Here is a 72,089-nt window from a genome sequence, read left to right as displayed (position 1 = left end):
TATAACATCTATTGTTTTCCATTATTACAAAAGTTGAATAACCACCTCGTTAAAATTTAGAGTTAATTATTAGTAGACTGTTTTTACTTTTTGTTATTACTAGTGAATCATATCATTTCTGATTAATTTAAATTTTTTTTGATATCATTAAAATTCGTTTCATCTTAACAATATTTTTTAAATTTTAAGGAAGTCATCAAAAAAATGTGAAAAAAAACTCAAAAAAAAAAAAAGTTGTGCAATTGTACTGTTCCAATAAAAAGAAGAAGATGTTAAATTCAAAGGAGAATGTTTCTTGTACCTACACTAAATAGTTTATTTGTGTTGTGTGTTTTTAGCTCATCTTATAGTTTGTATTCGCAGTATTTAATAAAAAAAGAAAAAACTGAGTTTCTTCTTTAATTATTTTGCTCGTACAGCTTGTTTGGTTAAGTTCTTATATTCACGTTAGTAATCAAAAACTCAATCCTTAGTATTCAAATTTTTTTTTTTTTCAAATAGAGTTTAAGTATGTAATTTACTCAGTACGTTTTAGTCAATTAATAAACCTAACTCTTCTAAATTTAATGTTTAAATGAAAAACTTTAATGTATATCAGAAAATTATATTGATTATGGTTAATCTTTAAACGTTTAACTTTAAGAAATATATAAAATCTATTTACTAAAAAAAACTAGTTTTTTCAAAGAACGAAGTTGTTTAATATTAATTGAATTGACTACATTTTTCTTTTATATATATATATATTTATTTATTTATTTAAAGCAATATTAAGCATTCTTGACTAAGATTTATCCTCATTTTTAAGTCAAAATTTAGAATGTAAAGCAGGCCCCTGTTGTGATAGCATTGACTGGTTTTCTGCTTTATGTTTCGTTTACAAATCTTAAAAAAAAACTAGAATATACGTAACAAAATGCATTTGAGTTCGGTATTCTTATATAAGAACCTCAATTTCCTAACGGTCACTGAAGCAAAAAATAATAATGTTTCTCAATACACTTAAATATGATTATTTTAGATGGTCAAAGCTTTTCCCGATGCACGTTTTACTAAAATTATCATTATTTGACATGAAATCACTCGAAAAACAAATACATTTGTATACATTATATAAATTTAAGATATTTGGAAAAAAAAAACACCTATATTTGAAATACGGCAAAATCAGAAAATCAAAAAACATATATATATTTTGGTTAAAACATCGGTAAGAGTAAAAATTTCAAAAAAAACGTTTTTTCCTAAGAGGCCCCACTCAAAAATTCAAACCCGAATCTAATGGATTTTTTCTAATTTAAAGCAAAGGATCGTTTTCTAGAATGAAAAAAATTTTATTTTTAAAGATAAGAAAAATAACTTAATCTAAGTTTTGACATTTTATAAAAAATTCAAAAACAGCTAATCGAGCTAAATTAAGGTCCTTTTTTAAAGCTAGTCTAAACCAAAAATAAAGTTAACTGTTATTATGTTTTTTTTAACTTTTAACTAATCTGAGGGCTGTAGAAATCTCCCAAAACAATTTTACTTGAAGTTACTTGTTACCATTTAAAATAACTTATTATGTAGAAAAGATAAATAACTAACTACATACATTCTTTTTGTACACATTGAAAAGCGAAAACATAACGACCAATACTATGTATAACATTTCTCGAAAAAAAGATATAGGTTACTTTTTAATATTAAGCTTTAACTTTGATGTAGTTTTATGACAGAATTCAAAGTATAATTCCTATCATTTTGATTGATTGTTAAAATTAAATTTGTACCTAATTTATTTTATTTTTATTTATACAAAAGTTTATGTAGAGTAATTTTTTAATTTTTAATTAATATACTATTTTAAACTTAGTGGCTAATAAACGAAAACTGTGCTTATACTATCAATTAAAATCGAGCAAAAATAATGCTTTTAAAATTTATTGGTTAATTTTTTTAATTTTTTCGAAGCAAAATCTAATTTGCGAGCATTAATTTACTGTAACAACTCAACTGTAACAAGTATTAATTTACTGCAACATAGTTATCAGTTATATTTTTAATCTATAAAAAACTTATTTTTTTAAATTTTTATAGTTATTATAAATATAATTAAGAAAACATGTTTAAGTAAACTTTAGTCTAAGCAATTTATAATTTGCAAGAGTCAATAAACTTTAATAAAATAACAAAAAAATTACATTTACTTTAAAAACATATTTTAAGAACAGAAACAAAAAAAACTATTTTAAAGTAACCTAGTATCTATTAACTAATAACCTAACAAGTCAGTTAAAAACCACCAACAACACAACCATGAACAAAGAGCACAAAAAACTTATTACCAGTCCCAGTTTTTCCACGCACCCAGGTTCGACTCTTTCATTCGACTTAATTTGTTCCACCTTCTCTCCACCAAAAACGTCCAAACCCTGGTTTTTATCACAAATTTTTTTATGATCCCTCATAGTTTGTTCACTTTCTTCATCCGTGGAATTGACTTCTCCCTTGCCGTTCACTTTATCTTCTTCCGTGATAATTTTTGCCTCCTTGAGTTTCTCATAATATCCTTTCCTTGTGCCTTGTTCACACTCTTCTTCCGCCTTCTTGAAACATTCTTCTACATTAGTCATCTTTCTCCTAAACATTTGGTTTGTCTTCTTTGGATCTTCCTTCCCAATTACTTGGTTACATTCTTCACTTGCCTTGTTTGGAATATCTTCCATTCTAGCTATCTTCATCGTTGTCTTTTGGTTCAATTCCTCTAAATGCTTCAAATCTTGTTTCTCAACATAATCCATCCGTTTATTATAATATTCCTCGTTGTTTTTTCCAACCTCTCCTAAAGTACATACTTTAGCATCAATCATCTCATTATGGGGAAATCGATCCTTCACGGCTCGTTGATTTTCTTCATTTGCCTTTTTATCAAGTTCACCAATGCTAGTCAACACACTCCTGTGCATTTGTTTCATTTTCTTTTGAACTTCATCTTCAATAGCTCGATAACATTCTTCATTTGCTATCTTTAGAATTTCTTCAATGCCAGCCATCTTTATCGCTGCCTCTAGGTTCAATTTCACTAAACGATTTTTTTCATTTGCTTTCTTATCAAGTTCACCTATGCTAGTCATCACACTCCAGAAAATATTTTTCATCTTCCTTTGAACTTCTTTCCCGATGGCTCGACAACATTCTTCATTTGCTTTCTTCAGAATTTTTTCCATGCTAGCCATCTTTATCGTAGTCTTTAGACTAAATTCTTCTAAACATTTCTTGTCTTGTTGATTTTCTTCATTTGCCTTCTTATCAAGTTCACCTATGCTTTTCTTCATAATTTTGTACATTTGTTTCATCTTCTTTTGAACTTCCTCCCTAATGACTCGATAATATTCTTCATCTGTCTTCTTCAAAATTACTTCTATGCTGGCCATCTTTATCACTGTCTTTTGATTTTGTTTATTGTGTTCATTTGCCTTTATATAAAGTTTGTCTATGCTAGTCATTATACTTCTGAACATACGTTTCATATTTTTTGAAATTTCTTTATCAATGGCTCGATAACATTCTTTATTTGCTTTCTTCAGAATTTCTACCATGCTAGACATCTTTGTCGTAGTCTTTCGATTCGTACTCTATTTGCAAAAAGTGTCAATATTTTTTACATATTTACTACTTCAAGAACTTTTACATAAATTTCAAGTACTAGGGTTTTAAATGTAAAAGTAGGGTTACCTAAGGTTTCTTAAAATTTACTCATTCGTCGTATTAACTGGAGTGCTAAAATAAATAAAAAAAAAACTAAGATTATTACGAGGTTGCCAGTGGTTTTTGGCAGATGCTTTCCAGGTTTTCAAAATTTCCTTCACGTTTTTAACATTATGAGTTTTTGGTTTATTTTATAGTTTGAAATAAAATTTTAAGTAAAAAACTGTGTTAAATAGTTTAACAACATTAAAATAATACTGTAAACCTACTTTAATTTAAACGAGTTTTAAAAATAAATTATTTTGAAAATGATGATAAAAATTACCTACATGACAGATTTTTCTGTAAAATTGAAATTTTATTACTTAATATGTAAAAACGGTTTAAAATTATAGATTTTTCGAAAGTTTCTCCATTTCCAGGTTTTTAATGTTAATTTAAAATTCCAGATGTTTCCAGAGTTCCAGGTTTTTTTTGCAACCTTGTTATAAGCAAACTAAAAACAGTTGTAAATAAATAAAACACTGAAAACTTTATTTGTTTAATTAGATTGCAGTATATAAAAATGTAAGTCTGATGAAAACAAAGGACTATAATGATAAAATACTCAAAAAATTTGGCCAAAAATTTTGGAGAAAATATAATTATAACGAGTTTCACATAAAATTTATTCAAGCCTGAGTATTTTAATTAAACTAAAAACTTTAAAATAGAATGTGTTGGCATCAGTATTTTTTAGTTTTTAACTAGTTAGAATTTTTTGCAACCCACATTTAATTATCATCAGCTTTTGCAATGCATTATACAGGGTTGTCAATTTTTCTCCAGGTTTTCAAAACTTCTTCCAGGGTTTGAAAATTGCACATATAAGGGTCTATTTTTAGTTTATAATAAAGTTTATAGTAAAAATCTGTGTTAAATAGTATAACGACGTTGAAAAGAAATCTTAAAGCTTCTTTAAATGTGAAATGACTTAAAATATTAAAATGACTAAAAAAAAAATTCTTTACAATAGTTTTTTTGTGTCAAATCAAAATTTTACTACTTGACATGTAAATGTTTTTTGAAATTTAGGTTTTTTGGTGATTTTTGATCAAAATTCCAGGTTATTTTCAAAATTTCTCAAGTTCAAAGTCTTTCCAGCAAAAAAATGTCAAATTCCAGGTTTTTCCAGGATTTCAGGTTTTTGGCGACCTAATAATTTATCATAATTCATATACAAACTATTATAGAATACAAACTTGTTGTTTTTGAGGTCTCTGTTGCGGTAGTTGCAGCTGGTTGGAGCCGAGGTTGAAGGGAATCTGGTTGTTGTTCAACTCGATCAGGTGTCCCAATGTCACGTGGTGCACGTTCGCGCCAATTTCAATCCTGAGCTCCAGGTCGTTCATGAAGTAGCCCGACGAGTACCACTCCAACATCTGGTCCGATGAAAATTCTCCTGTGTAAATAAGTTGTTTCGTAATTTTCTCCTGTGAAAGTAAGTCGTTGTTTAATTAAAGTATTGTGAGGAAATAACATCAGAACAAATTGTTTGTAAAAAGTATCCTGTAATAAAATATGTTCAGATGAAGTTCTGCTTGTGAAAAAAGGAAAATAGTTAGTAATTAAACAAGTAAGTTAGTAGCAAAAAAAAGTAATTGATAAGTTAGGGTTTAATTAGATACTGTTGGTTAGTATCCTGTGAAAACAAGTTGTTATTTAACAAGATTTTTCTGTAAAAAATAACATACATGTAAATTTAAATAATGAATAATATAGGTCAAAACTGTTTGTTAATTATCTCCTTTGAAAACAAGTTGTTGCTTATTAAATTTTTCCTGTAAAAATATAAAATACATGTAAATAAAGTTTATAAATAACTTAGGTAATATAGTAGTAAGAATTCTTCTGTGAAACCAAGTCATTGTATGTGAAAAATACAGAGTGTAAATAATATAGTTTATGATAACAAGTCGTTTGTAAAAAGTCAGATATGAAAACAGTATGAAATTGTTTTAATTCTACGTACAACCTTTCAAAGCTTAGCTAAAAAATTCCAACTTAAACTGTCCTGTTTAGTTTATTTGCATTTATCGCAAAAATCGTATGCTGACGTTTACTTAACCTCCTTCATTTATACTTACGTGTTAAGTTTATAAATATGCTTTACCTTGAACCTGTCCTTGTGGATCCCTGTAGAACCACTTGACTTTCTGAGGAGGTTGCTGTTGCTGGGACATTTGTTGTTGGTTCAATGCTTCTAAAAAGTATGTATCTGGTTTTAGCAGGTTTTTTATTGATTTTGTTCAATTTAATAAGAGTAACAAAATCACTAAAAGCTAAATTAAAACATGTTAAAATTATATTTCTGTTAAAAACTTACTATTTCTGTTATAATTGTTCTCGTAGATTTTAACTGGATACTTAAACATGTTGTATATTACTTCTGTAACAACAAAGTTTACGAATAAAATTTTACTTGCTAAAAAAGATTACTTAATATTATATTATAACTAGTGTGTGTACATTAAAAGTATAGCACTTACGATACAATGAAGTATGAATACATTAAAATTTGAAGTATACTAACTCCTTAATTAAGTGTATTTTATAATATTTTTAAACTATGTTTAGAATATTTTTTATCTTATAAATGTTTGATGTAAATTTACGAAAACACAATACAAAAAATACTTATTTTGAAACAACTGTTGCATTGTAATATTCAAGTCAGCATAAAATTAAATCAGTCATCCTTAGTTTTAACGTAATTGTAAAACAGTTCTGTTTTCAGTTCTCCTTTTTTGGGCGGAATCGCAGGGATTGTCAGATCGGGTCTGTAATATTGGTGCACAACTTGAGCTCCAGTGAATGTAGCTAAGATGTAGGAGCATACAACTTTAACATACTTGCTTCTTGACAACCCAAACGGCATATTTGTTCAAAATTGATTTGTCTGAGCAAACTTAAAACTTCGTTGTTACAAGTCTTTGATTTTCACTGCTCCTCGAATATCAACTTGAGCTTTTTTGGAACTTTACTGAATTTCAACTGGAACTTCTGATGAAACTTTTACAACTTCTTTGATCAATTTCCTTTATAATAACCCACTACTTTAACTTAAAACTGTTTTATATTCCTAACAAAAATCATTTAATAAGTACAAAACTACTATAACAAACTGTTGAAAAATTAACCTTTTAAAATAGATTTTTTTTTCAATCATATTTTTCCCTAAATTAACAAAGTTTACTTTTTTGTCGGAAAGTGTTTATTAATGTTTTATTGAAACTTTAACATTAAAAAAAAATTCGATTGTACAGTCAAGTGGATTGACTTGCAGAATATTATAATATTTTTCAAACCATTAAAAATTGGTCTAGCCAACTTTTTAGTAGAAAAACATACTATGTCAATAATTATTTATTATCATAAACTCAACCTACAGCTGACTTTATATTATCTAAATTTTACTTATTTGACATGTAATCAAGGATTCATGTATTTAGTTTAATTTATTTAGTATTTTATGGTTACATGTGTTTTCAAAATTTTTTTCTAGGTTTTTAAAATTTCCTCCAGGTTTTAAAAATTTTCCATATGTTTTCAAAAGTACACATTTTTGGGTTTATTTTTAGTTTTAAGTTAAGTTTAAGGTAAAAAATTTTCATAAATACTACAAAAATATTGAAAGATACTGTCATGTTACTTCAAATGTGTTTTTTACTAAAAAAATTGATGACACAAAAGATTTTTTGTGTCAAATGAAAAATTTTCTACATAACATGTAGAAATTGTTTGAAATTCCAGATTTTTTTTCGCCTAAAATGTCAAATTCCAGGTTTCCAGGTAAAGTGGAAACCCTGTATTTTAGTCACAAAAATTTGATTGGTCAAGTTGCAAAAACAACTGTGATTGATTTACAAAACCTAATATTTTTTTTATTTTGCAAAACTGTGTGGTAAATGTAGCTTTACTTAGTTGGGAAAACTATTTCCTCTTTTGTAGATTACTAGTTTTTATTAAATTGAAATTACATGAAGCGAAGTCATACACTTTTTTTTTTATTACCTCCCTTTTACAAAACTTTTATTGTCATACCCTTAATCAAACAAAAACATCAGTTAAATAATAAAACCAAAATTACTTTACCTTGAAGGTGGGATAAATATAAAGTTAAATTATTTTTTTTATATTTTGAAATTAAGATAATTTAAGGACAATATATTCATTGTAATATTTATGTAACTTAAATCAATAGATAATTAATTTTAAAACCCTTTTAAGTTGTATTGTGGTAGATCAAATCAAAACCCAATGGTCAACACATTTACAAAAAAAAACTGATGATTTATGATTGAGAAATTTATTCAAGGCAGTAACAGGTCATTGTAATAAATAGTAAACTATCATTTCTACTAAACAATAATGAAACATACTTAAAATTTCTATATATTCATACTGAACAATATAACTATGATTTGTTATTTTCATTTTACAGTTGATGTTTAGACATATAAGAGTTAACCATACAGTTAATTCATTGTATCTACTTTGACAAAAGTTTTTTAAAGTTATTTTGTTAAAAATCCATGATAAGTTAAAAATTAAATTTTTATTCAAATAAAACAAAATCTTTGACACTTTTTGAAGTAGTATCTACTTACTTTACCAAGTAAATTATTATAAGAACTTATGTTTTGAAATTTTAAATGAGCTCATTATAGGGTTGCCACTGGTTTTTAAAAAAATTCTTCAAGGTTTCTTTGTAAATGTACACATTTTTGGGTTTGTTTTTAGTTTAAAATTAGTATTAAGGATAAAAACTGTATTAAATATTATGACAATATTAAAAACATATTGTAAAGCTTCCTTATTTTTTTATTTATTTGATGATGCCTAAATTATTTAATATGTATTATATATTTTTAGTGTCAAATAAAATTTTTAATTAATATGTATGGTATGCCACTCATTTTTTCAAATTATTTCCAGTTTTTTCAAACTTCTTCCAGGTTTTTAAAAGTACACATGTTTGGGTCTATTTTTAGTTTTAAGTTAAGTTTAAGGTAAGAAATTGTGTTAAATAGTTTAAAAAGATTGAAAAGATAGTGTAAAGCTACTTGAAATTTGTTTTTTGATAAAAAAAAATTGGGTTGATGACAAATTTTTTATCTATATGATAAATGTTTTGAGTCAAACCGAAATTTTACTACTGAAAATGTTAAAATTCTTAAAAATTCCAGTTTTTTGTTCAAAATTACAGGTTTTTCCAGGATTCTAGGTAAAATGTCAACCCTGTACTTAATATAATAATAATATATTAGTACTAATATAATACGTAAATATTGTTTAAAATTCCAGTTTTTTAGAGATTTTTGTTAAAATCTAGTTTTTTGTTTAATCCAGGTTTATTGGCCATCCTGTAATAGTACTAAGTTAACAATTAATTTAAAATCATTAAAAATAGTGAAACAACTTAACCTAAAAACTCAATAAGAGATGTAAGAATGATAAGAAAATATTGAATTTGTTGTAATTCTAGTAAATTTTGATTTATATATTTCAAACTTAACATACCAATTCAGTTTTGATAAAAATTTAAAACTAAATTAAGCAAAGTAAGATATTTAAAGTTTTTAAACCATTCTGATAAGATAAGTTGCACTAGTAAGTTAACATCTTAAGTATATTCTATTAAAACTTTATATTTGTAACTTTCCAAATATTTACTCAAAAAGTTCAAATACTAAGTAAAAAAATGTTTTCAACTTAGTTAACTTAACTATTTTTTATCAAGTTTACATCTAAACCAGACTTTTAAAGACTTTTTAAATATTTTGGTACAACTTTGAACTGAAAAAAAATCTTATCCTTACTTATTATTTCTACAGCTTTTAATACTGCAAAACAAATTTAAATACAATTTTACTATATTTTTACTCTAAAAAAGCCATTTTGTTTTGCAAATATATAAGCTGTATTGTAGCTCAACCAGAAAGTAAATTTTTACTTTTTTACCACGGACAAAAACTTAGTTTAGTTAGGACTAGATAAGTTCTTAAACGCAAAAAATAACACAGCAAATGGGATAATCAGAGTTATAATAACTAACAATAACATATAATGATGTTTTAAAAATATGTTATAGATTTTTACTCGATTTGGTATAAATTTTCTATATGTGCCATTATTTGCCATATTTGCCATGTTTTCCAAATAATAATATCGACAAAATTTATTGAAACAAGAAACAATTGTCATACCATCTAAATTTCGAGTCTTTTCCCTAACAATATATTTAAATATTACTTAATCAAATACTCAAAGTATTTTTTGAGAACTTTAAATAGCACCTTAATTGAACGTAGTTATTACTGGAAAATACTAGTCTTAACGTCCTCAACTTTGCAAATGACACAATGTTATACAAAACATTCACAAAAGACACATACCTAAATGACAGTAAAAAGTTTTAACATAAAACTAAAAAAGGAATAAGGTTGGCTTATGGGAAACAAACTTAAACTAAACTTTAATAAAACCAAAAGCAAGAATCTTCATCAATCGGAAACATTTTTTAGAAAAATATAGATTTTTAAGTAAAAATAGGTAAAACAGTTATAACAAACACAAATAGCTATAAATATTTGGGAATAATTATAGACATAAATCTAAAATGGTCAGAACACATAGAATATATAAAAACAAAGTTGCAAAAAACATTGGGTTTAATATATAAAACCAGACACTTCTTAAAAGAAAATTGATTTGATCTTTAATTCTTCATTTATGAGCAATGCTAGATATGGCTTGTTGTGCTTGGGATGAGCAAATACAGTATGTATAAATGATGTCAATGTTCTCATAAACAGAGCGCTTAGATGCATATATTATAAGAAATATGATGACAGTGTGAGAGAATTAAAAACTTATAAAAAAATATTAGATATTGAAAGTCTGTATCTATATAAAATTGATCTGTTTATGTTTAAGTTTAACAATAGTTGGTTACCAGATAACTTTAGTATTTACAATAAAAGTGAAAATAAACTCCATAATTATCATAGGAGGTCTTCACAATAAAACTTTTTTCTACCTAAATTCAACAGCAAAATAGGCCATAAATTGCTATCCTACAAAGGATGTAAGTTATGGATTAAGCTACCATTATGTTTAAAAAATCAAAGTAATTTTGGAAAGTTTCAGAACAAACTTAAAAGTTATCTATTAGACAGTGATTATTAAGGCCATTAGTGATCATTGGTACTCGTCTATTTACTTTTGTAAGTTCTGTAAATTTAAGAGCTGTAAAGGATTCAAAGTTTTTATTGTTGTTGATTTTATCATACGGGTAAGAAATGTATGCTGAAACATTTGACTCGCGACTTAATGTCATAAAAAAATAATTTGATTAGAAAATATAGATTTAAGCATTTTATGTAATAACTACTTTGAAAATTGGTTCAATTTGAATTTCAGTACAAATTAGTGCTTGTTAAATTATTCGTTGCTTGTATATATATTTAAAGATTATTTATTAATAATCGTACAACATTTTAAAAAGTTTAAAAATTTTATTAAATGCTGTTCAGAAAATAGTAAAATTTTTTTAAAAACATATAAATCAAGTTCAACCAATTGTCATCTTAATTTCGTTAATTACATTTGTAACGGTCTAACTAAGTTATATAAAAACGTAAAATTAAGTTAAACTGTTGTTTTTAACAAAGTTTAAAATATCAATACATATATTGTTATAAAATTGACTCAAACAGTTATACTTTAATTTTTAACTTTTTGTTTTAGCTTTTATTCGAATTGAGCAATCATTTTATCACAAAAAAAGTTAAACAAGCTGTACACTTTTGAAATTTAAACACACAATGTATCATTGTAAATATACTTTTTATAACGTTCGTTAAGTTTTCTAATTCAGCATTCGAATGTCTATAAATATGGAATGTTGGCAAACCTTTACCCTCTTGTCAAATAATTCTAGTAAAATAAATACAGTTAAATTAGTTTTGTTGCTTTTGAAACAGAATGTTTTTGTTTATTATGGCTTTTTAACAAAATGGTTTTCAAAAACTTATGTTCAAGTTGTCACAATGAATTGTACTGCATTGTTTAACTCTTTTAGGTCTAATCATCTAACTGAAATGGAAGAACAACATTTGATAGTAATTAATTCTATTTTGTATGTTAGAAACTTTAAATATATTCTACTATTGCGCAGTAGAAATAATAGTTTAGTATTCATAGCTTTGAAAGGTAACATAGCCTTGATTTAATTTCATCAAACCATCTTATTAAATTGTTATTTTTTTGTGTATGTGTTGACCATTGGGTTTTGATCTTGTACTGTTCAACTCCAAGAGTTTTAAAAGCTCTTATTCATTGAGTTCAATTTCATTATTATAGTAATGGCTATACTCTCCTTAAAATTCATTAAATTAAAAAGTATAGAATTTTTTTAAAATTTATGTACAACCCATCTTTAAGTAAAATTTATTGGATTATTTTGGATTAAAGGTATGATGGTAAAACTTTGTAAAAGGCAGGTAATTTAAAAATGTAAGTTACTAGGCTTAATGTATTTTTTAATGTAGTAGAAACTCAAAATCAATTAAAAGGATATAGTTTTTTAAAGTTAGTAAGGGCAGAATTGTTACAAAGTAAGAAAAATCAGAAAAAAAAGGGAGTTTTCAAAAAAATGTCTGGAAATGTCAGGAAATTTGATATAAATAAACTTAATAAGAAAATTTGGTTGAAAAAGTCTAAAACTTCTGCCTTTGCAATTCATGTTTTTCAAAGTGTATTTTAGTTTAGTCAAAGTGTAAATTTATAAAGATCTTTTATTATATGATTTAATTTTGAATTCTTTGATTATGTATTTTGAATTGATGTTAATTAAGAAATTGGTTGTAAAAAATCAGGATTTTTTTTTCAGCTCATCTGTGGCAACCCTGTAAGGGAATCAAGGTTGTTTTCTACACCATCTTTTAAGGGCATAGGGGGGTGGTAAAACACTTTTTTCACAATTTGATCTTAATTAATAGGTTTTACTAAGCTACAATATGCTTTTTACAGATTTTAAAAATTTGAAGTAATTCATGAGATATAGCTGGTTTAAAAAACATTAAAAAATAAAAATTATATATTAAAAAAAAATATAAAATAGAACAGTTTATATTTTGTTTTTTTGATATAAAATTTTTATTTTTTAATTTTGTAAAAATTTTTTCCAACAGAATTTTCTAAATGTTGCAAGGAACATTTCCTGTAAATTTGAGGTAGTTAACTCAAAAAATGTTGGAGATAGATTTTTTTAATTTCTTGTTATTTGCAGTTTTAGTTTGCCTCTCCCATAAGGAACCTATTGTTGTCTCCAACTTTGACCTGCTATATCTCAAAAACTATTTTGAATTTTTTATAAATAATTTTAAGTTAGCTGTTATGATTACTACAAATATTGACACAAATTTTTTTTTATGAAAAAGTTAAGATTTGACCTTACAACTTTTAATTATGAATATATATGCAAGACAAGCAACTTCACTGTATCCATGAATGTATTGTAAATGTACAAGTTTAAAATTACAAAAAACATTTGAGAAAAAGAGTAATTTTGTGATATAAGGTAGAAAACATAGAAAACTAAAATTATGGTTAATTAAAAATTGATTTTCCCAGAATTTTAAAACTTAGGGTTTCTTACTAAGTTTTGTTTTCTTCTAGGAATATTAATAAAATTTATGTTAAAGGATTGGTTTATAAAAAAATAAACAAAATGTAAGTTTCTATAACACATTGCAAAATATATGGGAAAGCAGATGATGGTTAAATCTGGGTTGCCAAAAACTCTAAATAGTTAAACATTATAGAAAAACTGAGACCAACTTGAGTTTTTTTTAAGTTATTTGGAAACTTAGGCTTAAATAAATTTATTTTATTTTATTGATGTATTTTATGTAAAACTCAGAACTTAAATTTTATTTACTCCAAAATTTTGGTTTTATGACTTGTGATTCATATTCATCCTTTTAATAATATTATAACCTTTACATAAATTTAAGCCCAATTAACAAAAAATTTTTCAGTTTTTTACACATAACACTTTATTTTTTTTCAATTTTTCTCTAACCTTAGGCTAATTTTTTTGCTGAAAATACCAGCAACCATGGTTGAAAAGAAAAATGAATTTACAGTTGAAGGTTGTAACTTTTAAAACATACTCATTTTATCAAATTACGTTTAGTTATATTACTTTCTTAATGGAATACTTTTTGAGTTTAACAAAGCAAGATCAAAACTCAGTAGTTCCCACATCAATAAAAAAGTTTAAGCAAAATTATAAGCTATTTACATTGATTAAGGCTAAATAACCATGCTGCAGGCAGCATGTCATTTAGCCTAGAAAATTTGATGTTTTAAAATTTAGGTAAAATTTTTAGAATTGATTATCCCCTTAGTGAGAAAATTCTTTTGAATTCCTTGAGCAAAACCAGAAAACTTAAAAGACCAAAAAAGCACACAAGTAATTATAAAGTTCAAAGGTCAACATAATAAAGGTCAACCTAATTAGTATAAGAACAAGCTTACAGTTTTCAGATTCAATTATCAGCACACAATCATTCAAGCAAAGAATTTAAATAAAAATAAGTAAACATTTTTTCAGTATTCAGAAACTCTTTTTCAGTATTCAAAAACTCTTTTTTTTTTAAATTGTAGGCAACTTTGCTTGGTAGTGTCACATAATTTTAGTGTAATTGTTCTAATAAAACATTTTGAAAACCTGGAAAAAACTTCAAAATCCTAAAAAATCTATTGGAAACCCTGTACTAAATATTTCAAGTATCCATATTGTAGTAAAAATAACATAAGCTTTGTAAAGTCAAGTTTGTATCTAATTTGTATGACATAAAATTTAGGTTTATTGGTTTTAATTTTAAAAATTATTCAAAATGGTTTTAAAAATACAATGAGTTAAAATCAAAATGATCTTGAAAATGTTAATTTTTATTCTTTAACTTTCTCAGGGTTGCCAAAAATCTGGTATCCTGGATAAAACTGGAATTTGAGAAATTAAAAAAAAACTTGGAATTTTGAAGAAAATTAGCTTAAAATCTGGAATTTTAAACAAATTTTACATGGTAAGTATAAGTGGCTTCAGATTTCCACTACTTTTTTTTGAATAGCTTGAAAATCATGCAAATAGCAAAAAAGCAAATCATATTCTGTCTCAGTCTCAGGGTTGCCACTTTACCTGTAAACCTGGAAAGACCTTGAAAAACCTGGAATTTGACAATTTAGGCAAAAATAACCTGGAAAAACCTGGAATATTTAATAATTTTAACATTTTCAGTACTAAAATTTCAATTTGACACAAAATTCTATCGTTTAAATAAGATTTTTTTTGTCATCATCAAAAAATTTGTTTATAAAAAAACACATTTAAAGTAACTTTACAACATCTTTTAAATGTTTTTTGTACTATTTAACACAGTTTTTTATTTGAATACTATTATTATCTTTTATAGAAATTAACTTAAAACTAAAAATAGACCCAAAAATGTTTACTTTTAAAAACCTGGAAGAAATTTGGAAAACATGGAAAAATTTTAGAAAAAACGCGTGGCAACCCTGGTCTGCAAAAAAAAGCTATTTTGTTTAATGATATTCTTAATTTAAATTATAAAAATAAATTTTTGTGTATTTATTTAAGTTAGTATAAGGTGGATTAGGTTAAAGGATATAGATAAATAAAAAAGCTTTTATTTTTTTTGATGACTCAGCAAATATGCATATTATTTTCAAGCTACTCAAAAACAGTAATGGAAATCTGAAGCTACATTACTAAATATAAGTTTACAGTTTAGTGCAGGGTTTCCCTAATTTTTTTCAAATGGCCCTTTTAAAAAGAAATTGTAAAGTCATGGCCCCTTCAACAAAACAACTAACCTTTTTTTTTGCTCTTCATCAACAACATCCAGAATATCTAGTGTAAGTTTCAAATTATGACCAATATGGCTCTTTTACTGCTCATGGACACCAAGGGGCCACTTGGCCCACTTTGACAAACCCTGGTTTAGAGTTAAGTTGTGCTAGAACACTTTCATATACAAATTTACTTTGATTTAATCTTTATCTCTGAATACTGGTTTTGCTTATTTGAGCTGGTATTTTTCTATAACCTTACCATTAGCTTTCTCATGCTGAAAATTATTGCATGTGTTTGCTACATGTTTCATGTATTATCAATTGGGTTCCTTTAAATTTGTTCTTATTTTCTTTATTATTTAAGAAATTTTAAGTCAGTTTAACTTAAGTTGTTAATTAAGAAATTCAGGTAATGTTTTGATATTGAACTGTGTTAAGGTAAACAACAGTAAAAAATTATAAATAAAGATTTATGCTTTTTTGACAAATTATTCAATCAGAATACTTTCAAAACTCCATATATTGTGAATTGTATTTAAAAAAGTTTTTTGCCTGTATATTTTAGAGAATTTTACAATGACCCTATGTTTGAAATAAAAAAAATTAAAAAGTTTAACCACCAATTTTGTTTTTAATATCTTTTAAAAATTAAAACAATTGCCACATAGTAAGTAAATTTTTTATCATTAAAAATAAAAGTTTAAGTCAGTTTTTAGGTGGTTGTGCTTTTCTCATAAAAATTGTTTTAACAATAATTTTCATGTTTAGCTTACATATCAGCATTTTTCTCACTCATTAGTTGATTGATATTTTTCAAATGTTTTATTTTTTTAAAGTTTATCGTGAAGTAAATTAATTTTATGTTCTCTTTTAAGATGTGTTTTCTAAATATTCAACTGATATAAGTTGCATGATGTTTTTAACTACATAAAATCATTAACAATCAAATATATGAGAAAACAGTTTTATTAGTTGTTTTGACCAGGTGATTAAGATATGTAAATGCCTTATAAATAACACTAAGCTACATATTTTTGACTTGTAATGTAATTTTTTCAAATTAATTTAACTAAAACTTGTAAAAGTTCTCAAGTATTGTGTTTTTTAAACATGTTTATTGGATTAGCTAAATTTTTACATATACTTTTTGTACAGATAATGTTAACTACTTTTAAACAGTTTTTATCTCAATCAAAATAAGCATAAATTTTCATTATACTATTTAACACAGATTTTTACTATAAACTTTATTATAAACTAAAAATAGACCCTTATATGTGTAATTTTCAAACCCTGGAAGAAGTTTTGAAAACCTGGAGAAAAATTGACAACCCTGTATAATGCATTGCAAAAGCTGATGATAATTAAATGTGGGTTGCAAAAAATTCTAACTAGTTAAAAATTAAAAAATGCTGATGCCAACACATTCTATTTTAAAGTTTTTAGTTTAATTAAAATACTCAGGCTTGAATAAATTTTATGTGAAACTCGTTATAATTATATTTTCTCCAAAATTTTTTGCCAAATTTTTTGAGTATTGTATCATTATAGTCCTTTGTTTACATTAGACTTACATTTTTATATACTGCAGTCTAATTAAACAAATAAAGTTTTCAGTATTTTATTTATTTACAACTGTTTTTAGTTTGCTTATAACAAGGTTGCAAAAAAAACCTGGAACTCTGGAAACATCTGGAATTTTAAAATTAACATTAAAAAACCTGGAAATGGAGAAACTTTCGAAAAAACCTAGAGTTTTAAACCGTTTTTACATATTAAGTATAAAAATTTCAATTTTACAGAAAAATCTGTCATATAGGTAATTTTTATTATCATTTTCAAAATAATTTATTTTTAAAACTCGTTTAAATTAAAGTAGGTTTACAGTATTATTTTAATGTTGTTAAACTATTTAACACAGTTTTTTATTTAAAATTCTATTTCAAACTATAAAAAAAACCAAAAACTCACAATGTTAAAAACGTGAAGGAAATTTTTAAATTTAACTATATTTTGATTAATTAGTACAAAGTAAAACTAATACTTTAAAAAATGTTTTGTTCTTTTCTAAAAATAGTTGGTTAAGATAAACTTATTACAAAAATTTGCATTTTGTTTATATTACAGCTTTTTTCTAAGTTAAGTAATAGACATATTATTCTGTTAAACATTGTGTCTTTTATATACAATATTTCTAATATATATTCATGTGTATTTTACACATGTTAAAATCACCTCACATCAGTAGCATGTATGTTTTTATATATTAGAATTCTTTTATTTATTTAATTCAAGGTGCTTCACAAGATCACCTAACACTATTAACATACATACTTCTATGTATAGCAGTCAAACTATTTGTTTATAAAAAAATCAGGTAATATATAAAGTCACCTAGCCCCAATAAATGTATATTTCCATTTAAAGTAGTCAAAATTGTTTATAGTGTTTCATCCCAGGTGGTACATAAAATAACCATAAAATCATACATATTTTAAAGTACTAAATGGTTTAGTTTATTTCCTGCTGACATTAATAATTATATAATTTAATCACCTAGTAACATTTATATTTAAATGTGACCAAATTATTATATAATTATATATTTTTCAGGTAATATAATAAATCACCTAGCTCTTCTGTCACTATGGATTCTTCTAGCGCATCTAATCACTTTGAACCTAAATGGTTAGTTTTATTTTATAAAATATACCTTTTTTGAATTTAATTAAAACATTTGACCATACTGATTATATTTTATAATATAATTCTTTGAAACATGTTAGTCAAAAGAAAATAAACAATGTATTTTATTTCAAATAACCAAGAATATTTTGAATGATGTTTTTTAAAAATGCAGAAATCTTCGTTCTTAGTTGGTTTGATAAAACAGCTAATTAAAGTTTTTTTTAACACAAAACTTAAACTAGAAATACGGAGTAGAACGAATATTGCATATTGTTTTTATTGTAATATGTTATTTAAAAATACTGAATGTCAAAAACACACCAGGTAATTTTAAAAGTTAAATTAAGAGAAACTAAACCAGTTGGTATAATTGTGTTTTTATGGAAAACCCATCTATAATGTGTAATAAACATATATATATTTCATTATATATATATATATATATGTTTTGTAATATATACCATTTAGTTTGTAAAATAAATTCCTGAAGTAATAAATTCATATATACATATTTCACTTATATAAAATACTAGTTAAAACAACCAATATTAAACCCTATACTTTTGTACACTTAGTGATCCAAACAGGATTCAAAATCTGCCCCAGGGCACACAACAACCAACCAAGGCCAAACCGCCAGCCAATCAGGCGGCTTCTCAGCCGGGCAACAACCAATCAGGTCCGCCCAGGCAGTTCAAGCTGGCCAGACACAGGTTTGTTCATAAAATGATCTAACTCTAAAAAATGTGGTTTGTATATAAATTTAATTATAAATCAACAAACTGTAATAGTTGGCTGGTGTAAAACAAAAGTTTACTAACTAACATTTTGTATCTGTATTTTTAAAGTTGATCAGTTGTTAAATAGTTAATAAATTGACTTTCTGACCATTATGTTTTAAAATGTGTATATAATCTGCCTTAAAACAGTTTATTAGTATGATGGTAAAAAAAAAACTCAATTAAAATTGATAAAGAATATTTAAAAAAAATTGAGAGCTGTTTTTAACTTGAAAATTCATTTAACCTATAGTTTGCACTAGTGGTTTAGTTATGCTTCAGACTATTTTAACTTGATTCATATCATAATTGAATGCCAAGGGTGTAACAAAAAAGCTAAAATGTTTAAAACTATCAATTTACAAGTTAATTTATTACAACACTTTATTTTGTTTAGTTTATGACAAGATTGTAACACAAAAACTTAAAAACTGCTTTAAGTTGAATTCAAGTAGTTATATATTACAACATAGTTTGCACTTGTGAGTTAGTTATGTGTAAACTATTGATCAAATTTCAATTTTACTTATGAATGTATGTCATGAGTGTAACAAAAAACATGAGTTGTTTAAAACTATCAATTAATCAGTTTAATTAATTTATTTGACTCATGGTTCGCTCCAATAGAGTGAGTTATGTGTAAGGTGTATTTAACAACATTTTAATACTATTTTTATTCTAAAGTACCAAACTTGTAACAAAAAAAGTAAAAGTTGATTTTTTAGTATAAATTCAACTGTTTACTTATTTTCAACTTTTTTCTTAATTTATTGTTGCAATACGGAATATAAAAATTTATTCATATATATTTTTATTTATTCACATATCATAATTGTATGCCAAGGTTATAAGAAAAAAACTGAAAAGTTTTAAAACTATTATCTTATCACTTAATTTCAACAGATACGGAAAAGAGGAAATGTTGGAACTTTACACTGCAAACACTCTCACAGAACTGCCACAAACCCTTCTCAACGCGCCTTCGTTCGTCAGCAAGGAAATATTGAAGCCAATCAACTTGCTGCTGAAGGTCAATTACATATATCACTTGTTGAATAAATTTATATTACGTGTTTGTTTTTATGTTTTGTACCCTTGATTTAAGAGAATGTTAAGGGCATAGGGGGGTCCACCTTGTTTTTTACAAGTTGATCTTATTTTATAGAGTTTTATCCGAGCTATCAGACATTTTTAACCGTTTGAAAAAATTCAAAGTATTTTTTGAGATATGAGCAGTCAAAGTCGATGACCTCAATAGGTTCCTAATGGAAGGCCAAAACTAAAAATGCAAAAAAAAGATGTTTCACTAAAAATCTATCTCCTCCTTCATTTTTAAAGCAATCTTCTTCAAATTTTCACAGAAAGTGTATTATTAAATTTTAAAAAGATTGAATGCAGGAATTTTTTTCAATTTTGAAAAATAAAATTTTTATAAAAGAAAAACCACCTATTTTTTGTTTTTTTTTACCTAAAATTTTTATTTTGTACTATTTTTAAAATTCCAACATTCAAAGTCTTTTAAACTATAAAAGGAACGTTTCCTGAAAATTTAAGGTCTCTATCATAAGAAATGAAGGAGAAGATAGGTTTTTAGTGATTTTTTAAATTTCCAAGAAAGTTGACACCAAAAAACTTGCGGTCCATACGTATGTATCGGAAACTTTTTATAAAAATTAAAATATCTCAAAAGTTAAATAATATTTTTTTATTCTATAAAATCTGGCTTTTAGTTTGTACTTTTTGCTTTCATATAAGATCCAATGTTATTTTTAGTAAAAATAAATGTCGGACCCCTTTATGCCCTTAAGTTGTTCCTATGCTTTTATTGAATAACATAACAAGAATTTAAGGTACCATTGAAATTTAAGTTATAAAAGCAGGCTGACAAATAACTGCTATGCTAGTCAATTTGGCTATTTTGAAAATAGTATTTTGTGTATCTCTTTTAGGTCATACGTTTTTTTCATCTCTATAAACAAGAAAATTTTTTCCAAATTAAGTGTTCTTAAAATAAGAAGTAGAACTTTAGTTTAGGCACAGTAACCATAAAATACCCAAGCAGAGGTAGTTAAAAACTTAAAATTGTTTTTTTTAGTTCACACAAGAAGATAACCACTCCATTAAATACTTGTGTCTTTCGTTTCTTTAAAAACTAATCTTGCTTGGTAAACTTTAATTTTATAAGGATTAAGCATCCTTTTATGCTATACAACTTCACCCAGTAAATTTTATTGGGACTATCATTGTAAGGTTTTTATACTTATATTTTATGTTAATTTATTTTTTCTAGAACTCCAATTTTAAGAATTGTAAGTTGTTAAATAGTTTTGTCATTGAAGTAAGAATTTAATCTAAAAAAAACACTCTTAAAATTTAACCTCTCTCTTAAACAGGACAGTAGCTATGGTAACAGTTACGGCGGCGGGACCCGCGGAGGGGCGTACCGACCCCCTTCGATGTCGAGGCCGCCCGTGCAGCGGTCATATTCGACCGCGCAGGGCGGGGAGGACTTCAGAAACAAGTACAACAGGGGCAACGCGTGGAACAGCAAGGAACAGAGAGGTGTGAAGTTGATTATTTGATTTATGATTTTTAATAAAGCAAAAGAAAAGTTTGATTGAGTCAATTTTTAAAATAAAAATTTTTTGATAATAAGTTTGTAAATAAAGGAAAACATAGATTGTTATATGTTTGAAAATTTGAAAGAAAAATTAAAATAAGTAGAATAACTAAGAGGTATGTGTTTGAAATCGATTGCTTGGAAATAACGTTAATTAACTTGTAAATAAAAAATTTAGAAAACTGTTATTTAATTGAAAACATGAATTTAAACGAGTCAATTAATTTGTATTTTTTTGTACTTTTGTTGGTTGATTCAGATGGATACGACAACTTGGCGCAGAGACTGAGAGGTTCGATTAAAGCTAATGTTATTTGTATGCTGAGAAGTTAAGTTGCTCCTACGTAGTCAGATTGGATTTAATTAAAATGCATCTAGCTTAATTATATATATTTAAATAAAGAATTTAGTGAGTTTTTTATAAATAAAAAAGTTAAAAAAATGGATTCCAGCTACAACTATATGTTTATTTTTACTTTTAATATAAATATATAATCAAGTTTTTCAACCGATAACCAATGACATACTCAACAGGATGTATAAATGTAATCAAAAATAGACTTTTCTTCATACAATACCTTATTTCTTAGTATATCAAAAATACGTTAACAATAAATATTTTATTAAATTTTGTTCTCACCGATCATTACAATATATTATAATAATTGTTATGTAATGAAAAATTATATTTAAATAAATTTTGTTTAAACTGACGAACTCCTATAATTTGATATCAAGTGAAACATTGTATTGATTGTAATAAACTGTGAGAACGAAATTTAATTTTTCTCCTTAAAAATATCGAAATTGATAACTTTCTATTTTATTTTAAAGTAGATTACATTATCAACATAATTTTCTCAACAGACGCCAGGTACAACCAAGACGTGAAGTTCGCTCGTGGCAAGGGAAATGTGTCGCGCGCGGATCAGCAGAGCTGGAGGAGAGGCGGCGGTGACAAACCAACCGCGTTCGGCGACAAATCTTCGTACGGAGGCGACCCGAAGGCCACAGGTGACGCTGCTGAATGGAAAGGTCACTGTCATGCTATGTTATGTGTTTTAAATTGGGCCCTTTAATGTTTTACATTCTTCTTACTTAGGGGTGTTTTATATTTTATGTACTAAATTGCTGGAGTATGACTGAAAGTTTACAGCAAGCTTAGCCCTTAGTAGGGGTAATAGATGCCTACGTAGGGTATTTTATATGTTTATTTTGAAACAGGGTGGTTGAAAAAGAAGGATTTTGTAGGGTCCAACGTTATAGTGTATGTATTGTACAGGGTAGTTGGTATTTAAGATTGTCTCATACAAATATTCGGCCACTGAATGGAAAGGTCACTGTCTTGCTGTGTTATATGTATTTTTCAACAAGGGGGTTTTTGTTCTTAAGTGTTGAAGGATTTTTGTAGAATCTAATGTTGTTGTGCATACACACGTAATAGGGTTATGTGACAAAAAATTATGTATGTGCATAAAGGCTTGTACTAATTGTGGGGCTAATGAAAAAAAATACTTGAGCTTCATGCTGTTAAATTTGTGTTGTATGTATTTATAAGGTTATGTCTAGGTTATTTTTGATGGTCATACTTTTTATGGAGACCATTGTTTTTGAAAGATATTATTGGACCTTACATGCAATTCAAGAGGTTTTTAGGAACTTTTGTTTGATGTCAATATGTTACAGAGTAAGAGTTATAATAATTAACACTAAGTTTAATGTACAAGCCAAACAAAACAGGAAGTGCTTTTCCAAGTTCAAAGTTTTGTTTTGTTTCTTTTTGTGTGTTAACCATATATGCATGAAATCAATAGATACTAGTATACAAGGCAAATCATGGATAATACTATAAACACATTATTTTATTACATAAATAATGAGCTAACTAATAATCCTAAATAGGCTATTAATTTGGTAATGGGAGCTTTCTAATCCATAGCTTTTACAATGATTTTCACATTTTGTCCATAAGTTTCAACATTCTTCTTTTATTAAAAATTCTTACCACCAATGAATTAAACAGGGTTGCCATTTTACCTGGAATCCTGGAAAAACCTGGAATATGAAAATTTAAGCAAAAAAAAAAACTAGAAAAACCTGGAATTTGGGAAACTTGGAAAACACCTAAAAAAACCTATAATTTTAACAATTTTCACATTTCAGTAGTAAAATTTCGATTTAACTCAAAAAATATATCATATAATTAAAAAATTTTTGTCATCATCAAATATTTTTTTATTTAAAAACATACTTAAAGTAGCTTTTCAGTATCTTTTCAATGTTTTTATGCTATTTAACACAGTTTCTTACCTTAAGCTTAACTTGAAACTAAAAATAGACTGTTAAATGTGTATATTTGAAAACCTGAAAAAATTTTGAAAAAACAAGTGGCAACGCTGATTAAAATGGAGTTGATTGGTTTCTAAAAATTTTAACAATAGCTCTTAATAGGGGTTTACTTGATTTACTCAGTGAAGGTGAAATTATGAGTATTAGTTTATTATTCATGCTAAAAATTTCCTTGTTTTTTTGGGGAATAGAATGTTTCAAACACGTTAAAACTTGGATTTTTCTCTTGTTATGTTAAAAGTTATCAAGAGACGTGTTGTATATTTGTTAACTGATCTAAAAATGGTTAATTTAGTGTATCTTACTTTTAAAAACTATCCAACTAACAAGAGTGAATGATATAGTAGTGTATCAAAATTATTTAGTTACTCCAGATTCTTTTTTTTTTGATTTTAATGGCTAAGTTTTTCATTTAAAATAAAAAAAAAATTAGGGATTTAAATTTATACCGACTATAATGTAAATATTGAAGCTACATTACATAAATTATTAGTAAAGTCTAATGTTTGAGTTAAGCGTTAACTTTGCTGCAGTTATAACATTTATTCTACATTATTTTGTTTATAAATTATAAAGAATGTAATACTTAAAAAGCCAATTGAGTTCAAACTTAGTAGTTAACTAGTTTCTATTTTTAATTAAAACTCTCATTTCTATTACTATAAAATAAGGTCAAAGGTGTGTTCATTTCTAAGGTCGGCTAGTTGTTTACGTCAAGAAGCTTAAAAGTGAAGATCTGTTAGAAACTTTACATAAAATTTTAAACTGTACACAGGTAGGGAATAGCTAAACTTGAGGTGCATTTTACTGTATACTGAGTTGATTTCAAAAAGTTAAATCAGTAAAACTTAAATCAAGTTGAAAGCTATATTGAGCATTATTTGCCACGTATTAAGATTACGTGTCACGTTTAAAAAAGGTTGTTTTAGTTCAGAAGTTATAATTATTACTAAAATTGCATTGAATTTAATGGTGTAAGAATAAAGTTTTAAAGTTGTATTAAAGTAACAAAAGAGAAATTATGGTTAAACAATTTTAAATTGTTAATGTTCTTTTTAATGCTAAGTTTTACTTGGGCAAGAATAATAATAGCTGATGCTAAGAAAGTAGAACACTGTAGAGACAGAGTCAAAAGAGTTTAAAAACTTGAATAGCAGATTTAAGATTTTTGTAATTTTTACCACGTGTCGTTTAAAAGTACCGCGTATTTTTAAATAAGTTTTTTATTATGGTAATCAAAATTCATAACTTTAAAAGGATAGGCAAACTGTACAGTAAGGGTAGCTAGCAGTAGTTACAAATAAGTTTTCTTCGCATCAAAAACATTTCGGGTCTATTTGGTTAATTCTGAACCTGATTCAATGTTGTTAATAACAAAATGTATACAGTTACAATAAAGTGTAAGTAACACAAGAAAATATAGATTGAGTTGTCAGTTATTAAGTAGCAAAATTACTGACAAGAAAACTTGATTGGTCAGATTGAAGCAGCCAGTCAGACTATAAACAATGACTAGTGGGTAAATGTGAACTAGATTGTTATGCACAACAAAGTAAAGAGTTGTCGGTAGTAGCCAGTCAGTCTGTAAGTAAAGTTGTAAGTTTATAGCAGCCTTGCAGTCTATTAGTTGTTTATACAGATATGAAAGGTTTGATTAGGAAGAGCAGTGGCTAGTCAGTCTAATAATAGCATGTGTACTAGCATGATATGAGTCATACCTTTTCATTGTATCTGATTTTTGTTAGCTTAAGATATCTATACTAGTTTATTTAAATATTTATTTTTTGTTAGTATCCCTGTTTGCATGTTTTTCGTTTAAATATTCAAAACAAATAAGATGAATAAAAAAAGCTTTATCACAATAAGTAACTAAGACTAACATGTGTTTCAACACTATATTAATTTAAACACTTGTTTTTTTAAGCTTAACAATTATAGCTCCTTAAAGTACCCTGAATACTTATTCCTACTTAATAGATAATAATGTAATGATAGTAATGTATAATAACAAAAATGTGTTTTTCTTAAGTTATTCTAATTATATTGTGGCATCACAAAATAACATATTATGACGTCACCCAACAGACGTGGACAACCGGCGCAAGAAGCGCAACTTCAGCGTGCAGGACGACGCGCCGGAATTGGACGAAGCGGAGGAGAAGTTGCGAGCGGAGAAGGCGAGGAACCTGGTGATGCACAAGCTGCCCGAGAGCAAGCACGCGTTCCCCAGGGAGAGGGAAAAGGACGACTGGGAACAGGTTACAATTTGTTGTTTTTATTAATTTCTATATGTACATGAAGTAGGGGTGAGGTTTTTGTATGCCTGGTTTGTTATCGTGGCTGGGTTAACTATATCCTTTAATGCACAAACTGCCCGAGAGCAAATTTCCCAGGGAAAGGGGACGATGGTTAAAAAACAATGAAAACAATATTTTGAAAAGGCCTTACCTGAATATTTACAAATAATTTATTAAATTTTTCATTAAACTTAGTGAATTTATCTTTTAATTACCATTAGAAGTTAACGAGCCAAGTGTTTTTATGTAGAGATATAACAGCTTACACTTAAACAAAAATTAATCAACCAATCAAAAACAGGTGATGCGCATCATCGACCCGCACTGCAACCACGGCGACAACTCGGTGGTGTCCATGCACCGGCTGGGAGTGAAGCAGGAGCAGGCGCGGCCCATGCTGATCAAGTTCCGGGACATGGAGACGAGGGACAAGGTGTTCAAGATGCGCTACCTCAAATACGTGTCCAGGGTTGGTTGCTTTTGTAATAGATTATTTAATTTAGTTACTTCAGAGATATAAAGGAAATAATGCGTAAACAGGTTAGTTATTTTATTTAAAATTAGTCATAAAATTAGATTTATTTAAACAAACTGGATTTTTATTGGCCTTTGAAACAAATTTATGAGCAATTTTATATTTTATTCTTTAATCACTTTATTTTTATAATTAATCTTAGTATTAGATTTAAATATACCATATCTTAACTCCTGAAAGTTTAATTGTGATTATTTATAAAATATTTGTATTTCTACACGACGGTTTACTTGAACTAATAATGTCTGAATGCAAAAATAAGACTTTCCAACTTTTGATGTAAACATTTTTAGATAAATTTAATAAAAATGTTATTTGAATTGCTTGAGTTTCTAATAATTTTCAATGTCCTTTTTATTCAAACAATACTAAAACTTGAATTGACTCATCGCATTTACTTTTCACACAACAAATGCTGTGCATATACATTGTTACAAAGTTAATTGTTATCACAGGACGGTTCGGTGGAGCAACCTGTGTTTTTGGAGCCGGAAAGAACCAAAATGCAGATAAACGAAAGGAAGCAGCAAATGCAGGAGAGAAACGAAAACAAACGGAAAGGTTTTTAATTTATATTAATTTTATTATTAACTTTTTACATAGCTTCGAAAAGTTTGAGACGGAAAAAAAAAGAAAAAGTTCAACACATGTAAAATTATTATTTAGTTCAGTAGTTATTAGCAAAAGGGAGGCGAATGAATGAACTTTTGAATAGAACATATTTATTCAAATTGCCGTAAGCGATAGTTTAAGACTTATCAAAATAAACTAATTATAAATCGTACAAGTATCGGATTTTTTAAGTGATAATCATTAGTCCAAAGCTCTTAAAAGTTTTTAAAATGATAAATGCTTATCTAAAATATTTAAATTTATTTAATATGAGCAAAGCTATAATAGCTAATTTAAAAGTGATAATTACTAGAATTTTTTAAATGTAAAATTTCCATAAGTACTTCAGAAGAATTTTTGTGTTGAAGTTATCTTTAAAATTTTTATATATAAACAGCAGAGGCGAACAAACGGTGGAACAATTGGAACGACAACAACCAGGAATCATCAGGAGGGTTCGGTCGCCATGGCAACAAGCCCATGATGAGGAGGAGCCAGTCCACATCTCACCATAGCAACCAGCAGGGCGGCAGGGATCCCTTCGCACCCGATTGGGCGGTTGCTAACGACAACGACGCCAAGGACCCAGGAGTTTTCGACGACGGAGTGTTCCAGCCTGTTAGTTATTATTTAGTTTAACATTCTTTTTTTGGTAAACCCTTAATAACTTGAAATAATAATTTTAAAATTAAAGTTACAGTTTTAATAAACTATATTAGAAAAAAAATGCTAAAGTATTGATTCATATCATTTGGTTATATTACATATCTTATTACTATGGAAGTTGCATGTAAAAAACAGATATTAAAAAAAAAGATTTGAACAAACTTTAATAGTCAAATTTATCCTATTTAAAGTTCATCTATGCTTTCTATTTCTCATCAATTTAATAATTCACCAGAAAACGCCAACGAAAGCTGCTGCGAAGCCACAACCGAAGAAACCTCAACCGCAAGAAAAGAAGGAAGAAAAAATTGTGAAAAATGTTGAAGAAAAACAAAACGAAGTTAAGAAAGATGTAAAGGAGGCTAATGACGACGTCGACGTTAAACGATTAGGTTGGCGATTATATATAAAAAGTTCAAAATAAAAACAATTGAAACAGTTCTACATAAGCTGTAAATTAAAACAATTTGAGTTGAAGCGAAAGTTTACGGAACATATACCAACAAAAGCAAAAGAAAACTATTATTTAATTAAACTGGCAATCATAATTATTAGATATACACTTATAATATATCAAACAAGGTTCATTGAGTTTTATTATCAATAAACAGTATGGTTGCTCTCATCACTTTTTTCATATAAACACATGACAAAGTTTTAGTCACTCAATTTACTTCAAACAGCTGACGACTTCCAGCAATCGGTAGTGACGACCGAAGCTTCGACTCCGGTGAAACCTGCAAAGAGTGAAAACTTGCCAACCGAAGATCAACTCAATTCGAGTGGCAATTTGACTGCCGAACAGTTGAGCGTCATCGCCATGAACACCAATATCCCTCAACAGGTTTGTAGTATAACAATACTATAAAGTACAAGTATTTATTAATATAATGAAATATGAAATTTGTCTGTAAAGCTAAATAAACCGGCACAGCTAAAATGTATACAGGCTTGCCAAAAAACCTGGAAACCTGGAAAAATAATTCAAATCAGTTTGAGAAATTTTGAATAAGAACCTGGAATTTTTGACAATTTTAACATGTTAAGTAGTAAAATTTCGATTTCTCACAAAAAACCTTTCATATAGATAACAATTTTGTAATCATCATAAAAAAAAGAGCTTTACAGTATCTTTTTAATGTTTTTATGCTATTTAAACAGATTTTTACCTTAGACTTAAGTTAAAACAAATGATAGACCTTAAAATGTTTACTTTTAAAACCGTGAGGTAAATTTTGAAAACCTGGAGAAAATTTGCCAAAAACATTAAAAAACCTGTTTATGATAGTTTTATTCACTTTTATAAATGTTTTAAACTTTTATCTTGTTCTAGTAAATCTTCAACATTTTCTAAAAGCTGCTATGCAGATACTGTTTGCTAAACTTAACCGGTTGATCCTGAAACTAATGCCATTTGTTTATACAGTTTATCAAACAGATAATGAACACCAACGGCGACCAATCCCAACTCCTCAAGCAGCTCGTGATCAACCACGCTGCTAACTTCAACAACCAGCAAACCAACGTTTCAACGACTACCAACACCATGAACAACCAAGGTGTACCCAACATGACCCAGCAAGGCATCCCCACCACCATAAACGCCGCCCAGCAAGGCGTACCAAGTCCTGTGTTGCCCGCGACGTCTTCTAATAGTATGTACGACCTCAGCCAGTCTTTGAACAATTCTCAGATGAACAGTTCTCAGCTTGGCAACTCCCAGCTACTTAACAATTCTCAAAACCTCAACAATTCCATTCCTAACACTTTCCAAAGTCCAGGTTGGTGTTTGAACCAACTTTCAAACTTGATGATAATAGAAAATTTTTGACATGCTATTTCACTGAAAACCTTAACAGAAATAAATAAATCAGAATTTACTTTTTTGAATAAATTAAATACATTATGTTTTTTACACAAAAATATCATAAAAGAAACTTTATTACATATTATTTAGAATAAAAAAAATTACCACAAGTTCTAAACTTATCTATATAGTTTGAAGATTGATAAATAAATTATAAAAGGAAATAGATAACAAACAACATAGTGTATTACTTAAAACATTTATGTTTTTACAGCACAAGTTCCAACGAGCGCACGCCAGCAATCAAGTCCTCAAAATCTTCATGACTTCAACAATGTTGTGAGCGTGAGTTGTTATTTTATTTCACAAATTAAATAGTCTTTAAATTTTTGTTCTTTTTGTATTTCAGCAAAATTGAAATGTTACACAAGTTTTACAGTTTTAAATTTAAAGTTTTTATAATATATCTTAGACAATTTTAAGTTTTTTAATCATTATTAAGTCTGTTAAAACGCTTCTAGACTTAAATAATGTTCTTAATATGAGTTTTTTGGAACTTGTAAATGATGTACAACATTATGTAAAGAATAAATTCTCCGGTAAAAAGGCTGCCACAGTTAGTAGGTGTAATATTCACATTACATTTTGCTAATGTTTAGTAGATGTACGCCACTTTGAAAAGTACGCATTTTGCTATTCTAAATAGTAGATGTGTGCCACTATTAAAGCATGCATTTTGCTGACAGTCTCTGCTGAACGACTCCGATGAATCGCAAGACGCGTTGCAGCAGCAAATGCAGCAGCAGGAGCAGATGAAGTTGAACAGGCTGCAGCAGCAGGAAATGATGATGCTGCAGAACCAGCAAGCCGTCAACAGCCTGATGCAAAACTCCCAGGAGAACGCTTCCAGGTATGAGTTCAATTATTTGTTATGAATCGTCTTAGACATGACAGCCTCGCTGATTTTTTTTTGTTTTAAGATGAAAATTAATTTAGTTTTAAGATAAATCAGTTGTAATTTTCGATTTTAAAGTTTGAATCTAATGTCTTAGATAACAGAAAAAAATTGATAAAAATTTTCATCTAAAAAATGTTCAGTCAATGTTTGTTCAAAAAGTTAAGCTGTACTGTTATTGACAAAGTGTTTAATATCATACAGGTTGGAAGCACTGAGTCAGCAGCAAATGTTCCAACAACAACAGCAGCAGCAACCTCCTCAGAAAGTCAAGTGGTTCTACAGGGATCCACAAGGACAAATTCAAGGTAAATATTGCTATTTTTTGAATTTTATAGACTCAGTTAATAAAGAAATTAATATTATTTAAATGACCAACATACAACTGGACTGCTGGTAAAATAAGGTTTTAGAGTGTTTTGTGCAAAAGAAACTTATACATAGCTGAAACAACCAACTTTCGTAAGTTGTAATCACTAAACTAAAAAAAGTGTTTTACCAGAGGCAAATAATTATATGCATAATTTTTTACATAATTTCCAGAGTGTTTTTTACAATCAACGTATTCTCCCAGGACAATTTTAACAAACAATATACAATTTTCACAGGAGAATTTTCATCGGACCAGATGTTGGAGTGGTACTCGTCGGGCTACTTCATGAACGACCTGGAGCTCAGGATCGAAATTGGTGCGAACGTGCACCACGTGACATTGGGACACTTGATCGAATTGAACAACAACCAGATTCCCTTCAACCTCGGCTCCAACCAGCTGCAACTACCTCAACAGAGACCTCAACAGCAACAAGTTTGTTTTTTTGTTTAATAATATGAAACTAATAATTATTAAATTCTTGACTTATGTAAAAAGATGATGAATTTTCATTAATACAGACCTCAAGAGCAACAATTCTGTATTTGATTAAACATTTTTAACAATATTTTTAATAAGATTTTAAGGGCAAGGGGGTAAAACACTTTATAATGATAATATTAAGCCATGACAGCCTGTGGAAACACTGATATCTTATTTTACTTAACCATTATAACGTTTTCACCATCAACAGCCCGTGGCGAACGGACATTTGCCGGAACAAAAAATTCAACAGTTCAAAGTTTTGATGGCGCAGAAGTTGCAGGGAATGAAGAATGAAAGGGACGTCTATCGCAAGTTAGTATTTGTTTTATTCACTTTAATACTTTAACAAACTTAAAACTTTATTAATGTAAATGATAGCAATTGGACTCAATGCATTCCGATAGTAGTTAAGTAGTCCCACGGTAGTCAATTCAAAATAAACATTTATATAATTTTAGTGTCATATTTGTCTTATTTACTGTTATGCTTATTATCATACTTACTAAATGTTCTGTATTATAACTTGAATAAATAGTTTTTTTGGTAGCTTGTTTTTGTTCTAATTTTATAGACAATTTTGTTGTGTGTGATTTCGTTTTTCATTTAAAAATAATCATTATATACATTCCTAATAACGTTTATACTACTGCATCAACAGCAACTTTGCAAAACAATAAATTAAAAGAATTTTAGCAGAAGTATAATATTAATTATAAAATATACTAATTTTCAGCAATCTTGCGAGAACGCAAGACGTCAAGCTGGATGATTTCAAGCAGAGGCTGCTGGCTTCGGTGCAAACTGATGAAAAATTCAGGGGTAGGAGCAGCCAGGAAATAAGTGCATATTTTCAGGTACATGTTTTTTTCATTTTAATTTATTATCCAAGCTATAATCATTATTTATTGGTAGAATTTTGCTACCAAATTTCGTAATATTTTTGAGCTTTAATATATTATTTATATTACAAATGAAGCTGTTCTTTAAAAAAACACAAATCTCATAAGTAAGCGGATATTTTCAGGTACAAATTAAAATATTATCCAACTTATTAATTTCAAATGAACTAATGTTCATTTTAACATGTTACATTCATACACAAATTCAAATTTTTACTCTAAATCATTTGTGATTCTTTTATTTATTTAAGTTTGCAGGTACGAATAAACCAAATTTTTATTATATTTTTAATTTTTAGGTGCAAATAAACCAATACGTCGCGCAGCTTAAAATGGAACTTGAGGCCGTCACCCAACGACTAGACACTGCGTAAGTTTTAATATAAATAAATAATAAAATAAAAAAGAATTCTCAGCAACTAGCTAGACTGATGCTGCGTAATTCTAACAAATATATAAAAAAAATCCCAACAACTAGACACTGTGCTAGTTGTATTAGAAAACTGTAAATGTCAAAATTATACATGTCAAAATAAACAGTTGATTAAATTTTGAGCAACATTTTTAGTTTATTTATTGATTTAAACTTTGAAAATTTAAAATGCAAATAAACATGAACATTTGCCAGGTTTTGATATAAGAATTAATCAAAACTTGCTTAGCAGTGCTTCAAACTTAATAAGCCAGCTTTTTTACTTTTATTATTAGAAAGCTAAAAAGGTAAACTGAAAAATCTTGAGAACGTTTTCGTAAATACGATGCTATAGGAGCTGGTAGTAGTTGTAGATTTGCCAGGTTTTGATATAAAAATTAATAAAAACTTGCTTTGGCAGTGCTTTCAACCTGATTACCTAGGTTTTTCTACTGTTAATTTTTTGATAGAAAGCTTTAAAAGGTATCTTGAAAGAAAACAGATGAGAACGTTTTCGTAAATACGATGCTATAGGAGTTGATAGTAGTTGTAGATCATAAATCATAAATAATAAATGCCTCGGTGATTGGCTTTAAATTTATTTTTCCTTTCAACTTACTAATGGAACTACGATCATTATATAAGTTCAAAATGTTACTACGGGTGAAATTTTTTTACTAGAAAATTGCATTTTTCTAACGTATTTTTAAGCTATTAGATGTAAAACATAGAAAACTATATTTACAAAGCTTTAAGTTTCTGAAATAGTTTATAGAAAAAATCGTTTAGTTGTTTTATTAACTATAAAGACAGAGTTTTATTTAATGTCATCAACTATGATATGTTTTACAGTGTTTCAAATGATTTAATTTAAACCGATTTCAAAGACATATAATGAAATAATCAATAATAAAAAATTAAAGACTAATGCGACTGAACTAAATTACTGAATTTCGTTAAATCAACTTGTGCAGTTTTTACCATAAAATGTACTCGAATAACTTACAATAAAATTCAACCATAGTTTAATGCTTTAATTTTTAAACCTAACTTCATTTATACAGCATAATTTTTAAAATATGTTAAACCTACTTTATTCAACATTATCCAAATATAAATCAATTCTAACACTATTATTTGGCACCAATTATAAAAAGTTTCATTTTTTTCACAGCATTGTTTTTATAACATGTCAAACCCACTTTATTCAACATTATCCAACTGATAGATAATCGGTGTAAAGAACAAAATGTTGCAGAGCAATTGCTTGAAGTTTATTTATTTTTATGTACCCTAGGTTTCTAAAAAAATTATTTTTTCACAGCATTATTCACGAGCAGAAGATGGCTTAAATGTGTAATGTAAATGTTGTAATAAACAAAATGTCGTAGAGCAATTGTTTTAAGTTAATCATTATGTTAAATATAAACCAATTTAATAAATATTTTTTTTACAGCATTATTCACGAGCAGAAGATGGCTCAGATTAAACTGAGCCAGTTTCAGGCTCAGCATCAAATTCCAGTTACAAGTCAGCAACAACTTAACAATTCTCAACAATTGAACAATTCTCAACAACTGAACAATTCTGCTCAGCAGGAATTGCAAAATAACCAGGTTCGTTTTACTTGATTACATCTAAACACGTTTACAAAAAGTCTTAGAAAAAAATTTGGTGTGTTTTAGTTAATTGGTTGAAGCATAAGACATGGGACACTAAGTAAGAATTAAGAAAATGAAGCTAATTGTTTCCGAAGTATTTTTGAGCACATTTTTCTGAATGTTATTAATATACAACTTTTTGAAAGAATTGTAAAACACTTAGGATTGATAAATTTGAAAACCCAAAAGATAATTTATATATAACTGTTATACTATACTCAATATTCCATTAAGTTGAGTGTTATTTGTTTGTATAAGTCCCTACTCAACGCAGACTGGAGAGCTTTTTCTGATAATTAAACTATACAAAAAACAAACTTTAACTAAAAAAACATGTTTTATTGGTTTCATTATTATTGTCTTATACCCCAAAGGTTATTACCAAATCCTCTAAATAAATATTGTTTAGTGGGTTGTATATCAGTTAAGAAAAATAAAAATATTTATTATATAGAAACAAAAGTTTTATTTTAATTTTCTAAAAACAAGCAGTAGTTTCCCCGTCACTTTAAATTTTTTTGTACTATTGATTGTTTGCGAAAAAAAAAATCATTCAAGTAAGAATTAAGTCGCTGTTGATTCAATTAGGTGTTAAATTTAGATTTTTAGAATATTAATAAATATCTAAAAAATTTCAGACGAATTTAACATCCGGATGTTAGTAATTAAGTTAAGTTAGTATATATATATATCTTAAGCTGTCTGCACCAATTATGTATATCAGTATTACGACTATATCTAAAAATGAGAGTAAGATTATAAAGAGATTATAAGATTAGTCTAACAACATTTTTCTTTTGGTATTTTCAAAACAGTTTTGTCTGTCAAATTAAATTTAAACTCAAAATGTACATTTAAAATCATTGAACAATCAATTAAATTGTACATCAATTTAATTAAACAAGAAAGTCAGGAAAACGGTTTTCATCTGGTCGGGAAAGTTTGAGTTTTTTGACTCAGAAATTCGCAACTTAAATAACAACAGGGAAACTTCGTGATGTAATTGAGTAACCCAAATATAAAAAAATATATAAGGACTGTAGAGTTATTACTATATTACTTTTAATATTTTAAGTAGTTGATAAAGGCACATTTAACAGCAAAAATTAGTCAATAAAATATTATTGTAACGCGAAACAATTTTCTTTCGTGAAATTGACTCAAAAATAAACGTAGGCATTTGAATGTCATTTTGTGTTGAATCATCAATATAAGAGTCTAACGAACTCTATAATATATTACACAATTCACATCAACATTGTCATTTCTTGGCTAGAAAATTGACTTAATATTAATATAAACATTGTAACAAGCACTTATTTTTAACAGCAATCAAATATCTGAACATATATTTATATGAATATATGTTAACTTAGTGTGTTTTGTATTTTTTAATAACTTGTTTAGTGACTTGACAATCATTTAAGTTTTTTCGCTTAATTTCATCATGAATTTTACATGAAATTCATGTACATTTTGATATATGTTTTAATATACAATTGTAATAAACTAACTAAAGAGCTGTTCTGTCTTATAGATAAGTTAAACATTTGTATTAATAAAAAGTAGTGATGTATTATAATACAATATAATAATAACAATTAAGCTAACAAACAATAAATTTTCAACAGCAATCAAATATGAATCAGATGCAGTCCACAGCGCAACAGTTGAACGCGTCAATGAACTCGAGCATGAACACGAGCGCTAGCAGCATGCCCACATCCATGAACAACGCATCACCCGGCATGCCCAGTATGAACAACGGCGCCGCCACCACCAACAGCGTGTGGCACGACCCGGCCATCGTAAGGCAGATGGAGGGCGCTCCGTCGCAGAACATGATGGAACTGCTGAGGGAGAGGACTGAACTGCAGGTGCGTACATATTTGTGTGCATGCTTAATTTGTTTGTTTGTATTTATAAGTAAGCTTCTATAAGAAAATTTAATGCTGGTAGTGCTTTTTTGCCTGGGATACGAATGAGTTGAGTTCAACTGTATTTAACTCCTTTATTCAGTAACTTATGTGGGCAATATAAGATTTGTAGTTTACTAGTTTGAACTATTTAATAGCTACAGCTCGTGGGCACTTGCGTCCTATTATAGTTCAAATGTTTAAATAAAAACTCGTTTTTTTTGCTAATTTAGAAGAAAATAATCAATGACATTTTAACTGTACAATAAAGTAAATTAGATATAGGAAGGAAGGGTTTTAGTACCAATATTCATCATTATTTAAGTAAATCCACGTAAATTCTGATTAAATCGTAAATTCTGATCTCGTCAAATCTTATCTAAAATTTATTTTAAATCCAAGGTCAAAATATGCAAGTCTCAGTATTAAATTGTTTTTAAGAAGCTTGTTAATTTTTATTAAGATTTCTTCTCAATTACTTAAACTTTTATATTTTATATATTTAAGTTCTTCATAAGTAATTGAATAGTAACTTAATAAATGCATGACTAGTGTTTAATAATATTATAACATTTAGTTTTATTTATGCCTCACACGCTTATAGGGTGTTTATGTATTTTATTGAATTGAGATTGTCTGTTTATTTTGATGTACATCTAGCTTAAAAGTATTTATTTTTTTTGTGTGATGTTTTTGTGATGTTCGTCAAACTCATATTACTGTTACATTATATTTGATTCTGTCTAAAATATTTAAAACAACTTTTAAGTGTCCAAAGAAGCCATATTTTTACTTTTTAAAGCTTCTTACGTTGATTAAGCAAAATTAAAAACAAATAATAGTAAGTGCCAAACAAACCCAGTAGAATAAAAACAATAAGTACGGATTTTGCCTGTAGTTAAAGTCTCAATCAAATTATAAATTGCCATTGTTAAAGTTTCTTTTTATTTTAAATAGAAGTGCTAACCACTTGATGGCATATAATCAAGTATTATATTTGATATATTTGTTGTGTTTTTATTTTACTTTTTATTTAGTTTGGACTATGTATTTTTTGCATACATCTGTTGTTAAGGTCCTAGTTTTAGATACACATCAAAATACTTATTGTACAGTAGATGTTTCTAGTTTAAAAACTTAGATGTCACAGGAAACTTCCATGATGAAGGTCTATAAGTTTCAATGTTGTTAAATAAAATTTGTGGTGGTTGTTACTTTTCTGAGAAAGTTACTTGTCTATGTATACACTTGATATATTTTGTAATATTCTTCTTTGTCAATTAGGTACTTTTCTATTGCATGTATTCATACATGCAATTAAGGTAGCACAGGTAGATAAGGTGCTCAGATTATTCTCTAATTATTTAAAATGTATTTTAAGGTGGTTACTAAATATATTTTCCAAGTTTTCACACTTTCTTCTGTGGTGTTTCCTTGATTATTTCTTTTATGGGTCTGTATTTATTTATATTGGGTATCTTGCATGTGTTCCAACAAAACCCTGTTGTTAAAAAAAATCTTTATGCAAGTCTTGTGTGATTGATGTATATTTGCGATTATACCAACAATGTAAATTCTTACAACAACTAATTCCAGCTGCAGCTTTTAACAAATTTATTATATATTTACACACATACAAAATGCTTTCACAATATTAAATGTCGTAACACTCGTGTATGTAGAATATTAAAAGCTGCTAGTGTTAGTTGTTGTACGAATTTATATATGATCGCAAACAATATGTCAACCCCACAGGCGCAGCGCATGCCCCCACTCCAGCATCAGTCGAGCATGCCCCCATTTCAGCAGCAGTCCAGCATGCCCCCACTTCAGCAGCAGTCCAGCTTCCAGCAGTACCGCCACAACCGGCAGCTGATGCGGCAAAGGAGCCAGCAGCAGTACAACCAGCAGCTGATGATGAACCACCAACCCACCTTTTTCACACAGACCGAATAGGAGGAGACTTTTTTTGCTTTTTATTTTGTCTATTTTTAATGAACTAATTTTAATGAACCACAGACTTTTCACAACTGAGTGGGCAATTTGAATGAGAAACTTCTTAATTTTTTTTTTCTCATTTTTATCAACAGAATAAGAAGTTAAGAGACTGAATTTGTTTCACTTTTTGATTTTTTTCTCTATTTTAAAACTTGAAAGTTTTTATTACTGATTTTAACATCTGAGTAAGAGTACGAGAGAAAATTATATATCTTTCTTTTTTGAAAACTTTTTTTTTTGTAAAAGGAGAAGGTTAATAAGTTTTAAAATCCCTTAACAATAATCTAGGTTTTTAAGTTCTTAGGTGGGCTACACGGTTTCATTTTACAACGACTGATTTATATTTTTTTATGCTCTTTATTTTTTCATCATGAAATAGTATTGGTTTGTAGAACACTCCGCCATTAGGTATGCTTGTAGATCAGAGTTATAAAATATTGCATAAAACAAGTTTACCAACTTTACATGAGAGAAACTTAACAATTTTTTAAAGCTCTTTTATTCTTTAATAAATTTTCTGCTAATAAGTGCACTGTTTATTAAAACATCTGATATTTACCAACACTAATCTGTAAAAAAGTATATATAATTGCCTGTTTCTGTGTTATAAGCATAAGTTTCTTGCATAGAAAAAACTGTGCATTCATTTGAAAGTTTATTTAAAAGTGAAAACAAAAGTACAAATTATCTGTAAGTACTGTATAACAAAAATGCTTTTTTTGAAAGGTTTTGATAAAGGTAACTTAAAGTAAAGTTAAGTGTTCTTTTGAGAAAACATTTACTAAATTTAAAATAAGTTCATACATAGGCAAATGGAATAAAGACAAGTAAAGGTTTGAAGCTTACTCAAAACCATTTCTGTCAACTTGCCAATGAGTTTACATTTACTTAAAAAACTAGTGCATTTATTGGCAGAAAGAAATTAATTTTTTTAGTTTTTCTCTGTAAGTTTATTTCAAACTGTTACAGCTCCATGAACTCATTTTTTTGCTCCAGTTTCATTGACTGAATAATCGAAAAACTTTTATGTTACACGTTACTGTATAATTTTCTCGCTTATTATAAAGTTGCTACTCTCTCTTTCTTTCTTACACGGCTTATGTAATGGCCGCACTTTGAGCGCTCTATCTACTTTATTTTGTGTGATTTGAAAACTGCTTTTTGTTATTAATCATGTTGATTTATCGTCATTTGAAAACCCTTTCTTACGACTTGGTTTGAATTTTCGTGAAAGAATAAATTTTACGTTTTGTTATTGTCGTAGTTCTTTTTGTAGTTGTGATAAAAATGATAAGATGTAACTCAAAGTAAACAGACAACTTACAAATTTATTTTATTTAAATTTTAATTAGTAAGTAACCATTATATTGTATAGTTTTGTTTAATTTTTAATCTTAGAATGTGTACACTAATCAACACAGTGATTACAGTTAGAAGAAAAGGTTAAGCTGTAAACAACTCTTAAATGAATATAAAATTTTAAATTATGAGTTACAAGTACACAGAAAATGCATATATTTAGCTGTGTGTTTTTGTAATTTTCTTATAACTAAATATACCTAATAAAGTAAAAAGCACAATAGCAAACTGCTTGTAGCAAAACTTTGTGTAATAGCTATAAAGTATTGACATTACAAGAGCAATGTTGTTCTTGCGAGTGCATTATTATTAGTATGACGTCATAATCTCGTTGTAATGTTGAACTTGCTCTTTCCATTGCAGAAAGCGCGAGAAAACGAACAGGAAAGGCAACGTCTTCTTGAGGTATGTTTTTGTTAAAATTCTTTAGAAATACTTACTCAAGAGCTTTATTTTTTTGAACACTAATTGTCTTTAGTTTTGCAACTTTCGTTCAGTACTAAACTAAAATTTTCACTTTTTGTTTTTAACATAAGTTATACTTCCAGATAAGATTATAAATAAAATTTTGCATATATAATTATTTCAGAATTTATTTCCCCTAAAAGTTAATCTCATTTTTTTATCTAAATAACTAACAAAACGGTTTTTGTGACCTCATTACCAGCTTGATGGCATCAATTAAAACTATAGAGACAATTTATTTATATAATTTTCTGTCTTTGCATCGTAATGAGTTAAATTGAAAAATAACGATAACAATAATAATTCAAATAGAAATAAAAAAAATTTCATACGAGTTTTATTATCCTTAACAAAATCCATTAGCAACTTATACTTTAGCTTTTAACTTTGAAATGTGTATTTTTTCATTGGTTATCTTTCAGTTTACAACTGTTTTAGAAATATTTTTGGTTTTAATTTTGTACATTTTTTAGATGGAGGCTGCTAAAGCTAAACAAGAACAAGAAGTAAGTTTTAGTTTTATAGTTTTAATGTAAAAATAAATTTTTATTAAAAAATTGTAGTTATGCTTAAAATGTTAATCAAAATAAGTTCGTTTATGGTTAAAGAATTTATAACAAATAAATAATAAAAATTACATTCAAAATTTCATGTATGTGATTTTCTCTATAGAATTATGGTTAAATAACTAAATATCCTTCAATCAAAAAAAAAAAAAACTCAATTAGTACATAAGTTTATATTTTCCTTGATTATAATTTTATTTTTTAGCAGTTGAAACAGCAACGTCAAGCTGAAGAAGCCAGGAGAAAACTGGTAATTTTTTTATTGAAAAATATTAGTGTAAAAACAAAACAAAAAGTGTAGTTCAAGTCTAAACTGTAGAGTTTATATATTATTAACATGTTTTTTCTTCTGTTGTATACCAACAGTTTTTACAGTTCGAACAGCAGGAGAACGAACGCCGAATGAAGGAAGAACAGGAAAAATTGATGGAGCAAAAAAGACTGGAGCAGGAAGCCGAAAAGAAAAGGTAACTGAATTTAATTGACTTGACAAATTATTGATTTTAACTTTAAACTCTCAATCAACAACATAAAGGTATGATCTTTCCAAGCTTGAGTTGTAAAAACTAAGAGAAGTAATTTTGATAAGAAGTCTAAAGTATCCATATTTATCTTTTGTATTCTGATTAAATTTATACAACTCATGTCTAAACATTCAAATATGGTGCTTGAATAACCACATCATTAAAACAGTACAAATCTAGTTGTTTTATTATTTTTTCAAACTGTACACTCAAACTGACGAACAAGCAACTAAAAACTTTTGCAAAATGCTATATCAAGTCATTACCATATCCAGTAAATATTTTTACCACCACAGGCAACTCGAAGCCAAGCTGGAAATGGAGAGGATCGAAAAGGCGAGAAGAGAGGCGGTTGAAAACGAGAGAGCGAGGAAGGCGAGAGAGGAGGAAGAGAGAAAACGAGAGAAAGCGAAGAAGGAGAAAGAAGCGAGAAAGTTGAGGGAGGAACAGCAGAGGATCAAGCAGGAAAAAATGGTTTGTTTTATTTTTCTTATTAAAATTTGTATATATTTTGTAAATTAAAAAAATCAGGAAATTTTTAAAAACATTTTCTGTAATTCAACAACCTTAATAAATCATGAAATTAGTTGAGGATCAAGCAGGAAAAAATGGTTTGTTATTGATTATTATTAAATATTAATATAGTTAAGCTAGGGAAATTATTTGAACTCCAACTACCATTAATTTATTTCTGCAATCAACTAAATCCCTTCAGAATAATCTTTAGAATCAAGCAGGAAAATTGGTTTGTTTGATATATTATTAAAATAGCTCTTTATATACATATTGTTAAATAGAAAAATCAGGAAATATTTGTAAATGCTTTCTGTAATTAAACAACCAAAGTAAGAAATCAGGAAATTATTTAAAAAAATGTTGCAAAACCAATATTATTGATAATTAGAAACACACAAGCTAGGATCAAGCAGGAAAAGTTGGGTTATTTAAAATTACTGACTAATATACATTCTTAATTCTAGAGAAAAATTCAGGAAACATTGAAAAGCTTTTAGAGAGTAATGAATATCCAACTACATCTTGCTATTTGTGAATATGAAATTCCTATGTGAAGTAAAATATTTTATTCAGTTGTTAAGTAATTTATGCATGAGAAAGGGCAATTTAATTAATTTGGTCTTATGTGTTTAAAAGCATACTCTACATAAAAGTATCTCATATACTACAGAGTTTCTTGTTAGGAGGCGGTTTTAAACATCAACAGACTTAAACTAGAAGTACTTTATGATATTAAGAATTACTTAATAACTATTAAATTAAAAAAATGAACGATTTATTTTTAATTAAAAATTAGTTATTTTTTCTTGTTTGTGAAGAATTTGGTTATCATTGATATGAAACACTCAGTAAAACTAACAAACACAGCTATGCATTTTAGGGGGAACTAAGCTTGTATACAGTATCTTTGCTTAAACACAACGTTTTTAGTGCAAACAAGATAAAAACTTAAAAAGCAACATGTTTGTTTGTGGTAGGAAATTCAAACAGTTTGTTTGTTTAATTTGTAAACTTGAGTTGTTTGTGACATCTGCTATTTTTTAATTTGTCAGCTCATTTAGTAGTTATTGAGTATAGTACTTAGTGAAAAATAGTTGAATAAATTTTTAAGAAATTATTTAATTGTCCAAAACTGTTTGTAGAACTTAAGAGGGTTTAGAACTTTAAGAGACCTAAATTTATATACTTGAAAGAGTTAACAACAAAGTTATATGACCTTAAACTGTGCGGTTGATTATTTATAAATTATTAATTTATTTTAGCTCCACAAATTAAAATGATAAATTATTTAAGGGAAATTAAGTTTTCTTTTCATCAAAACAATAGCGCATTAGTTTGCTGAGAAAATTTTTTAAAAAACTTAAAATAGAAAATAGTTTTCAACAGTGAGTAATTATAGTTCAAAAATAAAATTAATTTACCATTAAGAACCAAAAAGTTTGCTGTTAGCGTTGTTCAAAATTTTAGCTTTTTTTATTCATACTTGTCAGAAATTAATTTTTTCTAGTTTATTAAAATGACAATAACAAGTTATATATATGGTTTACAAAACATTTAAAAACTTCTTACTTACTTATTTGTTTCCAATTTAGCGTGAAACAAAATCACAGCAACATTTTTGATTTATTTAAAAAGTATTTATTTGTAATTTGGGGTGTAACAATTTTAAATGGCAAGTTAAATTAACTTCTCAGTATTTACTGACATTTCAAATTTTATTCGGTACAAAATTTTTGTTAATTTTTTTTAAATTACAGTTTTTTTATAGTAAAATAATGATTTTGATCAGAATGAAGTTCTAAATAGTTTTGAATCAAGTTACAAACGTTTATGTTTTGCTTTGTAAGTAGAAAAGCAAAAAAAGACAGGACACTTGGTAAAGAAAACTAAATGAGTTCAGTATGTTATATTTGTTTCATTAAAATGACTTATTGGATTTTTTTGAAAACACTTATGTCACTTGAAAAATGTTTTGATTTTACTGTTAGTTTTTTTTTTGGCTGTAAAATTTAGGGAGTATAAGATTGATAACAAAATGACTTTGTATGTATTTAATGTTGGTTAATAACTTAGTTTAAAACCTGTTTTACAAACTCTGAGTTAAAAAACGTTAGATAATTGGAATTTTTTTAAGCATTATGTATCAATAGATTAAAAAAAACTTTGGTTTTGAAAACAAAGGAGCTTTTTTTCTAAAATAACACTTATAAAACCTGTTCCAATACAAAATTATTTTTAAGCCTGGAAACTTTATCTGTGTCTCAATTTACAGGAAAACTGTTTTTGTGAATATTGACATTAAGTTTATAATTTAATTACGAACGCATTTTATATAGCCTGTGCCAAGTATACTTTTTTTTTCAAAATTTTTTATTGAAATACTAATAATCTAAAATATAATTGAATACTAATATCAGAAAATAATTTGAAAGTCAGATTTAAAATACTGATAGAGCTTTATTTTAATAATCTATATATAGCTATATCTTAAGCTTTTGCACAAAAAATCGATATTAAAATAGCTGGTTGATGCTTTAGTACTTTAGTAAATAAGTCCAACTACTTACAAAGTGTTTTTTAATAGTTCATTGAATAAAAGGAGGTGCAAAATATAATGATAGCAAACTTCAAACTTTGAATACTTCATTTTTCTCTAAAAGCGTAATTACAAGCTTAAAAACGGTGTACTTTCTGAAATAAAACCAAATAAAACTCAACAAAACCACAAAATTCTTGAGAACACAGGTAGAATGATATAATGGTTATGTAGTGTTTGCTGATATAATTTTGATAATAATTGCTATTTATAATTTGTTTATTCTTATGTAAGTTTGTGTAAACAATTGGTTTGCGTGAAATTTAACATAAACTGAGTCCTCAAATAAATTTGATTATTGTTTAAAAAAATTAAACAATGGCAACCTCTAAGATTTTATCTGGCTTAAAGAAAAAAAAATATTTACAAGTTATAAATTTATATTATGTTAAAAGTTAGTTTAATTTAATACGCAATTTCAAATGTACTCAGTCAGCATAAAACAAAATGATCAAGAATGGTAATTTAGGTTTGGCTAGTGAAAGGTATAAAAATAAACAAATGGCTTCAAAATGATGAAAAAATAGTTTAAAACTTTTTAAAAAGTAAACAAAACAATTATAAGAAAACATTAAACAAATTTGTTAAGTGTTACACAAGTTTATGTAAACAACTATTGATACAAGTTTTATAAAGATGTCTGATAGCACAGTCAATTCCAAGAAGTTATTTTGCTGCAATTACTAGAAAGAGAACATGTTAAATCAACTTATGTTGTTCTACAAGTTTAATTAAATAAACTATTGTGTTGTACAACCAATTATGTTAAAAATACGACTACATTTATGCAGTTTTTCATATACAAGTTAGTGATTAGACAACCTGTAAGAATACAAACATAGTAAAGAACATACCAACATAGAAACATACCAATATGAAATATCATATGAAAAAATATAACATGAACTTTTAAAATAACATTTGAAACGTTTACACTACTACAGGTGTAAATTACTTATATACTTTGAATAAAAAACTTTATGGAAATACTGTATATAAGTTTACTGGAGTCTTTATTAGTTTAGTATATCATTTCTACAAAGGAAAACTTTCTTGCATTTAATTTTAATCCAAATTTTGGCAAAAATTAACTCTTTATATTTTGAAAGTTTATTAAAAAACCTAATTGTCAAAAAATTGTATCTATGTAGTGTGGTTTGTTGATAAAGTTAACTAAAAAAAGTTTTTATTACGAAGTTTACTGTATTTTAAAATATAAATTTTGAAAGATATGAAGCATTATTTGCCTAGTATCTAAAGTTAAGTTGAAAGCTTAATGCCAGCCACAACAAAGTTTCTCTCTACTAGTAAGCCAATAAGCTCTTTAAAACTGCCAAATATACTGAAAAGGAATACATTCGAGCAAAGTTGGAAAAGTATTCCATGCCACAGAATTTGCAAAATATTTTCAATTGTTTTCAGTCTAAATAGCCTGTAAATTCATATTTAGTTGAGCATTTTAAAAACTGAAGTTTTATGTTCAAAAGTTATTTGGCAAAGTAAACTTTTAAATTGAAACTTTAAACTTGAAAAAATTGTTTGCTTAAATGTTTATTGCTGTTTGAAAAGTTTTTAAATAAATATTAGTTACAACCCCAATAATTAAATAAATTCTCAAGGCTATTTTCTTCTTTTTTATGACTTGTTAAGCTCACATGCTAAATATTGTTATTTAAAAAAATACTTATAAAACCACCAATAACTTTTTAAAGTTTTCTTCTTTTCCTAGCTAGTAATTCAATAAACGTCTTACCTGCCAAATTCCGACGGAAAAGTTTATGGAGAGCACAAAGAAACCTAGAAAAACTTTTACCGCATACCGCAGTTGTAATACTTGCGTTTATACTGTAGTTTTTATACAGCTGATTGTACGAAAATAAAATTTATTAAAGAACAACCAGTCTTTTAGCCCTACACACTTAGCTGTTATTCCATTTGGTAAAAATCCAAACATTTCAAGCATAAAGTACTTCTTAAGATGTAAATACAAAAATAACTAGTGTTAACAAGCTTCTTCCCTAAGATTAAGTTGCTTTTTCAGCATTAGCTTTGCAACATCCAAACATCAACACAAAAACTTCTCTCTTTTCCTGAAAACTTTTCCACACGCACAAACCGCACATGAGGGGGAAAGATAATGCGTGCATTCACTTTCACTAGCATTCACATCCACCAGTCTTTAAATAGCCACACACACAAGTCTTATGTATATATAGTTACGAAACTGAAGCACTTGAGTTTGTGTTTACGCTTGTGTGCTGTTTGTCTCTAAAGTGCTTGAAAGTATCTAAAGTTTGACTTTTTTCTGTTTGTAAGTAGTTATTATTTGTAATAAAAAGTATGTTTACCAGTTTCCTGGTTGATAAAACTTTTTATTTAGTTTTGTTTTACCATTATTTAGTTTCAAAAGCTTAATTAAAGTAGAATAATAAATAGTTTTTGAAATTTTTTCTGAAATTTGGGTTAATGTACTTCAACGGCTGTTAAAAGTATACATTATAATTATCAACTATTAAGTTTAACTTTAATTTATTTGACAAAATTTTAAAAGGTTACTGTTTAAACACAGTTTAAAACATTAAACATGTAAAAAGTATTAAAATTATTTTGTGATTGTGTAATCTAGATAAATTAAATAGTATCAGTAAATTGTTAATTTTGATACATTACTTTTTTGCCTTTGTTCCATACTGATGCTTTTTCATGATTAATTGTTTCTTAAAAGTCCTTAAAAACTAAAGTTAAATTAGTTCAGTTTAGATATTTTTACATAAAACTTAAAAGTAGATATTATTGAAACTATTTATATGAATATAAAGAAAGAAGAATGCTAATTTTTATTAATTGTTTTAATACTGTGATATATTTTAGGCAAACAAATTAATTTGTGATAAAGTTTTATACTTTAGGCTTTTACTTCATGATAAATTATATATCCTTATTGAATTAATTTCAAATAAAAAGTTTTTATATTAAAGAGTTGAAGTATTTTTAGCTTATGTATTTGAATTTTTTGCTTGCAAACTGTACAACTTGTATAATTATTTGTGGAATTTACGCACACTATGTGGCTTGTAATTTAGACATTCTGGTTTATAAATTATCATGTGAGTAAAATTTATTATTGATTATTTATAATAGATTTTAAATTGGAAACAAAACATTATTTTAACTTGTGCCAGAAAAATCAATGGTGATTTTTCGTATCTTATAAAAGTTTTGTTATCCTAGTTTAATAAAAAAAATGTCTTTCTTAATTCAAGCCAATAAAATTAATGTTAGCTTTTTTTTATCTTATAAACTAATAAGTTACTTGAAAAGATATAATTAATAAAATAATTAAAAAGTAAATAATTAATACATGCATTTAACAAAGTTAATAAACAGAAATTTCTCTAATAAAATAATAATGTAAACGTTTTTTTGTAGGAGGAAGAAAAAAGATTGAAAGAACAAGAACAGAAGCTTGCTGAAGAACGTAGAAAGGTGAAAAGCATAAATTAATATTCTTTTAATAAAAATTACGAACATAGTTTTACGTTCTTAAACAAATTGTGACTTGTATTTGTACGTTGGTTTTGACCAACTTGTAAATTTTTAAGAACTATTTCGTTGCATCAACTTTTAATAGAATTTAAATCCGGATAGGTTTTTTTTCGTTTAAATGGTAATTAAAAATATTTTTTTTTTGATAAGTTGTGTTTTTTTAAACTGTGTGAAATTTATACAAGCAAACCAAATTATAAGTGTTTAACTTTTTGAAAGTACTAAGTTTAGTTTTGCTAAATCATAATTTTAGTAACATTAATTATTCTAAAAATTAAATTAATTAAATTATTTACAAAAAAAAATTGCTAACCAAAAAAATAATAAAATGTTTTTACACGCTGATATTTAAACCAAAGTCTTAAAACCGCAATCGCTATACTTCTCACCTTTTCTTGTACTAATTTAATAATGTAGTAAGAGAAACATAAGATCATGAAAAAACAAATTTTGTTTTTGAACTTGAAATAACTAATACATTTGTAATAAATAACAAAGTTCAAACAGAAAAAGGAGCAAGCTAAAAAGGATAAAGTAGATATTATTAAGAAGAGCAAATGGGCCGACATTGCCAAGGATAATAATGTAAGTAAAAAAAGTATTTCTTCTTCAGTTTGTTCTGTGTATTTATATTTTGATATTACGTGATTAGATGTTGCTAAGGATAATAGTGTAAGTAAATTAAATATATAAAAATATTGTAATAAATTATAAATGTGTTCAGATTATTCTTCCTTCTTATAAAAAATGATGTTAGTAAATTATTTATTTATTAGTTTATATGATTGATATTATTATTGATGTATCTTGGAGAAGACAATAATGTTATTAGAACATTTGTTATTTATATTATTATTATTATTACTAGTATGAAAGGTGATAATTTTTTTTTGTTTCATAAACGTATATGTATACACAAGTTAAAAGACACCATTTTACATACTTTACAGCGTGTACTGTATAAAAATATTTTCTATATATTTGTTAACTAGAACATAGTGTTAATCAGTAGTTATGTAGCTGGATTTAACGCATTTACAAGGAGATTTCTTTCACAAGTTTCAGGGTGGCTACAAAATCTGGATTCCTGGAAAAAACTGGAATTCGACAATTTAGGCTTAAAAACCTGGAATTTGATAAATAAAAAAAATCTTAAGAAATTTTGAAAAAAAAAAACTTAAAAAGCCTGAAATTTTAACAAAAATCACTAAAAAACCATCCTCAGCAAGCTGATTTTCTTCACAAGTTGAAAATCGCAACTGTACTCATGTTTTTACGTATGTTTGTTTATTTATAATTAAATAAACATGTGTTCACAGGCAAGTAATCAGAAACAAGTCAACAGCTTGGACCAAATCGCCCAACAGCAAGCACTGGTGGACAGGCAACAGAAACAGAAAGCTGCTGCTGAGGTTTCAAGTCTTATTAATATATCTAGTTAATATGTGTTTTTTTTATAAATGTTAGATATGCTGTTTACATTGTAGCTGAAAATTCACGTGTTTTTAATTGATAAGGTTTCGAGTGTTTAGTATTCCGCAAAACTGATTTTACAACAAAATTAATCATAGTGTTAATGTTAAATTTTTACAAACACTGTTTTATTCTACAAATATGTAATTGTGAGTTCAGACAAATTAAGGTGGTTTTAAAATTATTGACACGTGAAAAATAAAGTAGAATAGAATGTTTAATAAATAAACATGAGTTTAATTCAGGAAATTAAATGCGCGTCATATAGGTGGAATTTTTCACAGTGAATTAAAATAAATATCATTTGTCGTGAGCATATACGTATTTGTCTGTGTATATTAAGTTTATTGTTTTTATAATTAAATAAACAATAAAACATTCTTATTTCAATAATGAAATGTTTTACTTTCAAGATAAATAAAAACGTAGGTTTGTAGAAAATTGTTTTTCTGCAGTCGTATTTATTTCAAGTACTTTTGAATGTAAATTTTCGAAATAATTTACACAAATTAAATTGTCTACTAACCAAAACTAATTGTGGGATATTGGAAACTGGTCATTTATTTCTGATTATTTTTTTTGCCTTGCTCACTTTAAAAATGTATTTTGAAGCGAATTACATGCATTGAAAATTGTTCATCGAATATACAAACCCCAAAGCTTTACATAAAACATTGAAAAGCTAACAATTTGCTTAACAACACTACATCAGCTGAACAAATTAAAAATCGCCTAAAGTTCTTATTAGTAATTTGATTATCTTGAACTTACTAAAAGCAAAGCATGGACACTGTCAAATTATTTTTTTATATTTTAAACGAAAAATAAAAGCTTTTTTACCCTAACGTTAAAAATTTATTTAAGCACATCGACTTCAATTTTTCATCAACTTAAATAAAATTATAAACTGCGTTTTTAATGAATCTCAAAGTAATGTTTTTACTTTAGTTATTCAAAACTTAACCTTTTACTTTGATCAAAGCTCAAAGTTGTTTTTACTTTAAACCTGTGTAACATAAAACGAGTTAATAAAAAATAGTGATAAATCTAATAAATAGGATTTCTATCATACCTCCATAGACCTCCGTCAGTGCTTAAATAAATCTTACTTAAACAGAATTCGAATATTCTATTTGAATAAGATTTGTTTAAGCACTGACGAGGTCTTTGACCGAAACTTAGTTTGTAAAATAAATTTTTGAAAGAATAAATTCAATTATTTCACCCCAGTAGTTGAGATCTCTTTATTTGTTTTCTTAAAACCAAAACATATAACACCTCTGTAGATTTAAAAAAAAACTAAACTTTCATCGCTCCAACACAGCAAGCGAGGAAAGCGAAGTTGGAAGCGGAGCAAAAGAAGCAGCAGGCGAGCAAGGGGCCGTGGAACGGAAAGAAGTTTGGGCAGGCGGCGCAAAAGAAGCAGTCCATCGCGCAGATCATGCAGGAGGAGAAGCTGATGGAAGGCAAGAAGAAGCCCGTCACTATGAGTCAGAAGGTTATTGTTTATTTACTTCTTTTTAAATTTTATTGATATCTAAAAGATTTTATATTCTAGTATATCTAAATAATTAATTGAGGTTAAAATAAACCTAATACTATGAGTTAGAATGTAGGATGTGTTTAATAAACTGATAAAATAAATACACTAAATTTCCTAGAAATGTTATTATTTACAACAACTTTAAACATATTTTTAATTTAAGTCAGGAAATTAAATTGTTGTAAAGTTCAATATACTATCATTTAACGTTTGTTTACCCTTTATTTGTACTGATATTGTATTACCCTTAATTTTATTTTTAGTTCAAACTGCAAGTAAGAATTTATGTTAGCATTGACCCTTTCTTCAATCAGTCAATTAGCCAATTGCAAACAAACACAAGCTGTTGATAATCAATTACTTGCTATTAAATTGTACAAATAAATTCTCAGGTTGCCAAGCAGCCGCAAGTTCTGAAACTCCCAGGTGGCAGCAGTTGGATCAACAGATGCAAGCAAGCTGATGCCGCTCCAACGAGGCCCGCCCCCGCACCCATGCCTAAAGTTAACAAAACCAAAGGTGTGACTTAATTGTTTTATTAATCTAATTACAATAAACTGATCATATGCCCGCAGTTGATAAGACTAAAGGTAGAATTATCAACAGTGTTTATTTAATTATTATTACTACAATAAGCTGCCCTAATGCCTAATGTTAACAACACTAAAAGGGGGGATCATCGACTTATTTAACTGATTATTGTTACAATTAGATGCTGAAATGACAAAAGTTAATAAGACTAAAGATTAATTAGCTTAAAATTTCTTACAAGTTTTTACTTGACAAATAATACTATAAAAAATATGTATTAAGAGTTTTTTGGATTAGAATACGTGTAATAATTCGAATTAGTTCAAATGAGATATTACTACATTTTAATAATACTCAAATGACTGATCCTAAAATAACAAACACAAACACAATAATAAATTAAATTTTCTTAGTATTCAGTCATAAGAGTAGTGAAAACCCTTCAAGGCGGCCTAACTTTTCCATCTCACAAACATTTTAACAACCATATGTTTTCAGGTGGTTCCCCGTTCACCTGTATAATTTTTAACTTTAATCTCGTTTCAGGTGGTTCCCCGTGGGCGCAAGTTGCCAGCCACCCGCCTAACAGGGCCATCACGAAAGGCTGGGACCAGGAACCGACTCTGGGCAAGGCGAACGCGATCAAGGTCGTCAAACCGGTTGCTCCCGTCAAGGTTGGCGTTGTTTATCTTATAATTGTTTGTTGTATATTTAACCGACTCTTGGTTGCTCCGGTTAAAGTGAGATTTATATAAAATACATGTATATATAATTTATTAGAAACATAAGATTTTAAAAATACTGGAACATATGTTTTATAAGACAAGATGCCTTAATCATCAGCCAGTTAAATTTAAAATAAAAAGCATTTTGCTAAACATAGATGCAAAAGTTATTACGAAAGTTTATATATATATATATATAACAAGTAACTTGCGTAATAACTTTTGCATCTATGTTTATTTTTATTTTGTTTAGCAAAGTTGTTATTTAAACTTGAACACCTTCTACTGAGTCCACAATTTTGTTAATTTTAATTATTTAAAAGTTAGATGGTAGATCAATTTTTGTACTGAGCTTTTGTAATGCACAATATTACGTCATACTGTTCTTTGTTTTTATGTATAACTTTTGCATCTATGTTTAGTAAAGTGCTTTTTATTTTAAATATAACTGGATTTAAAAAGAACAGTACATATTTTTCATTAAAACAATGAAATTGAATTTTAGATTCAAATGTTCGCAATAAGTTTTTTAAAAAGCCTTTCAGGTGGGCTCTGTCGAAGGTGATTTAGTTTATATAGTCACATTAATTTTATATTGTTGTAATATTATAGTGATTAAGTAAAATTTATTATGTATTTATTTACACATTTAAAGTAAGAAAACTTGTTGCTTTTGTTCAGGTGAGAATAGTTTTTATTTAAATTTATCAGAGAATACGTACAAGCTCATATGTTGGAAATATTTATTTCAAGTTCAGTTTTGAATAATCACTAGTTAAGTGGTGGTAGTTGTTTTTACCATCAAAACTTGAACCTACAAAATTTGATTTATAAATTCGTGATGTTTTTTATTCGAATCATTAAGAATTATGATTACCATAAAAGATTTACATAACCATAGGAATACAGCTTTAGTTAATCGTTGTAAAAAGATAGTAACATTGCCATAGTTCAAGTCTCATTTTTTAGTTTTTCAAACTTTTGTCCCCTCTACTAAACTGTTTATTCACACAGAAAGCGCCGAAGAAGAACAACCACCAGCAGTCGAAGCAGAACGTGCAGAAGCTGTTCAACCAGCAGGCGCAAAAAGCGCAGATTGAGCAAGATGCGCAGCATGGTGAACTGAAGAAGTGGTTCTACCCTGAACTCAAGAGGCTTCAGCCTAACTATTCTGGTTTGTATAAAAAAATATGTTATGAACAAATTTCTTTTCTGTTTTTTATTAAACATGTTATGTTATTTCTGATTTAATATAAATTAATGTTTTATTGTAAATAATATTTTACCCTAAACTCAAGAGGCTTCAGACTAACTTTTCTGATTTGTATGACGATTTTTTTATATTTAATGTTTTACCCTGAGTTAAAAAAAGCTCAACCAAGCTATTACGGCAAATCAATTAAAAGTTACTTTGTAAGTAATATTCTATCCTTGGTTCAAATGACTTAAACCGAGTCACTCTGATTAGTTTGAAACTTAATATCATGGATGATACTTCAATCTGTTAATGATTAATGATGTTTATTCAAATAATATTATTTAAACATATCTATTCAAATAAAATAAATAAAATATTTTAATTTATAGTTGAAACGTCCTTCAACGCTCTCATATCGTTAGATGATGTATTTTAAAATAATATTGATTAAAAATATTTATTCAAAAAAGATTAATTAAACATTTTAAATAAATAAATTTAATAAATTTAATATACAGCTAAAACAGCATCCAAATCCACTTTATATCATTTCTAAACAAAATATTCTTAAAAATAAATTATTTAAACATATATATTAACAGTTGAAACGGTGTTCAATGCACTGATTTCAATCGACGACGTTTACGAGATCAAGAACGAAATCACCACAATGTTCGGTGAGGGCGAAAAAATGAAGGTTTTCGGTGACGAGTTCATCAGAAGGAGTGGGGTCAGTTTATTAATAAAATAAATGTTGATTAAATGTTTATGAATATTTGATTGTTAATAAAATAATTATTTATTTAGTTTGTGGTTTAATATTTATCTGTTTTTGGTGTCTGTTGTTGCTGTCAAAAAATTATTGTTTACATTTCACTGATGTTCAAATCTTAAACCCATTGGTTTCGTTGAAGTTGCTTTAAAAGACAACTGTTTTTAACTTTAGTATAGAAACTAATAAGAAGTATAAAATTTAAGTTAAAAGGTTTTTCTTTTTATAAAAATGCAGTCTAACGACATATAAAAGAAGGGATGTTATTTTGAGTAATTGTTCTATGACAATTTAAAAGCTGACAAATTTTACTATGTGCATTTGTGACTTCTTAAATGACTACAGGCTTAAAGTAGTACAGCCATTTATGTATCAAGAAGAAATAGTATATTTTATAATCATATTTGAACTTTTCAATTTTTTTCACAGAAAGCAAACAAGAATACTTGGCAGGTTAAAACCAACGGGGGCAAGAAAGGAAAGAAGAAGAACAATTTCAAAAGTGCTAATAACTTACTCGGTTAGTTTATTGTAATTAAAAAAATAATTTCAAAAGAGCTAATAACTAACTTGGTTAGTTTATTATTATTGAAAATAATTTCAAAAGTGCTAATAATCTACTTAGTTAGTTAATTATAATTAAAAATAATTTCAAAAGTTCTAATAATCTACTTGGTTAGTTTATTATTAAAAAAATAATTTCAAAAGTGCTAACAACTTACTCAATTACTTTATTTTAATTAAAAGTAATTTCAAAAGTAATATAATTCTGTTTCGTATGCTAGTTATATATATTTATAAAGAATAGTTGTTAGTGATGAAATAAAATTTTTAAAAAATGATAATAATGTACTTGGTATATTAAAAAAATGGTTTCCAAAGTGCTAATGGCTAGAGGTATTATCACTGAAAAGTTATAAATTGTAACACTGTGTTTTCCCTATAGTAACAAATATTTAAAGAAACATTTTATTTGTTACAGCTTAAAGTTTCCCTTTGTAGTTCAATTCAAATCAATTAAAAGTTAACAATGTCAAACTCAGTGTTATTAATCTGATTAAACCAGAGATTGTTGTTACGTCAATAACTTTTGTTTATAAATTAAATGGGTAAATCAACTTGATAAAATGAACATATTTATACCCTAAACTGTTTAAAAGCCTTATTGATTTTATCTTTATATGTTTATATAGATAAACAGCAATTGCATAAAAACTAATGTGTATATAATTTGTTTGCAAGCTATCTCACATATACAAGCAAGTAGTTAGTTAGTTAGGAGAAGGTTTTTGATTGCTGAATAATTTATTTTGACCGCGGTATAGCACTTTAAAGTTTGAAAATTGTGTTTGAAACTCATTTTAACCATATCCTGGTATCAAGTATTTGCTTTGTATTATTTTTCTAAAGTGGGATTTGTTTTTGTTTGTTACAGTTTAAAAACATTAACATTCTAATTGTGTTAAAATATTCTGCAAAAAAATAATGAGTATGCTTTATTTATATTTTTGTATACATACATCAATCTTTGTGTTATAATTTTATTACTGAACACACTTACCAATTGAAATCAACAACAGTTAAACAAGTAAACTTAATGCGTTTTCTAACCTGCCTAAAGTATATAGTTTTTTATTGGTTTTTATAAGTAAAAATGTTTATATCCTAGAGTTATTTGTTTGTCATCCAAACATATTTAACTAAGAATAAGTTAAATTGTTATGCAAAACCCCTATGGCAGATGAAAGAATTTCAGTAACTTATTCTTATGTGTTAGTCATAATTACTGTTGAATCTAGAAAGTTTAAAGTTTGAAGGTTGAAGTTATTTTCACATTCATTTTAGCTTTTGGGATTGATTTTTAATTAAAAATAGCATTAAAAATAATTTTAGGGTCTGAGCAATTATTAATTAGCGGAATTTTGTTTGTTGGTTAAATTTAGAGTAAACATTAAATATAAAAGTATGACTTTCAAGACTAGTAAAACAGTTTTCACAAATCCAAGAATGTTTTTATAAAATTCAAGATTTTAGCGTCTGCATAGAAGCAATCAAATTAATTTACTGAAAGATCAATATTTTTGTTGCCACGTAAAATGTTCATTTTTATAATTTTTTCTTTTAAAATCATTCTAAAAAAAAATGAAAATTTAAATTTCAATAAAGAAACAGGTTGTTTTAATATTTACATGTTTAAAATGGTTTTATTGCAACTATTTTTTTATTTTAATTTAACACATAATTGTTTTGCTTTGTTAAAAAATTTTAATCGTTCTTCGCCAAACATTTATTGCAAAGTTCTTTTATTTAAGTATAGTTATGAACATTTACATTTGTAAAAGAAATTATTGTTCAAAGTTTATTTTAATTGATTCAAAACGTAAATCAAATCAAAATGTTGTTATTGATATAATTGTTAATCCAGTTAAAAAAAAAAACAATCTTTATCATTCGCTATTTATTTTATACTATATAATACCCTAATACATCACCTATATTTATATTAATAAAAGTTGTAACATTAAAAAAAATCTACTATATGTTCCATTGGTATAATTTAAAGTTGTGCAGAGAATATGTACAACTTAATACATATTTTTAATTTTCTTAAATATTTAGGTGTTATTTAATTAATCAATATTTTTTATTAATAATTTTTATATTTAACTAGTATTTTTTAATAATTTAATTTATTAATTTTTTAGCTTACACTGTCGGAGCATCTGCGAATCGTACCAACATGGGAGAAATTCAAACTCCTCAATAAGAAAATTAATTATTAGAATTATTTATCAGACATTTAATACATGTTTGGTTGTTGACAAAAGAATTATATTAGGATTTTTTTTTCAATGAAACTTAACTGGAATTTGTTTTATTGTTTTGAATACAAATTTAAAAAATATACATGAAAGTTGTTTTTTATTTAAATAAATTAACTTTTAAGGTTTTACTTGATAATAATAATAAGAAACAACTAGTCGCTCTTCAATAAAAAAAGATAAGCACCAATTGAAACAATGATTTAAACATTTTTACTTCAGATCTAAAATTAGAGGAAAGTTAAACATACTCAATACATTTTATTGCAAAGTTGAGTTTAAAATTTTTAGAACCTATAAGCATTTGAACAAAAAATCAGCCAGTTTGTAATTCTGGCAAAAAATGTAGTTGTTTAGTTTGTTTTTAATCTAATTATCTTGGGGCACATGATTTAATAATTTAATGAGAACAATGTCTTACAGGATTTTCTTGAAAGTTTTCCAGCTTCAAATATATTATATATAAAGAATTACACTTATACACTTAAAGCTAACTAGCGAATTTTAGAGGCTTTTAAGGGCTTATATTAACATAGATCAGTGCTTCTGAACCTTTTTCTAGTGGCGGAACCCTTTTCCAAAGTTCAACATTTCCGCGGAACCCCTAATTTTAATTTTACATAAAATGTTAAATTAAATAAATGTTCTTTTTTAAATTTAAAAAGGCTTCGCGGATCCCCTGAGAGGCGACGCGGAACCCTATTTCAGAAGCACTGACATAGATGATCTATGTCATACCAATAATATTCGGTAGCACTTGCTGAAAAATAATGCTGCTTCAAATAAATTTAAAGGGTACAATAAATTATTAAAATTACTCGTATACTTGATGATCAACTTCAGGGCCTAAATTAATGAAAACTTGGTTTTGAGTACACTTGACTGTTAGAAACAGGACTTTACCTGGAATTTGACAATTTAGGCAAAACACCTGAAATTTGAAAAGTTTGAAAAAACCTGGAATTTTCACATGCTCAGTATTAAACTTTAATTTGACTCAAAAGATCTATCATATAAAAAAGAAATGTCATCATAATTAAAAAAAAATCACATTTAAAGTAGCTTTACAGTATCTTTAATGTATTTGTACTACAATGTATTTACTTACGTATAATAACTACTTTTAATGTATTTATACTATTTAAGACAGTTTCTTACCTCAAACTTAACTTCGAACTAAAAGTAGAGCCAAAAATGTCTACCTTGAAAAACTTGGGAAACCAGGAAAAAATTAAAAAAACGATTGGCAACCCTGTAGAAAATTGTAAATAAATAATCTAACAACCACTTAGGATGAAAACTAGTCGTTATTGCAGCTGTATTTGTAAAAGTTTGCTTATGGCGAGACGGGTCACTTTAGTCCGACTTTAACAATTTAAGTTAAGTTACATTGAAGTAAACCTTAAAGAAACTAAATTAAGTTTTAATTAAAGACTTAACTTGAACTATTGTTAAAAAAAAACTTAAGTTAAAATAGTGCAAAAGTTACTCTCGTGCGCTTCTGACACCTTACCTAATTGTTGCTCTTTTTAGTTAGTTTTAACATGGCCTTGCGTTCAGTTATTAATTACTTAACACCAAGAAAATATTTGAAGGAAATACGTTTCGGGTGCGCTAGTTTCCACTTTGAAAACTACATTAAACTACAAGTTCTATTTAAATTGAAATAACTTTTTTGAAGTTCTATTGTAAATTTAAAAAACAAGTTTAAAAATAGATAATAACCTTGGGAAGAAAAAAAAATATGTTAAGATTAAGGTCCAACTTCGTTTAAAAAAATAATAAACCTTTATACTTCTTAATAAACGAACTGTTTAATTGATCGTTCTTCACTTATTGTACCCTGGCATTATAAACAGCTTCCAAAAGTCAGCCTTTTAGATTCTTATTTATATGTTATTTAAACCCATTTTTACAGTTTGTTTTATAAATAGATAAGTTATCATAACATTAAAAAGTTAGTTGTGATAAGTTTAAGATGCTTTTAAAATAATTTACACTTATAAGGTTGAAAAATTTAAAACATTCTTTATTATGCTTATTACACATAAAATTTGTGTTGAGATAAACCGTTTTTTATCTTTCTCTGCTCAATGAGGACAAACCCAAGCCGCACATGTTACTTTTGATGGCAGTACAGTTTATTTCTAGATATAAAATTTTGCTTTAAGTAATTCACTACTTGTACATAAATGAAACTTATGTATATATTATTGAGCTCATAAAACTCTGAAAACAACATACACTCAGTAGCAGACTTGTTAAAATGTGAAAAGTTACTAATTTCACACTCGAGTAAACAAAAAAGTGCTTTTTAACATGTTTGCTCAGTAGCAGTTAAAAAACAAATAAGTTGTCAGTAACAACATAAAGTTTAGGGTTTTCTATCATTTACATTGAAATTAGTTCTTGCTCAGTAAAGGTAAATGGTGATAATTTAAAATATTAAAAAAAGAATATTCAAAAGAAATATTAAAGATAACTTCTCTTTTAAATAAGACTTTTAAACCCTTAGCACACAGATAAACTAACTTTTGAAAATACAAGTATACAAAATAGCAAGATGTATTGAAAAACTATTTTAATTATTATTATATTAAAATACCTGTTTAAACAAATACATTTTTTATTCCTTTCGTTTATAGTTTTTCAAATTTATAGTTAAAATAATACTAAATTTATTTTCAAAATATACAAATTTTTTTTAAAAAAGGACGGTAGTTTTAAATGAACTCAATAGAATTACCTATAAAGAGCTTAGTCTTTACCAGAGGTAACCAGCTTTTCTAGTCGGCAGGGTAGGTTTACCAGTAAAATTATTTTGCAGATAAACATCTTAAAAAATATCTTCTCGTGCCGCATCATTTTGAACAACTACATTTAAAACTAAAAAAAAGTATTATATTCAACATTAAACAGTACTAGAAAAACAACTGCCTTAATTTTTAACTTAATTTGTTTTGCACAAGTTGTTTTCATACTAAAAAATACGTCGCGGGTCACAAGTTTGTTAAAAATGCACAAAAGTAATTTTTAGATTAAAAGATGAAAAGAACATCTATAAACTATATTCTTGTAACTAAAGTAACATTTTAAGCTTACTTTATAGTAGGCTTGTTAAACATTGAGAAATTCTTAGCTCTACAAAAGACATAGCTTTTTTATGTACGACGTTAAATAACTAAAAAATTCAGACAATACTGTTTAGTAAAATTGTTTTTTAAATGGACCATAAAACAACACCAATATATTTTTAAAGATGTTCTATTGGGTTTTGAAACCTTTGATTTGTACGTAAATACTTTTCTAAAACTTTATAGGATTTAAGCTTATATTTATTATGCTTGAGTCAGTCTTATAGCTGCGAATTTATTTTTAGCTTTATCATTAGTAGTTATTTGGAAACTATGTTTGAGATTATGTCAGTGTTTAATTTTAAGGTAATATAGTTTAGTACAGTGAATGTACTTTTTGCCCCCGTTGTCTTTTATAGAGCTTCATTGAGTTTATCCCAAAACATTAAACAAGTGACTGTTAATTTTTTTTGTTTTGTGTTTATAACAAGTAACAAGCTTTATTCTAAAATTATGTATTGTTAAAGTCAATTCAAAATTTTCTAATCATATGTTTTAATGTTTTGAAGAAATTAAGATTTCTTTTTGCTGTCAGTTATTCAATTATCTTCAATTTGTTTTAAAGAAGATATAAATAATGATTTTTATTTCGGTTAATACAGGCTTTCCCAAACTTTTTTTTCAAATGGCCCCTTTAAAAAATTAAGAAAATCTATGGCCCCCTAGTACCAAAACTTCTCAAAAACTACCATATAAAACACATAAGACCTTTTTTATTTGTTTTTTGCTCTTCATCAGCAACTCAATAATGTCGTAAGTTTTAAATTATGACCTCACTCATGGCCCACTGTGGCTCCCTTACTGCTCATGGCCCCCCTTTAACCCCTTTGCTGCGCATGGCCCACTTTGGGAAACCCTGATCTAACACAATATAAATTTTTCAGTCAAGTGGTATACAAGTAATAATTTTCTAAGCGTAGATAAATTTATTCAAAATGGACAATTTTATAATTCAAATAGTTTTCCCCGGTTCATTTGAACACTTTTATTTAAATTTAAGGTTTTATGTGATTTTTGTGCTATAAAAAGGAGCTTTTATAAACAAATGATCGTAACGTTGTAAAATGTATTGAAGAAAGTATCTTATTCTAAATAACTTTGAAATTTGATGACAACTTTTATTTTGCTAAGGGTTATCATATAAAAACTAACAAGTAGTTATAGCCAAATTTGTACTAAAAATAATTAATTGGTAGATTGTTCTCAAGTAAGATAGTTGTGTTTAAGTGACTTAAACTTGCAAAAGTTGTTTATAGAAAACTCAAACAGTCAAATTTAATCAACTGCGTACAAATACAGTTAAGTTAAATCAAATAAAAGAACAAACACATACTAGAATATTCAGTTTATTCAGAAAACAAATCAAAGTCAACCGCGCGTTAAATAGGAAAACAGCTCAACAGCCTTGTAAGTGAGGTACCATCCAACGGCGTATTTGAACAGGGTCAAAAGAACTGAGGCGAGCACATTGCCCCCCTTTTGCAATTTCGACTCCTTCTCTCTCTTCTTTAATGTCTTCTTCGCGTTCCTCTTCATTTTCTTCACTCTTTTTCTTCTTCTCACCCTCTCAGCCGCTTCATCGGAATCTGTGCTCTGGTAAGCGAACACTGTCCTTTTTTCCACCTTTTTGTCTTCCTGTTTCTCTTTCACAGTTTGAACATTTTCATCCTCGTTTACAGATTCCTCCTGCGATGACTGATCTGAATCAGAGCTTTCTTCTGATAGTTCTGAGCTTTCTGATGAGCTTTGGTACGAAAACACCGTCTTTGTTTCCTCTTTAACTTTGTTCATTGTCACTTATTATTTGCTTTTATTCCTAAAAAAGTATAGATACATTCAACAATCGAAAATAAGTATTGAAAAAAAAAGAGTTTTTAAATATTTTTAAGTGAAATTATAGGTAGTTATTTAAGGTAGTTAATAGATTTTAGAATTAAGTTAAACCGTAAAGTTGATGATTTATGATATTACTAATTTATAAAAATTTCTTGATTAACAGAAAAATCTTTATTTAGAGTTATGAAAATCTATTAATATTATTAGTACAACTTGGTTCAAAAAACTAAAACACATTATTTTTATAATTTAAACATTTAATTTTAATTTATTTCAATTCAGTGAGACATCAAATGAATTTATTTTTTTTGAACCAGCTAAAACTATTTCGTACTTTAATAAACGCAAAATAACCAAAACAACTTATATACTGCATCAAAGGAAAGTATACTTAAAGGTTAATCTTAGCTGAAAACAAGCTGAGCCAGAAAAATTTTCAAAACATTTTTTTTGTTTATGTTTCTTTTGTTTTTTATTTATACCATTATCCCTAACCCACCTTACCCAAACATATTGAAGTTAATCAAAAAATGTTTTAATAACTAAAATAACATGGAACAAAGCTTCATTTTTTTGAAGACTCAGCTTTTTTTTAACCGAAATTGACTTAAAAGTATACTAGCCGATATGAAAATTTCACATATATATAATCTCTAGCTTCTTATCACTAGGGACAATTTTAGATAGCAATAAAAGTAAATAAGTTTTAAAAAGTTTACTTGAAAAAAATCTATAATAAATCTTTTATTTCAAAAACCATGCTCAAATTTCTACATAAAAACTTAAACAAACTAAATTGTTTATGTACTTAGTAAACAAATAAAATTAAGTTAGAGTAGATAAAACTGTAAAATTAGATTTAAACTACATTTTAAGCCTAAAGAACAAGCTTTATAATAAATTAAATGTATTTTTAATCTTAATTTAATACAATTATAACCAATTATGGAAAAAATAAGTTAGTTTTAAGCACTTTTAAACAGTTTGCTCATTGTTAAGTTACCAATAAACTCTTTTAATCTATAAATTTATTAAATGTAAGTTTTACAGAAATATATCATTATATTACTCAGCTAAAATTATATTTTGCTAAGAACAAACAATTTTAACAAAAATGAAAACATTGTTTTATAATTTTGGTTAGCTTGATTTTATAATTTTTACAGATAAAAAAACTAAATTAAATATTGTATTACTACTTTGTGTTTTATTTTATTTTAAACTTTTTGATTTACATAATCTTAAATAATAAAAAAACTATATATTTCCACTCTTCAAACTTACTAAGTTTGTTTATTAGTGGTTTTAACTTATTAGTTTATATTAGTGTTAAACATACTTTTATAAGTAACTTTTTTGGTTTTGTTTGTTAGTGAGTAAGATTAATTAAAATAATTAAATACTTTAAATTGAAAAGTTAAATAACTTTCTGAAAAGTTTAAGTTAACAAAAAAAAACTATTAGATTTAATAAAGGTTTCAGCTTTTTGAAAAAATACTAGCCTGAGTTACAAAAAGCTAGGTTTAGTTAGGTGCAAGGTAAAACTAAATGAAAACAGTTTGAGTTTAAGCTCAAAAAACAACGCTAATCAAGCATAATGATCTAAAATATAAAATATAACAAAAGACATATTAATAACACAATTTAAACGTTAAAGAGTTTGTTATTAAGTTATAAAAATTGGCCAGAGATGCAAGTAAGATAACAAAGCTAGTATTATTTTTGCTAAAATAATTGACACTAGTTTTAGTCAGACTGAGTTTTTCAAAAGTTTTAAACTAGCTGGAATTAATCAGAGTATTTAGTTATGATTATTTTCTCCAGGACTTCCTACCAATTTAAAAATGTGCAGAATATTTATAGACGGCTTACAGAGTTGGTAAATTTTCTCTCGGTTTTCAAAATTTGTTTCAGGTTTTTAAAATTACACATTTAAGGGTCTGATTTTAGTTTAGAACTAAGTTTAAGGTAAAATCTGTGTTAAAAACGACATTAAAAAAGGAATTTTAAAGATTCTTTATAAGTGGTTTTAAAATTATTTTTTAGATGATCAAAAAATAATAATTTATATAATAATTTTAGTATCAAAACAAAATTTACTACTTACTTTTGAAAATTGTTTAAAATTCCAGGTTTTTTAGTAACTTTGTTCAAATTTCAAGGTTTTTTCAAAAATTCCAAACTTTTAGGCTTTTTCAGGTTTTTTTAGACTAAATTATCAAATTTCATGTTTTTCTAGAAATACAGGTTTTTTAGCAACCCTGGGCTTAGTACTAACATTAGCTAACTAAAATTTGAAAGATCACAAAGTTTAAAATTAATAACATCAAAATATTAAAAGACATTAAAGAGTGTAAGAGTCTAGTTTACCTTAAAATTGTATCCTATTTGTAATCACAGGGTTACCAAAGGCTTATTATTTTTTCAAGGTTTTCTTAATTTCTTCCAATTTTTTCTTACTAGTTTTTTTTGTCTTTTTTTGTATAAACTATATTAAGGTTAAATAATTTCTTAAATATTGTAACATTAAAAAAATTTACTGTCATGCTACATTAAAGGTGATTTTTATTAGAGTTTTGTCATTTCAAAAAAATTTCAGTAAATATAGTTTAAAAATTAATTACTTTAAATGTGAAATTGTTTTAAATTTAAGGTAAGTTTTCAGGGCTTTTCAATAGTTTTTGTTCAAAATTCTAGTTCATCTAAAATTTCTCAAATTCAAGGTTTTTTCAGGTAATTTTAATCAAGTTGTCAAATTCCAGGTTTTTTTTTGCGAGCCTGGTATTAGTTTAAAAGATAAATATTTTTTTATTTTTATAAAGTATTTAAGTCAATTACTAAAAGTTTTTATATTTTCAATGTCAGTGATACTGAAAAATGTATCTTATATTATGGTGTTTTTATTCAAAATTAGTAAAGTTAAGTTTTAAAAATTATTAATTTTTTCAATAAAAAATATCAAGAAAAATAAATGATATCCATGTACAATTTTGTACTCAATTATCTTACTTTCTACTAAAAACTAACTTGTAATCTTTTGTTTATTTAACTTATCTAGTGTAACTGTCATAAATAAGATGGTTTCCATTTGGTAATACAAAAAAATTCTAGCTAATCTAATTAATCTTAATAAAAATAAAATTAAAAATCTGATGCATCTTAATAAAAAGATTGAAAGTTAGTCATTATATTTTATGATTTACTTCTTTAAAAAATCATAAAAAATTCTGAATTTTCAAAAAAAAAGCTTAACACATGTTATCATACAAACATAACAGTACAACTTCTGAAAAGTAAAGCATAATGAATGTAGAGTGTACATTGTACACACAACATAAATGGACGTGACACAGGAACTTTTCAATTTTTTATTTAATTTTTAAATTATACCAGGGCTAGAAATAAAACGTATTTCTGACTGTTACTAATGATGTATGGTTAGCTGTTACTACTAATATAAACTATACCTTTATTGGTAATTTTGATTAGAATATGCTACCAAAAGTTATAAATAATTACTTTATTTAAAAATATTTGTTTGACAAAATGCTGCAATTAAACAATTGAATTATAATCTCACTATGTTTAAGTAAATTTAATAGATTAACTCTGTTTTGAGTTTTAGTTTAAAATTGTTCATATTTAACAAGTTTGAAAAATTAGTTTAAGTATCAAAAAAATCAATAAAAACATCCAGTTACATATAGTGAGAAATAATTTTCTATTATAACTAGTTAATTTTTAAACACAACTTTTACTTAAGTTAAACTGTCCTGCAATTTTTAAAACAATACCTTCTAAATTCTACATTGTTGCATTAAAACAGATTTATGAACTTAAATTTTTTTTTTCAAGTATCTTTTAAATAAATCCTTGAAAAATGTTGTTGCTGCAAACTATTCTCTTAACTTTTCTAATGTTTTGTATAAAAAAATATAAAACTGTTTTATAAGAAGCTCATCAATACACTATATATGATTATTTCCAAACTCAATCTTTTTTTCTATTCAAGGTTGTTACTGAACGACAGAAAAAAGTATTATAAGCTTTTTAATAATAAATGCAGTAAATAATATTATTACTACAAAATGTTGTTTTTATCTTACAGTTTGATGATAAAAAATAAAAAAGTTAACCATGCAGTACAATTCATTGTGTCAACTTTAAAATAAGTGTTAAAAAACCAATATTTAGAAAGCCAGATTAATTAAAAAACCTTTACTTCTTTTTTCAACTCAAACATCTTATATAAAACATAACTTTGAATCTTAAACCTTTAACAACTTGTTTTGTATGCACTTCTTAAAAAAAATTACTAACTCAAAACAAACTAAAGATTATACGCTTCAGTGTTCAATTAACATAGTAACTATTAGCATTTTACTGTCTTTGTCTGGCGCTTCAAAACGCATTTCCAAGGGTGACTATTAGATTAAATGAAACTGAGTAAAAAAGATAAATTCAAATTATAACTCTCCTGAGGTACCAAAAAAGCCTTTTCAAGGGAAAAAGTTTGACAGTAGGTAAAAAACTAAAACATATATTATTTATTAAAATAGTAATCAGTACTAAGTTGATTTTCCAATCAATAATTAATTTTGTATTTTACGAGACGCATAACTAGTCTGTAGAACTTAATATTCCACCGATTACAGACGTGATTTGTCTTTCTTTTTTGTAAAATGTTTTTGAAAGTTTTTGATGGTTATTTTTCAACTACTTCAAAATATAGTTTAAAACTAATATAGTAAGTGTTAAAAAAAAAAGATTAAACTTTAAAACATTAAATTCAACTGTTTTCATAAACTTTTAGTATTTTCAGATTTTCTAAAAAAATGGACAGGCTAGTTTAATAGTACTTAAGATTTGGATAATCAAGCATATAAAGTAAAAAAAAAACTGACAAGATGTTTTTACTGTTTTTAAAAAGTTTTTTTATTATATCAAATATACATTATAAAAAAAAAACATTCCATATAACTAAATAAACTTTGATGTAATGTATGTTAATTGTAATACTACATAAACATTTGAAAGTTTGTTTTAAATATTTTGAAGATCTTCGAATACTGTGTATCTTTGTAACTATTTTAGAAGATTTGTATGTTTAATTACGGAAAATGAAGAAAAATAGTATTATAAAAAATTTTACTTCCAAACCAAAGCTTGAAAGCTAGATCCTTCACCAAGTACATATAATAAAAAATAATACTTTTAAAAAACTACCACTTTGATTTGTTAATTGTTAGAGCTAATTAAAACAAAATTTTAATGATAGGGTTAAGTTGAAAATCGATACAACTGATTTTTATTTTGAACAACCAAGCTTCAATAAAAATATTTTATTGAAATAAAAATTATAATACTTATAATAATTTCACAGCTAGATTTTTAGATTACAATAATACAATATTTTTCAAAGTTAATTTTAGGTAAATCAATTTTTTAAGAGATAATTAACAATAACTAGAAATTAAACAACTTGAATTTTATTATTTTGATTAGTTGTGCACACAAAATAAAAAAATATTAAAATTTTAATAAGCCTAACATGATATTTATTGTTTTTTAAGAATTTTTTTTTCCTCTCATCGGTTTTAACAATGTATCAATCGTACAGTAATTGACTTGTTTCATATCTAAAAATTGTACGTAGTTAATAATTTTATTATCTTTGTATAACTCAAGGATTCTTTTTCTTCAGAATAAGTTATCAACTTTAAAAAATAGAGCTAGTGATTTAGCTTATTAATTTGAAATTCATAAATGTTCTAAACTATAAACTTATGTTAAATATATTTCAAACTAAGAAGGTTAATAAATCTAAAAAGATCGTAAATATTTTTATGTTTGTTTAAACTAAGCTTGAATTAATTTCAAATAATCGTTTTTTGCTATATATTAAGATTAAGACATAGAAGACGCTGAAAACAAATTTTGAAACTACATTTTTAGTTATAACTTTTAAAAAGAACAAGAAAAATGTAATACTTTCAAAATCTTAAAGTAAAGAATTTTTACTTAACCCAAAATTTCAATATAAAATTGATTTTACTACTTAGGGGTTCTTTTGTTTTTAAACCAAAGCTATTACACTTCGGCTACAGCTTTTCAAAAACATTTATGCTATTATAATAGTTTATTTTTAACTGCATAATAAAGTAGACTTGGGATTTTATAAATATAAATTTAACAAGACTATAGCTACTACATATTTGTATGATTTTATGGTATAATAGATAAGAGATTTAATGAACTAAATTTAATAATGTTTTAAATTTTTTAGGGCTTAATAAGTTAAGTATTAGTTTTTAAAATAAGTATAAAAAACTTTATTTTGTTGAATTTTTTTTTTTCCGTTTTTCGAGGATACAAGATGAAATGATAAAAATAAAATAGTATAAATTGCTGACTATTAAATTAATGTTAAACTTTAATGCAAATTGTTTATTTGTAAATTTTATTTTGTAAAACTTTATTGTAAATAAACTGTTACAGGAAATATTTATAATTAATTCTGTAACTGTCTACTTGAATTTGTACAAAATCAAAAATAATTTACATGCTATTTTAGAAAATTGAAATGTCATAAGCATAAGTCTTAGCAGTGCCTGTTTTAAATAAAGTTTTAGCAAAAACCAACTTGAAACTGAATTGTTATATATAGGCTAAAGATACAAAAAATTGCTATGAGCAATAATAAGTTTCAAGTATCTAGCTTGTATTCAATAATTTATTAATATAAATCAATAAACAAATATTATTTAAGGAATTGATGTTAAACAAAAATAGATTATTGAATAAAAACTAACCTATAATTTAGTGTTTAATTTTAGGTTAAGCATTAGGAAAATAATTAACACTATATACTTCACAATAAGTAAATACATACTAAAAAAACTTCTAGTTTTGTTTTTTAACAACGATTACAAAGAATAAAAGAAATGTTTTGACATACGAAGTAGTATCTAGAAAAGTATTATTTAAATAATTTAAAATGTAAAAAAAAATATTGTTTAAAACGTAAATGCGAGAAAAATTTAAGCAGAATTGACTTATAGACGTAACAACGATTACATAGCAACCATAACTTCAACTGTTAAAAAATAAAAATAACTAAAACTCACATTAAAAATAATCATTGATGAAATGACTTTGGTTTGACATTTTTACTAAGTTTTGATGCAGCTGTATTGCTGTTCACAAACATAGCTTAATTTAAAATCATAACCAAACAAATAACTTTTTTTTAGTGCTTTGTCTTAATGCAGAAATCGGTAACCGTAATAACTTATACAATGTTTTTGGTATTAAATATTTATTTGTCTTAATGATGTTTTAAATTCTTTCTATTAATTTATAATAAAATACAGCACTTAAAACTAGTTTTTCAATTAGTATAAGATTATAGAAAAAATACCTGTTTACGACTTTTACATTAATATTTAAAGAATATAAAGATAAAAAAAAATTTCAACAAAAAATTATTAAAAAGTCATAAGTCTGGCAGAAATTACGTAAAAAATATCTAAAAAACGAATAAGTATTACAAAATGCTCTACAACCAACATGGAAAGAAGTTATCAATAAAAAATTTCATTTGCATGATATTATAAAGTTAGGGCAGCAATGACGAATTTGGTTATGATTTAACGCTAAAAATTTTTCCGTGAAAAAATGTCACTAGATTGCTTTTACCAAAATGTTTTTTAGATATTATGTTTGTTTACTATTTGGTATATTATTGCTACTCATCGCTATTTAAGCTTTTTGATTCAAGTATAAATACTGCTTGTTCAAGTTGAAAAACACTTTGTTGTACATCAATATAAAACAAGTTAAGTATAATTTAACTTTGTCAAGTTTATAAGAGGTTGCAAATTTACTTAGCGAAACTGTTAAAACGTAGTCATACAAGTATTAATATTCTATTTTGAATAACAAACGTTCAGATTTTTACAACATGAAACTATATTTTAATTAAGTATAAAGTTGTTAATAAAATATTTATTTATGATTTTTTGGATATAGTATCATTTAAATTTAAGCTAACATCTTTCAAAAGCTAAATTTAGTTAATAACTCATCCGAACGTCTAAGATCCTGATGTGAAGGTCGTAATTATATGAATTAGTCTAAAGACCCTCACTAAAATAAAATAAATTTTGGTGTTTAAATTTGCACAAAAAAAAATTTTGTGTTTACTGGTTACGTTAATCATAAAATTGTTTGAGCTATTTTCTTAACGACAATTGTGTGTTAAAGCATTCTGTATTAGTAAAAGTTATAATTTATAAATATAAATATTTTTAAACGTTAAAATATAACAATAAATATTCTCTATATTGTTGCTTATTTAAATAGTGAACTTATTGCGTAAAAATTTTATAGCAATGTAATTAAAATATAAAATTATATCCTTAAGTCCTCAGCTAAACTATAAAATTATATTGATATTAAGGTTTGAAATTAAAATTTTTTTAATCACTGAATGCTTATAATTGAAAAAAATGTTTATGTTTTATTTTTATTTGTCTACCCTTAATTTTACAAGCGCTTATATTATCAAAACTTTTTATACTTAGTTTTAGTCAACCGTTTACAGTTTTTTTTTTTTTAAATGTTGCACTAACAAACTTTGAAAGTAGTTGTATATTTTACAATGATTTAATTAAAAGTTAAATTAATCTATATTTATTAAGGTTTTTTGTTCAACATAGTATTTCGATTAAACAAAGTATTTAAAACTCAATAGCATTTTAATATATTTTAGTAAAATTAATTTTAAACTATTTGAAACGTAAAAAACTAAATACGAACAGCATAAAGCGTCATTTTTTGTAATAAACCAAATATGTAACTTAAAATATGTAGCTTTTCTTAGAAATAAGAAGTAGTTTAAATGTAGAAAAAAGAACAATTACTACAATAAATAAAAAACGAGTCAAAATTCACCAATAATAATTATACTTAAATGTATTACTTTAACTTCGCACAAGTTTATTATAAAATGTTAAAATCAGTTTAAGCCTTTTAAAAAGTGTTACATTTTAAACTTGTTTCAAGAATGCTTAAAGTCTAAAATATTAAGCTTGAATTTAACTACAAAATAGACAATATAAGGTTATTTTAACAGTCATCCGACTGCACAAAAATGAATTAAAGTGTACTCATGTTCTTAAAAAGCTAGAAAATGTAGTTAAAATATATATAACTAATTGAAGTTTAATCTTGCGGTAGGAATATTGTTACGTCACTAGGTTGCTTATAATGCGATAATACTTTTATTCCAACATTAATTTGTATTTTTGCGTCACTTTTTGTAAAATTAAAAATCTTATACTTTTTATTTATTCATTTCAAAGTGAAAAATTCATTGTTAATAAACTATAAGTATAAAAATTTTAAAATAGTTTTTTGTTATGTTTAGTGTTTTACTGTCCATGTTTCTTTACTTTTTAAAAAATATATAAAAAACATAATTTATAATATAAGTTTTTTCAATTTATTCTTAGCAATAATGTTAAAATCTATCAGTTTTTTACGTTTAATTAATACAATTTAGCGCTTTAATGAATATGTTAATTTACAAACAGTTTTTAAATACTTAAAATTGTATGAAAATATTTTAATTTTATTAGCTGTTAAAATGTAATTTTATTAGACAGCTTTTAAAACATTTCACATAAAAATTCAATGTTTTTACTAAACGATTTTGAAATTTATACAATGTTATTGGATACATTTTACTGTAGAGTAGATAACAAGAATAACCCTATTAGCTCAAAATTTATTTCAAATGGTCATAATTCAAA

At 26.4% G+C, this 72,089-nt stretch overlaps 1 protein-coding gene across 4 annotated transcripts; it reads left to right on the top strand.

Moving 5' to 3' along the window:
- Positions 1–18,232: 18,232 nt before the first annotated feature.
- LOC145835141 (uncharacterized) lies at positions 18,233–57,378 on the top strand. 4 transcript variants are annotated; one of them, XM_082942691.1, is made up of 36 exons: positions 18,233–18,303; positions 18,891–19,016; positions 19,986–20,112; positions 21,476–21,644; positions 22,570–22,737; positions 26,137–26,309; positions 26,650–26,817; positions 27,339–27,444; positions 27,893–28,113; positions 28,397–28,553; positions 28,845–29,005; positions 29,600–29,942; positions 30,243–30,313; positions 30,715–30,878; positions 31,128–31,231; positions 31,532–31,731; positions 31,991–32,094; positions 32,516–32,636; positions 32,981–33,051; positions 34,550–34,709; positions 36,386–36,631; positions 40,391–40,432; positions 40,966–40,998; positions 41,267–41,308; positions 41,434–41,525; positions 41,879–42,056; positions 48,124–48,180; positions 48,748–48,825; positions 49,560–49,652; positions 51,038–51,211; positions 51,649–51,775; positions 52,334–52,461; positions 53,527–53,686; positions 54,313–54,440; positions 54,912–55,002; positions 57,188–57,378. In XM_082942691.1, exons 1-36 carry the CDS (start codon positions 18,263–18,265, stop codon positions 57,247–57,249), a joined length of 4,686 nt encoding a protein of 1,561 aa, XP_082798817.1. In that variant the 5' UTR covers positions 18,233–18,262; the 3' UTR covers positions 57,250–57,378. The 4 variants fall into 4 exon arrangements, with proteins under 4 accessions (XP_082798817.1, XP_082798814.1, XP_082798816.1 ...); XM_082942688.1 differs by having other exon boundaries at positions 41,425–41,525; XM_082942690.1 differs by having other exon boundaries at positions 41,264–41,308.
- Positions 57,379–72,089: the final 14,711 nt, after the last annotated feature.

Source organism: Thalia democratica, chromosome 4 (genome assembly GCF_965202585.1).
Source record: "Thalia democratica chromosome 4, ktThaDemo2.hap1.1, whole genome shotgun sequence".
NCBI classification, from domain to species: domain Eukaryota; kingdom Metazoa; phylum Chordata; class Thaliacea; order Salpida; family Salpidae; genus Thalia; species Thalia democratica.
This window is presented reverse-complemented; position numbering and strand designations above follow the sequence as displayed.

Excerpts from the sequence above, each read along its gene's own strand:
- LOC145835141 (XM_082942687.1), top strand. The coding sequence starts at position 18,263 with ATGGATTCTTCTAGCGCATCTAATCACTTTGAACCTAAATG. Across the intron at positions 52,462-53,526 it reads AACCGGTTGCTCCCGTCAAG|AAAGCGCCGAAGAAGAACAA; the intron begins GTTGGCGTTGTT and ends TTATTCACACAG. Across the intron at positions 53,687-54,312 it reads GCTTCAGCCTAACTATTCTG|TTGAAACGGTGTTCAATGCA; the intron begins GTTTGTATAAAA and ends ATATATTAACAG.